This window comes from Papaver somniferum, chromosome 9 (assembly GCF_003573695.1).
Source record: "Papaver somniferum cultivar HN1 chromosome 9, ASM357369v1, whole genome shotgun sequence".
Taxonomy (NCBI): domain Eukaryota; kingdom Viridiplantae; phylum Streptophyta; class Magnoliopsida; order Ranunculales; family Papaveraceae; genus Papaver; species Papaver somniferum.
This window is the reverse complement of record NC_039366.1, coordinates 137,258,742-137,330,830: the sequence shown is the minus strand read 5'-3', so window position 1 is coordinate 137,330,830 and position 72,089 is coordinate 137,258,742. Positions and strand designations below refer to the sequence as shown.

The 72,089-nt window shown below is 36.9% G+C and overlaps 2 protein-coding genes and 1 long non-coding RNA gene across 4 annotated transcripts; 1 reads left to right on the top strand and 2 right to left on the bottom strand.

Annotated features, from left to right (window-relative positions):
• Nucleotides 1–13,830: 13,830 nt before the first annotated feature.
• LOC113314289 (lipid droplet-associated hydrolase) lies at nucleotides 13,831–23,724 on the bottom strand. 2 transcript variants are annotated; one of them, XM_026563077.1, is made up of 13 exons: nucleotides 23,476–23,724; nucleotides 23,300–23,373; nucleotides 23,103–23,174; nucleotides 22,947–22,975; nucleotides 22,572–22,622; nucleotides 21,767–21,817; nucleotides 16,008–16,067; nucleotides 15,784–15,866; nucleotides 15,207–15,354; nucleotides 15,035–15,085; nucleotides 14,551–14,655; nucleotides 14,317–14,458; nucleotides 13,831–14,206 (listed from the first exon to the last, which is right to left on the bottom strand). In XM_026563077.1, the coding sequence occupies exons 1-13, from the start codon at nucleotides 23,541–23,543 to the stop codon at nucleotides 14,178–14,180; spliced, it is 963 nt and encodes a 320-aa protein (XP_026418862.1). In that variant the 5' UTR covers nucleotides 23,544–23,724; the 3' UTR covers nucleotides 13,831–14,177. The 2 variants fall into 2 exon arrangements, with proteins under 2 accessions (XP_026418862.1, XP_026418863.1); XM_026563078.1 differs by lacking the exon at nucleotides 22,572–22,622.
• On the top strand, nucleotides 18,857–20,829 carry LOC113314290. The gene is made up of 2 exons (XM_026563079.1): nucleotides 18,857–20,175; nucleotides 20,530–20,829. The coding sequence occupies exons 1-2, from the start codon at nucleotides 19,748–19,750 to the stop codon at nucleotides 20,669–20,671; spliced, it is 570 nt and encodes a 189-aa protein (XP_026418864.1). The 5' UTR covers nucleotides 18,857–19,747; the 3' UTR covers nucleotides 20,672–20,829.
• Nucleotides 23,725–26,246: 2,522 nt separating the features above from the next.
• On the bottom strand, nucleotides 26,247–28,872 carry LOC113308252. Its single transcript, XR_003339609.1, has 2 exons — nucleotides 28,732–28,872; nucleotides 26,247–26,499 (listed from the first exon to the last, which is right to left on the bottom strand). It is a non-coding gene; the product is annotated as an uncharacterized LOC113308252 (long non-coding RNA).
• Nucleotides 28,873–72,089: the final 43,217 nt, after the last annotated feature.

Here is a 72,089-nt window from a genome sequence, read left to right as displayed (position 1 = left end):
TTAGTGTGTGAGGCGAAGACGTTGTTTTTTTTATAAACTACAAAGAAACTCGTTTCTATTTTAAATTCTGCAATCTTGACTTCTTCTAAATATAATCGGCGTTTCTTATATCGAAAAGAATTTGTTACCGTTTAGGTTTTGTTAGAGAAATATAAAGCTTCCAAAGTGTGAGTCAGTGTGAAAATATTAGTATGAGTGGACCCTCTCTCATTAATATTCTTTTTTTTTTTTGGAACAAAAGAAAAAAAATCATGAAAAAAAACAGATTATCAGTATGAATATTTATGTTCATAAGAGCAAGCTGCGGGAGTATTGATATTTCAATAGAGCCTTGGTAAATTCTATAAACCAATTCGAGGGATTAGGTCGAGAGATACTCTATCTCCATACTTCTATGGAAGGATTGAGCAGATCGCTAAGGGAAAAAGAGGCGAAAGGGAAAAATCCAAGGAGTTAGGATAGCAAATGATTAACTTTCAAAAGTTTGTTATTTTTTTAATACTAAATTTCCTAATAAGTTTTGGGAAATGATCATGAAAATTCTTAAAATCCAAAAATAAACATATCTGGTGGCTACTTAGGCACACTCTTATTTATATGAGCTTCAAAAATCAAGTGTTTTGATTCAATAGTAGCTAGATTCAGAAGTAGATCCAAAAACAGGAAAAAAAATCTTTTTTCAAGCAGCTAGGACAGTTGCAGTCAAATCCATTTTGAACCTCTCTTTGTCTACCAGATGAACTGTTACAAAACTCCTGAAAAAAATTACTAACCCACTCGTATCTCTTCAAATAGATATTTTGTAGCGAAAAGTAGATAAATACTTTATATTAAACGTGTCCATATTTTAACAAGCCCATCAATTTTCGAGGGATGAGGTTTAGAGATATAAATGTCAATAATGTTGCACGACTACGAAGGTTAGCTTGGAACCTGGTAACAAACCTTGAAACCCTTCGGATTCAAATTTTTAGATAAAATTTTCTAGTAAATGCGAACACCCGAATAGATCCTAAAATCACCAAAACTGGTTCTTGAGTTTTGGTATTCATTCAAAAAGGTTTAGAAGTCATCAACACTTATTGCCTATGAGAAATAAGAGATGAATTATAAGTGACTTCTTAAGAATTTAGATTTTAGTACAATCCACCTTCCTGGAAATATTTACCTAATTAGTTATAATCTAGATTATCAAACAAATAGTTAGCACACGGCCAACTTCTAACAAATTTTGATCTAGAAAAAGTTAGTAGCATTAGCTAATTTTTCATTAGACGTTGAAGACTAGACACAGTCAAGTGAAATTTGGAACCAACAAATGAATTCTTTTCCTCTGAGTCCTTCTATTACAAAATTAATAATTTTGTTGAGGTACAAAATTCGACTTGAGACAAAATATGGAAAATTTATGTATATCCTAAAATCTCCACGTCTATCTACAAATGTATGCATAATATAGTTTCAATAACTTTAATCATTGATGAATATGTTGACATACCTAACTTACGCACATTATGTTATCATAGTGAAACCCTAAACCATATTTTCATGAAATTTCCTTTACTAGAATGTTTGGTTTGTTTCCTCAGCAAATTCTTTTTGTTGGAGGATTTCAAACCATGTCAATGCAGTAACGGATTCAGAGTTGGAACTGCACACCAACATGACGATAGAGAGTTGGGACCCTGGGATGCTTTTTGTATTGTAATAGTATGGCATATTTTCCTTGTAAGATGTGATAAAATGTTAATAGGAACTACACCAAATCCTGAACATACCCTCTTAAGAGCCAAACTATCTTAGGAGGATAACTGTAGGGATAGACGGCTAAGAAAACGCCCAACCATAGTGCTCAGAGTCTGAATCTGTACATAAAATGACAAAGTTCCCCTCAAATGGTTACCAAAATAAACATCACAACTCATTGGAATCCTTTTACAAAATTTGTTAGATCATCAATGATACATGTAAATTCTTCTGGTAGTTGCAGGAACATAAAGACTACAGGAGCAATATTACAAAATAAGGATGATGGAGAAGTGCAAACTGCAATTGAAGCTTGGAGGTGGGGACTACAACAAGAAGCACCAACAATTATCATTGAAGCTAGCATCACCAACCTTATCACACTTACCAAAATATTATACAGTACATTGATTGTTTGGCAAGGAAAATCTATTTGGGAAGATTAAACAGTCTACTTTTTTGAGAAATTTACCAACTTCAAAATCTTTTCTTTTTAATAATGTAGTTAAGAAAGCAAATCAGGAAGAAATTGCATGGCTCTCAAATCCAATGCAATAATTTTATTTTCCAAATTTTGAATGGGAGCTGGTATCCCAAACAAACTGTGTCACCCAAGTTGTGACAAACCGGAAAATTACGCCTAGCACGTCAGGGAACGCAGGCCATAACTTCTCCAATGCGCCATGATGATGCTATAATCCGGGCCTTAAAGCTAGGCAAATGCGCGTCCATTTTTCCTTGCAAGCATGCTCGTGGAGCTTGATGCAGCTAACTTAGATTTCATACTGTTCCAACTTACCCTTGTTCCAAAAAGGGTTTAAAGCCTTGAAGGCTATGGACGATTTACCTTACATGCATCACTGGCTTATGAGTCTTATCCAGGCGTAAGACATGCCTTGAACTTACGCATAGGCCATCCCCTCTTCACTTAGCTTAGGCATTGCTGAAATCATGCACTTGTCTTGCTCGTTCCAAGAGTGCAACAATCAGGCTTATGGCGTACTTTCCTTAAGCTTATGCAAGCTCCGCTAACTTGCATATCAATGTAGCTTACTTTCTATGCCATTCCCAATGCGTCATTGGCATATGCCTAAGTTGAACGCCTTTATAGGAAGTATGAGCATCCAAGGAACTAAATGTAACTTTCCTCATCAAGTTTGACCACAATCATCTCTAAATTAGATGATATGAGCGACAAAGTGTTGGACCAGCAATGATGCAACTCATTGAGGCTGCCTACGTACCCTTCCATACTCCAAAGGGATCAAGCACTGACCATAGTTCATCCTCGAAGGGACATCAACTTAAGCCAACTCGTTTGCAAGGCCGTAGCTAAGTAATGGTAGTGGCCTAGTCCGTGTAGGCCGTTCCCTCAAAATGTATCCAAGTGATGCATATTTGGTCTGCGGCATGGCACAGTGATGCTCATGCTTAATATGCTCCATTGTCAAGTCTACGCAGCTATAAATGAGGCCTAAGCATCATTTATACTCTTTCGGCTAAGCTATGAAGCTTACTTGGTGCATGGTCCGCATATGCACTTTCAACCAGCTACCCCTCCCTATATATGTTTTAAAGACATTTTTACAACTTCAAATAGTGGAGGAAAAAACATTCATCAAGTCACAAGGCCGAATCTTTCAAAATTATTCATGGTCGTTGCCATGTATTTCTGGATACTCGTCCATGATGGCTGCACATTCAAATCTGGCTCACATGCCAGTTCCAATATCTGGTCATGATGGCTGAACATTTCCTAAGCCCGGTCCAGTGAAGAGATTTGATGGTTTTACTCTCATCTTTGGCCCATAGGCCACTCCAATGTCCAACCGTGATGGTTGTACATTGCCAAGGAAATCCTGCTCTGGCATGTTGCGATATTAGCCTTAAGCCAATGACCTGCGTGGTGCGCCATTGTGGCGCTACTTTGTTCTAGGCCAGCCACCCAACTGGCCTGATGCACCTTTGGTGCGAGATTGGCTATTTACCAATACAACTTACAAGTTGTACCCTCTTGGTGTGATATTGGTCTTGGCCAATATATCTTCGTAATGCACCTTACTTGGCGCCATATTGTCTCTAGGCCAATGTTCCTCTTAACACGTAACAGAGCTTGAGATGAAGCTTCATCTCATGCGGTGACGCATCTTTGCTCATACACCATGCTAAAAACAACGGGGTGTTACACAAGTGGAATATCTTTTTAATCTGGTAAATTTTTTCATAAAAAACTATTTTATTATCAGCAATACATTTTTAAAATTAAATCTTACAAAATAATGCTCAGAAGCCATGGTGGTGCATTACTGCTGAGAAGTTCACTGGATTTTGAACTTTGCTTGTTAGTTTTGCATTACCAATTAAATTTGGATTTTAACGGGCATGCTAAAAAGAACTTGCATTAATTGGTTGCAGCTAACTGTCAATCTAGTGTTAGATGATTGAAAATAATACTAAGAGATTTATAAGGAAAGAACACAAATTGCACTTATATTGGATTTTTTGGCCATTGCAACAACTGTCTGATTTGTTGTATTAGCTATGTAAAGGATATTAAGAGTTCATTTGAAAATTAGGAAGAAAAAAATATGACGAACACTTTTGGTGTCCTTTTGAGAAAAATTTAGCTTGCCATATTACGTTGATTTCCCGTCCTCACTTCCCTGCATAGAGATAATAGTTTATTAACTTAGACACACCATCTCATTGTTAGTGTCTTTGATCCATTTAGTTGATATGTTTATCTTTCTTGTTCTTATCTGTGGAGGCTTCGCGGTTGAAGAAAATACATTCTTCTAATCTGTCATTGGTTGTGTGACTTTCTTTATAGTTAACAATCACAAATTGTTTTTTCGTTAGGTATATTTGTTTCCTAGATTTTGTTGTGTATATCTAAATAGTTTATCACACATAAGCTTCCAGATGTGTTAAAAAATTACTATAGATAGTGAATTCCAAAAACAATTATACCCAATCCATTAATTAACAGAAAGCTAGTTGGTTCATGGGGGTCAATGGGTTAGCGAAGGATGTAAACCACACAATTCAATAAAGAGGAAGTTGAAAAAGAGATGTTATGGTATTTCCCAGTTTATTGGTCTAGAGTGAGCAAGCTGCTGATAGTTAAGTTTAGGTATAGGTTATGGTTAGAGAAAGAATAATAAGAGTTTAGAGAAGTATAACTTTATTAATTTTCTGTGTTTTTGATCATAAAATGATGACACATATCTATACATACTCTAAAGACTTGTACGTCAAGTATTGGCTGCCATAAACTTTCCTCGAATACAAACATTCTAGAACATTCATGAAACTAATAGCTTGAGTACCACTTCACAGACGTAGTCCTAATACTGATTGAGGGCATCAAATGATCCTCTCATATGTGGATGGAGTTTCATTGGCCTACTTCCCAAATACGATAAGGTTTTATTTTGGTGTAATCTTGTTTGGATACACTTTCATGTCCAGCTACCGGCATAGTTATGTGTTAGTCTAGTGCATGTTTACGTTTTCTAAATTACTTTGCATCCAGGTACCGGTATAGTTATTTGTTAGTCTAGTGCATGTTTATGTTTTCTTAATTACTTTGCATCAAGAGTCATAGCCTACAAAAAATCATGATTGTGTTGGATTAACTTCAACATAGAAGTCACTAACAAGTTGGTTAGGACAAGATTAGGAAATTGATGTAATCCTAAGGGAATTAGAAGTCATCTAGTTCTAAGAAAAGGAAAGACATGTAATAAGGTAATAGGACCAGGAAAAGGAATTCATAGTTCTATATATATATGATCACCAAAGTTGTGGTTAATCATATGAGCAAGATTAGAGCTTGTGTTTAGTTTTGAGAGATTTTCTAAACATCAATAAAGAGAGTTGTCTTTATATAAGATAAGTTTCATCTTGCAGTTGCCATTAATTGGTATCAGAGCGTGTTTCTGAGCCATGGAAAACGAAACCACCATTGTGGGTGCAAAACAGTTCACGCCACCATCAATACAAGTTCCAATCCTCAACGCCACAAACTACACAGTATGGGCCATGAGAATGAAGGTACTGATGAAAATCTACAAAGTTTGGGAAACAATTGATCCTGGTACATTGGACCCAGACAAAAACAATGTTGCCATTGGATTACTCTTTCAAGAAATACCAGAATGTCTTGTTCTACAAGTTGGTGAACAGTAAACTTCAAAGAAAATTTGGGATGCAATAAAGGCACGTAATCTCGGAGATGATCGAGTTAAAGAAGACCGTCTGCAAACCTTAATGTCTGAATTTGAAAGAATGAAGATGAAAGACACTGATACTATTGATAGCTTTGCAGGAAAGCTATCAGAGATAGCCTCAAAAGCTGCGTCCCTTGGACAATCCATTGATGAAGATAAACTGGTAAAGAAGTTTCTCAATAGTTTACCAAGATCCAAGTATATTCATATCATAGCTTCTCTCGAACAAGTCTTAGATTTAAAGAAGACTAGCTATGAAGATATAATTGGAAGATTGAAAGCATATGAAGAGAGAATCCTTGATGAAGAAAACAATGGAGAAACTCAAGGAAAACTCTTGTACACAAACTCTTACCAACAAAACTCTGCGACAAGAGGAAGAGGTCGTGGAAGAGGTGTTAGAGTAAACAGAGGCCGAGGAAGGGGAGGAAGGTTTAACTCACAAGATAGAACAACAAGTCAGAATGATCAAAACCAAGGGAAAGAAAAGAAGGATAAATCAAACATTATTTGTTACAGATGTGATAAACCAGGACACTTCTCCTCTGTATGCCCTGAAAGAATACAAAAGATGGAAGAAGTAAACAAGAATGAAACAAGGGAAGCAGATACAACTCTTTTCATGCACGAAGTTGTATTCTTAAACGAAGGGAAACTGATACCAAAGAACGAAGAATCAAAGGATGGAGAAGAAGGAATCTGGTATTTAGATAATGGAGCCAGCAATCACATGACTGGTAAAAGACACTACTTTTCTGAACTCAATGAGAAAATCAAAGGACAAGTGAAGTTTGGGGATGGATCTTCTGTAGAAATTGAAGGGAAAGGATCAATTCTATTTCAGAGCAAGACCGGAGAACATAAGCTTGTCACAAACATCTACTTCATCCCAAACTTACAAAGCAACATTCTAAGTTTAGGACAAGCTACAGAAGTTGGATGTGATGTTAGAATGCGACAAGATTATCTAACAGTTCATGACCCAAGTGGAAGACTTTTAGTTAGAGTCTCACGCTCACAGAATAGACTCTACAAGATAAGTCTCATGATTGGAAGGCTATTGTGTCTGAATATGAGACTAGAAGATCAGACATGGAAGTGGCACGCAAGGTTAGGACACATAAGTTTCAGAACCTTAAAAACTATGTCTCAGAACAAGATGGTTCGAGGGATACCACAGATAAACGATGAATCAAGGATCTGCAAATCATGTTTAGTTGGGAAACAAACGCGTCAAGGTTTCCCAAAAGCAACAACATTCAGAGCCTCAAAGCCATTAGAGCTTTTTCATGCTGATTTATGTGGTCCTATTACACCATATACACCACAACAAAACAGAGTGTTGGAGAGGAGAAACAAGACTCTAATGGAGATGACAAGAAGTTATTTAAAGGCTATGCAGGTACCTAATTATCTATGGGGAGAAGCTGTACGACACTCCACATACCTAATAAACAGGATACCTACGAAAGCTCTGAAAGACATGACTCCATATGAAAGTTTGCGAAAGAGAAAACCAAACATATATCATTTAAGAGTGTTTAGTTGTAAAGCATACGCAAAAGTTGATTCTGCAACTCTTAAGAAACTGGATGATCGATCTCAGACTCTTGTGAATCTAGGAATTGAGCCTGGACCCAAAGCTTACAGATTATTCAATCCAACAACGAAAAGAGTGATAGTGAGTCGAGATGTGGTATTCGATGAAAAAGCAAACTGGAACTTGAAAGAAACTAATGATGGACCAAGTAGGGATCCAGGAATGTTTCACATGAGATGGGGTCAAGTAATTGATGAAGGCGAAGGACCCATAATCATCAATACCAATGGAAACAATGATGTTAATCAAGAAAAAGAAGAGAATAATGAAAACACTGAGAATAACGAAGAAGAAGAAGAAGAAGAAGAGATCGATGAAATAACTCAACCCATTCCACTGCGAAAATCAACAAGACAGATACAAAAGCCACAATATCTGGAGGATTATGTTCTTCAAGCTGCAGAAGAATGTGAGATTATGCTACTTTCTGTTAATGATGAACCAAGGAATTTTCAGGAAGCAAAGGTCTCGACTAAATGGACACAAGCATGTAGAGAAGAAATTATTTCAATCAACAGAAACAAGACTTGGTTTCTAGTTGATAAGCCAGGTGGGATACAAGTGATTGGTCTTAAGTAGATCTTCAAAATAAAACGGAATGCTGATGGTACTGTCAACAAATATAAGGCAAGACTTGTAGCTAAGGGATACGTTCAAGAATCAGGCATAGACTTTGATGAAGTTTTCGCACCAGTTACTAGACTAGAGACAATTCGTCTCTTAAAAGCAGAAGCAGCATCAAACTCATGGGAAATTCATCAGTTAGACGTTAAGACAGCATTCTTACATGGTGAATTGCGAGAAGATGTGTATGTTGAACAACCAGAAGGTTTTGAAGTAAAAGGACAAGAGAATAAGGTTTATAAGTTATCAAAAGCTCTATATGGTCTAAGACAAGCTCCTCGAGCCTGGAATACAAAGTTAGATCAAATCTTAAGAGAAATCAGATTTGTTAAGTGCTCTAAAGAAACATCAGTATACAGAAGAGAAGAAAAGGGAACACTTCTTGTGATTGCAGTCTATGTAGATGATCTATTTTTGACTGGCAACTCCCTTAAGGTGATCAATGAGTTCAAGAGAGAAATGTCATCAAAGTTTGAGATGTCAGACCTCGGAAAACTCACTTATTACCTTGGCATAGAAGTCCATCAAGGAGTAGATGAGATTCAGCTTAAACAAGAAGCTTATGCAAGGAGAATTCTGAAAGAAGCAGGACTTGAAACTTGTAATCCAACTAAGATACCAATGGAGTTTGGACTTAAAGTTTCAAAGGCACAAGAAGAAGCTGAGATTGATCCAACGAGTTATAGAAGAAATGTTGGATGCCTTAGATACTTGTTACACACAAGACCAGACTTGGCTTTCTCTGTGGGAGTAGCAAGCCGTTATATGCAGAGTCCACGCAAGTCTCATGGTGATGTAATAAAGCAGATATTAAGATATCTAAGAGGAACAATCAGCTATGGATTGAAGTATGGTCGAGGAGGATCAAAAGGAATTGTTGGGTATAGTGACAACAGTCATAATATTGACCAAGATGGTGGAAAAGGTACAACTGGTCATATATTTTATCTAGGAGAAGCACCTATTACATGGTGCTCACAAAAGCAAGACACAGTAGCTCTGTCATCATGCGAAGCTGAGTTCATGGACGCAACAGAAGCAGCTAAACAATCAATATGGCTTCAAGAACTGTTGGGTGAAATCAAAGGAAGGGAACCTGAAAAAGTTCTCATCAAGATTGATAATAAGTCTGCAATTGCACTCACTAAAAATCCAGTGTTTCATGGGAAGACGAAACACATTCACAAAAGGTATCATTTCATACGAGAATGTGTCGAGAAGGAGATCATCAACGTCGAACACATACCAGGAACTGAGCAGAAAGCAGATATATTGACAAAGGCATTAGCTCGGATCAAGTTTGAAGAAATAAGACAATTGATTGGAGTACAAGATATGTCACGGGTAAGGTTGAAGCTTAAGGGGGAGAATGTTGGATTAACTTCAACATAGAAGTCACTAACAAGTTGGTTAGGACAAGATTAGGAAATTGATATAATCCTAAGGGAATTAGAAGTCATCTAGTTCTAAGAAAAGGAAAGACATGTAATAAGGTAATAGGACTAGGAAAAGGAATTCATAGTTCTATATATATATGATCACCAAAGTTGTGGTTGATCATATGAGCAAGATTAGAGCTTGTGTTTAGTTTTGAGAGATTCTCTAAACATTAATAAAGAGAATTGTCTTTATATAAGCTAAGTTTCATCTTGCAGTTGCCATTAGATTGTCTAGGAGGTTCCAAGCTGATCTGTCTAATTATGTAAAATCATTAACAATTATGCCTTAGTTACTTAATTAACCTTCTGGGTTGATTGGTTTGCACGAGGAGGACTAGGCCTTGAGGTAAGTCTCTTTCTTTCTTTAAAAAGGAAGGTTATATTAATGAGAGAAGGGGAAAAAAAACAATCCAAGAACAGATTTACAAGAGATACAACACCGTAGTCGCAAAAATAACCTGACACCTTTTTTTCTTTGGATAAAAAAAGTTCGTTAACTTTTTCTTTAAGTAAAACTTAGTTGGTTAGAACATTTTTTTTTGAAAAAGAGGTGCTCTAATGTTTTCTCAGTTGGTTATTGTGGGGTGAGCAAGCTGCTGAAGGCACCCAATGACCCTCTCAGATGTGGATGTTGTTTCTTTGGCCTGCTTCCCAAATGCAGTGAAGTTTGATTTGGTGTAATTATCTTTGGACACCCTTCAAAAGTAAAAGCCTACAAAGAATCATGATTGTCTTGGACGTTCCAAACTAATCTATCTAGTTACGTGAAGTTATCAGTAGTCGTGTCCGGGAATCCTAGTTCACTTAGGTTGGTTGGTTCGCACGAAGAGGATTAGGCCTTGAGATAAAATTCTTTTTGTGACTTATATTTTCCCCACCAGAACTTCGTTGGATAGAGTAATTTAATAATTGGAATAAGATAACAATCCTTTGTAGATGGACAGTAATTCCAAAGCAAATTTGACGACAGCCATTCTCCCTACATGGGGAGCAGTCCCCTTTTCTAACTTCGAAGCTTACTCTTAAATCTTGTAGTGATCATGGAGCCAAAGCACTCGATTTTGGAGATCGAAATGAACTTGGGTATGCTAAAATGTTGCATTGAGTATCATGTAGAACCCATAGTTTTTCTGCAAACAAAAAATTATGTTTTTCTTAAAATAAATAAATAATTATCTTTCACTTTGTGCTCGAGGTGCTTATTGCAGGTAGAGTTTTAAACTTGACTTGATTGTGTCATGTAGCCTTAGTCTGGACAAAACAAAGGATGGAAAGTTATATCCATTTACCGATAAATCAGTTAGGACCGTTGGATTCAATTATATTACTATACAGCAGCTGTTTGGATTCATTGTACGTGCATTAAGTGGTGATGGCCATTTACCCCACCCAAACCCATCCCCGTGGGTACCCGCCCCTATTGGGTAGAGTTTTACCCGTACAAACGAGATTGGGGTTGGGTATAGGTAATACCCGAAATTAGTGAAGCGGGGATGGGGCAGGGATGGGATTCTAGGTCCCCGCCCCATACCCGCCCCGTACGTTCCCATTTTAGGATTTTATATTTTTATTAATTATTTTTATTATATTTAAACTAAGAAATTATATTATATTATATTATAAAAGAAAAGGTAAAAATATAAGATATCATTAATTATTTATATTATATTTAAACTAAGAAATTATATTATATTATAAAAGAAAACGTAAAAGTATAAGATATCATTAATTATTTATATTATATTTAAAATAAGAAATTATATTTATATTATATTATAAAAGAAAAGGTAAAAGTATAAGATATCATTAATAGACTTCAATGGTAGCTTCCGAATCAGCTTTTAGTACCGGAGGTAGATTTGTGAGTGTCCAACGTAATAGACTTCATCCAAAAACGTTTGAAGCTTTGATGTGCGCTCAAGACTGGCTATGGGATATGTTGAATGGTAATGAAATTCTCTTTTTATTGAAATGTTTTTTTTTTACATTTAATACATCAATATGGTTATATGATACACTTTCTTATTTTGGCTAGGTGGATCAAAATTCGATGGTGAAACATTTTGGGAAGAAACTGAAGCAGACGATGAGGTGATCAACATGGAGGAAGATACTTGATAAGAAATAATTAAGAACTAAAATGAGTGATGCTCGTTTATAGACCAATTTGTTTTTCTTTGCTTGTTTTATGATGAATTTATGAGTTTGAAATTTTAAATTATTATTATTATTATTGGTTGAACTTAGGTATTGATTATTAAATTAACTCATCATATTTGAGCTTAATGTTATGGGTAACTCGTAAAAAACCCGTCCCGTACGGGTATTTTTCATACCCGCCCCGTCCCAAATCAAGCGGGTAATGGGGAGGGTGTGGTTTTTTTTTTTTGAACAGGACAGTGATTGGGATACAAGATCCCCGCCCCATACCCGTCCCATGACCATCCCTAAGCCACGCAATACACCGATGTTTAAACTTTAAAATTGATAGCGAATAAACTAAAACTTAGAGGATGCGCTTGACATCGTCATTTCTTCCCATACATCAGCTATTAAAGATTTATAAAATTAATTATAAAAGAGAAGATGCTGAGAAAGTAAGAATAGAAGCTTGTATTCGTATTCATACCCGTTAACAGATTAATTAAGTTAGAAAAGATTATTATAAATAATTATTATATGTTCAAGAATGATTTGGGGATTCCCTTGATTAATTTTGATCTTAATAAGCTATTCCAACGGACCCCAAAAATCCAGGCCTAATGTGGTGGGTCGGATACACGTGCTTTTCCCTCCTTTTCTCCCCAATTTTTATACCCAGCGACCCACATGAAGATGAAGGGCAACAGATGGGTCTGTGAGAACATGATTAATGAAGATAATAATTTTGGTTCATTACCTTCAAATGATGATTACTCTTTATCTGCTATGATTTCCGGTGTGTAGAGCTTTCAGCTTGCGTACATTAATACTTTGGTAGATGCATTATATTATCACCTACAATTAATACCAAATGTGAAGTTAGAATCAGGGTTCATCTAAATCTAACAGAATACGGTTATGAAATCTACTTGATGAATACTAAGTTTTAACCAAGTTAGGTGCAGATTAGCTGAATGAATATGCAGTTTGTTTTTGTAATTTAATTAGGTCAAAGAAACGTGTCTAATTTCATTTTGGAACTATTTCAGGCCGATCAATTTAATTTTCTTTTCCAAATTTTAGTGTTTTCAGCGTAAGAATCGTAATCACGTACACCAATTAATTATTCAGCCACATAACCGAGGGAGAATAACGTGGAAGTATGAACTACTACTTATGAAGTTGCGTAACAGGCTCGAGTCATGTGCCCAAAGGTTGTACCTATCATCATTAATGTGATAATCTCGTTTACTCATTTAAATTCGTTCATAATGATTACGACTAAGATGATTAGGAGAACTGTGATTATCATGATTATGGTGATGATGATGATAATTATGATGACTAACTAGAATATAACCAAGAGGGATTAATGAGTACGCGCCTTGAAAAGAATTTCGCTCACATGAACTACTTTTGTTATGGTGTGCGTTGTAGGGGTGGCCGCCCCGCATGTGGAAAGTTTGTATTATGACAGTAGAGATACTGTATTACGACAGTAGAGATACTACATTAGTTGACTAATCATGATTTAGAAAGAAATTAAACCAGAGTGTACTAGGAAAGTACGTGGTCAAACACTAGGGTTATGCCTCTTGAAGAAGGCATAAATCAAAAGCCATTATCAAAATCTCGATTAGATATATAAATATTAACCCTAATGTACGATCGATAAGGTCCTATCTGATCATTCCACTGCAGATGAACTAAATTATTTTAAAGCACACACATGAACTCGATTAAATTATGAAAACTCTGAAGAGGATTTTTTCTTTTGTTTAGTGCAAGTTGTGTAGCGGAAATCACGATTTGCAGTGTTCAGCGTGCATTACAGAATTTCCAAGCAGTTGTGGCTGGCACAGTTTGGGTTTTCAAAATTTTAAAGGAACTTAAAGAAAATATAAAGTATAATGCGCGTGGTGTCAGAACTTGGGAATCATCCCTAACTGTACCTGGAGTTTCGTTCATATCCCCTTGAGGATTTGCTTCAAGCTGGTTTTGAATGTGAGTAATAGTTTTCACAGTTTGGCCGGTGGAGAAATAAATATCTGGAACATAAAGAAATAATCACCTGTGCTGCTGTGCTAAAAGAAATAAATATTTTACGTGTTTGACCTTTGACTACTGACCACTAATACAACCATGAAAAGGAAGTGTCTGGTCAAATATTTGGAACATGAAAGAAACATAATCTGTGTTTTAACAGTAATCTTTTTTTTCCTTGGTAATTGTTCAACAGTAATCTTTGTATATTGAGATCTAATCATGGATTTTGTACAGAAAAGATCCATTAACATAAATATCCTTAACCTGGTGGGTGTTCTGCAAAGTGTGCTTCAGATCAGCTGAAGACTGTTAGTCCAATGTGGAAAGTTTCCAATTTAATAGCTATTCTCATCCAACCATTGTATCTTTGACTCTGTCTGCACACCAGAAAATTGAAATAACATAAATTGGTTTATAACCAACAGAAGTTCATGTGGATGCAGAAGGGTCATAGTCAAGCCTTGGACTCTTAAAAATTCAGACATACCAGCTTTAACTTGTAATTGATGCTTAATCACGCTTACTACATGGTCAGCAAGCCACACTGAGCCTGCCTCGGTGCAACTAAATGAATGTGTATGCCCCTCTTTCTCGATTGATAAAGCTACATTTGGGACCTTCTTGGAAATCTGCAATGCACACCAAAAAAAGAAAACAAACACATTTACTTTCTCTTCAAAGATAATGACATGTTGAGTTCGATAAATTCGTTCTTAGTTACCTCTTCAAACATTGTCAGTGGGCCCCAGTGATCATCGATCCCAAATAAAAAGGAAATTTGATCCTGCTTTTCCTTCATAAATATCCAATCTGGCTCTTGGGCAAACTAGTAAGAAGGGCAAAAGTCAGCACAAAGTTTACAGTTAGTTATGGGTTTGATATTATGTTGATTTTCTTATTATTGACACATAAACCTGCTGAGAAACCTAACTGTGACCAAAAATTGTAATCATTCAACAAATTAGAGGAGAGCGCGGTACATATTACAGAAAGATCGAAGAAAATTTTGAACTCATAGGAGGTACTCCATACGACAGAAGACACCAAACAGTAACGCCAGCTTAATCGACTAAAGACTTTTTTTTATGTTGAAAACATAACAAGCTAGGTGAAAACGGGTATTCTGGTTTTGTGAGCAAAGTACTCTTGCTCCGTTTCAATTTTCAACTCACTGATTGCAAATTGAAATTTGAGTATGATTATACCTTCTCGAACTCTGTCTTTGCCAGAAAGAGGATATTCCGCATTGTGTGGTACTGTAGAGTTTAGATCAACAAAATACTATAAGTTTCCTTTCTAATACAGTGATACCCTTACCTAGCATTTCCAATCCATTAGCCAACTTAAGAAAGTGATACCCTTACGAGAGACGCTCACCTGCAGCAGGTGACCACAAAGAGCCTCAACTGATGCAGTAGACCATGACTTCCCAACAGATCTTTTCACGAGAAACCTGGTGAGGCGTCTTGGAAGTAAGCCCAGTGCTGATACAATACAACTAATCGCCGAACATAGAATTGAGGACCTGAAACCTCAATGCATCAATAAGCACAGCGAGTGAAAAGTATAACCATTAAAAAAATACATTTCTGCACTTATTTTTGAGATGGACCCCTTCATAAGAGTGATAAATAACTTGCCGAACTAACTGAAGTACAAAATAGACACAGATAGTTCCATACGAAGAGAGACATTTTCTTCAATTGTCTTTTGCCAAATAATTTCTGGCATCACACCAAGCAATTTCTCGAGTCAAACTAACTTGCCAATTCTAGAAGGATTCAAGTGAACTTTTTTGGGCACTTGCTAAGTTAGTCTTTCCGCAGGTTGCCTCAATTGATCAAAATGGAGAGATCCTCATAATCTTAGATAGGACCTTTAGCTAAGCACACAAAAAGTAAAGCAACAGCCAAAGCAACTAGAGGTGATATTTCTCATAAGAAAGAGAATTTACATTGAGATCTTTTCAATTACTTTCTGCGCAACAGATTCCTTGTTTGAACTCAAGAACGGGTATAGTCCTACACAATATTTCACCTGAACATGAAAAAAATTAAAAATGAACGCTCTAAGCTAATGAAAGACAGCTGAACAGGACATTCATTACCTTCTGCAGAATATAGGGGAAAAGAACAACAGCATAGTTTTATATGAAACTGTAAGAAAGGCATTAGTTACCCGTTCTGGTAGACTCCTAAAAACCTCCAGAGACATATGCGAACCAATAGAATGCCCCACCTGCAGCAAGATAATGATAGTTAACTACCAATAAGAACTCCACCAAGGAAAGAATATAAATTTATCGTTTTCTACCATTAAAATCCCAGAGCTCAAACTACCAGAACTTAAAATATTTAGAATAAACTTAAATTGCTGGCAAAGTTTTCTTGTGAATTGAAGCGATACGACAAGTAAAACAGATGTATTTATTCATCTACAGCATCAGTTTTTCATTCAACAACTAAAGCACCACCTTTGAAAGATAGGAGATTCAAGTTTAACTGATGCATGTATCATTTATAACCTAATACTACCTCTGTCCCTATTATAAAGGCGGAGAAGGTGTATTCTCTTAGAACAAGAAAACCTCTAGTTTTCATAAATTTCTTCTTACTTTCCTAATTTACCCTTATCTAATCCCCATCAAATATTTAAGTAAATTGTATGATACCCATGCATCATAAATAAAATAAGAGTGTTTGTGGAAAAAACAACATTGGAGTTGGAACTCCGCCTATCTAATGAGAATACACAATTTCTAAACTCCACCTTCATAATAGGGACAGAGGGAGTATATTACCTTTTCGTCCAACTTAAGTATTTTCCTTAGCTAGGAGGAGACTTATAATTCATGTAGCAGCAGCATCACCTACAGTGAACATAGAAACTATTTCTATTCTGATAATTCTAAAGTTGCATATATTTTTGCTTTAGCAAAGCACTACCACACCTAATTAGGATACTATATTCCTAATTTCAGAGAATCAGAATTGTCAAAAAGACCAAATAAAAGGATTTCATATCATTGTAACTGTATGATGGCTTAGAATCAGTAAAATGTCTATGACACAAATAAATACTATTCACGTATAACAACAACAACAACAACAAAGCCTTCGGTCCCAAAGAAGTTGGGGTAGGCTAGAAATGAAATCCATGTTGAAGTTACCCAAACCTTAAACAGAAGAATACAGTAATATTAAAAAAGAAATAATGCTACCAACAAAGCTAGTCTAATCCCGACATTAACTATACTAATAAATCCTAGGGGCAAAGTTCCAAGCCTTAAGTCTTTGATCCCGGGTTGCTATACAGAGTCCTATGCCATGAATGTTACCCCTACCCCTAAACAACTCTTAATCCGACTCCCTAGGTCATGGTTTTGGTACCTGGATCGCTAAGTCTTTGGACAGATTCCACTCCTTCAAGTCTCTTTTCACCGCTTCCTCCCATATCCGTTTTGGTCGACCTCTGCCTCTTTTTGTGTTTACGACACATCTTATGATACCAGTGCGCACTGGTGCTTGCGGGGGTTCTCGTTGGAGATGTCCAACGAGTATAGAATATACTTCTCCTCAATTGGCGCCACTCAAGTTTTTCGCATATATCATCGTTTCTAATTCGTTCCAGTCTAGTATGTTCACAACTCCACCGAAGCATACACATCTCTGCTACACTTATCTTCTAAATATATTGTCTTTCAGTAGCCTAATATTCCGCCCTACACAACATCGTAGGCCTCATTGTCGTCCTATAAAGCTAGCCTTTAAGTTTTAGTGGGACTTTTTTGTCACACAGGTGATGCCGGCTGCTTGTCGCCATTTCATCCATCTCGCTCAAATTCTATGGCTAACTTCCTCATCAATCTCGCCATCATTCTGCATCATCGACCCTAAATATCAAAAGGTATCCTTCTTAGGCACTACTTATCCGGCCAAAGTGGCATCTCTATCCTCTGTTTTAGTATCGCTGCATTCGCACCTCACATACTCACTGTTAGTCCTACTAAATCCAAAGCCCTTGGATTCTAAGGTTTGTTACTAATGGTAGGTTTGGATGTAGAATTTTAAAGAGGGATTTTTGGGTCCAGGGGATTTGGTGGAATTACGTTTTCCTCGCTACATTTGGTTGCCCAAATCCCTGGAATTAGGTTTCCGACGGGATTCACTTTTCCAACAAATCCTCCATATGGAGTCCGACCCCTCTCCCTAAGATTTGCTAGGAAACTTATGAGGGGATTTATGGACCCTTTTTTTTTATCTCCAAATCGCATATATATACTATTTTAAGATTCTTAGGGCAATAACAAACAATACATGGATTTTAACACAAGAAAATTTATGAATCCTAGGAATCTCAACCGAGTTACCAAACATATATGGGGATTTACACGGGATTACAAATTCCTGGAAATTATGAATTCTGCAACCAAACCCACCATAAATCTAAAGCCCTTGGATTCTAAGGTTCGTCTCCATATCTCCAGGTGTCTATCGACCCCTATCCTACTCTCATCGTTATCACTACATCGTCAGCAAAGAGCATGCACCAAGGGATCCCCCTTATATTCCCCTGTAACTTCGTCCATCGCTAGGGTGAAAATGTAAGGGCTCAGAGCTGACCCTTGGTGTAATCCTATCCTAATAGGGAAGTCATTAGTTTTGCTATCGCACGCTCTGACATTGGTCAGAACGTCATCTTACATATCTTTGATGAGGGTAATGTACTTTGCGGGAACTTTCCTTTTTCCAAGGACCCGCAATATGACCTTTCTGTTGAAATATTAGTCTCATGGTCAGGTTACATAAATAGTGTATGTGCTCAAAAGTTGTGCATAAGTATAATCTGTGTACATTCAGTTATACAGGATAGGAATAGTGTACGATGATTAGTGAACCGTGTTAGATATTTTCATCCTTGAAGGGTATAGTTGTAACTGTACAAATTTTATCTATAAAAGAGAGGGCTTACTTCTGAATGGTTTGCACTCTTCCATTCACTCTCTCTTGATTCCCACATGGTATCAAAGCTCAAGAAAGAGAAAGAAGTGGAAACCCATCTTAGTTCCTTCTTTAGCTTGATCTATTACTGCTTCGGTTGGTGATTAAGATCTTGAAGTTAGATCCTGAAGCTGTTTAAAAGAAACTACAAACGGCTGTTCTTGAAGAACATGTGGCTGTTTGTAAGTTGGTTTTTCCTTAAAGTTTATCTTTGTTTGTTGAGTTAAAAATAGATCTATGACAAGTACTTCTGAAAATAGTAGTTTATCTAACTCTAGGAGTTCAGCATCTTTAGACTTTTCTCATACTGATAGTATGAATGTCAAGATGACATCTTGTAAGTTGGATGATTCCAACTATCTTGTTTGGTCTCACTGGATGAAGCTTTACATCACCGTTAAGGGAAAGATTGGATATTTGACAGGAAACAAGCTATGTCCGGCAAACTCAGACCCCACATATGAGACTTGGGTGGAAGAAAATGCCATATTAATGAGTTGGTTGCTAGACTTTATATCTCCTGATTTGAGGAGCAGTTTTATGCGCCTAACCACTGTAAAAAAAAATAGTGGGATGCAGTAGCTCAGATTTATGTGGTGAGTGGTGATGTTACACAACTCTATGATTTGAATCGGTAGAGTTATAGAGACACGATAGAATAATATACCCCTATCAGTCTATTATTATGCTCTTCAAGCTTTGTGGCAAGAAACTAGATTTCCTCCAGCCGTGTGACATGGAGTGTGTTGCTGACACTATCAAGCTGCAGAAGAGAATTGAAAGTGGTCGAGTCATTGAGTTCCTTGTTGGTCTAGACTCTTCTTTTAACCTATTAGAATTCAGATATAGGGAGGATCCATTGCTACACTTCGGGGAGTTTATGGAATTGTGAGGTTTGAAGAACTTCGCAGGGTTGCTATGGCATCTCCAGTAGCTCAAGAAAGTTCAACGTTGAAGGTTGTTGCCACCTCCATTCATATTCCAACAGTCGCATTAGAAAACATCCGCAAGCCTGACGAGAAAGACTCTTTATACTGTGACTATTGCAACAAGAGAAGACATACCAAGGAGACATGCTTCAAGCTCGATGGGCCCCCACAATGGAAGAATGATAATAGGAGAAAGGGTTTCTCTAATGGCAGACGTGGAGGAAGAAGAGGAGGTCGCAATGGTGGTCTAAGAGCATACACACAACTGATGAGGAGTTTCCATCTACATCAACCGGCATTTCTTCCAACCATCTTCTCAACCATCTCAATCCCAAATGGAGCAAATGATAACGGAGTATGCTCAAATGCTGTCTTCCAAGGAGAATTTTGTTGGTTCTACTTCCATGGCTCAATCAGGTAACAAAAATACATTTAGTAATGCAGCTAGACCTTCATGTGAACAACCGTAGATTCTTGGATTGTTGATAGTTATGTAGAGTAACCGATCACATGTCTACCAAGTCTAATATGTTTTCCACTTACAATCCCAATCTTAGTAAACCGTCTATCTTAACTGTCGATGGGTCTTCAACTACTATTTTTGGTGAAGGAAATAGTCTAATAACTAGCTTCGTGTCCCTCTCTACGGTGTTACATGTCCCGAATCTCTCTTGCAATCTCATCCCCATCGGTCAGATAACTATAATATTGAAGTGTTGTGTTACCTTCTTTGACACACATCGCCTTTTTCATGATCTTTGCAAAGGGAAGGCCATTAGTCATGGTAAGGAAAGAGGAGGCCTTTACTACCTTGAGTTGCAAGAGATGGAACAAGAGAGCAGCACAAGAGCCTACAAATCAACAAGTGGATCTAATTCTGAGGAACAAGTCGGACTATGACATAAACGATTAGGACATCCTTCTTTTGAGTATATGTAAATGTTGTTTCCTAAGTTGTTTTCAGAACTTGCTATATCTAAATTTCATTGTGAAGCATGTAAATTAGCTAAACATCACAGTGTTCCTTATCCTTTAAGCATGAATAGAAGTCTATCTCCTTTTGCTATTGTACACAGTGATGTCTGGGGTCCTTCCCGTGTCAATATTGTTCGTGGTTTTCGTTGGTTTGTCACCTTTATTGATGATTATCTCGAGTCTTTTGGATTTATTTATTGAAAGATAAGAGTGATGTTCATGACATCTTCAAGAACTTTCATAAGTTTGTTCTTACCCAGTTTGATAGAAAAAATTCAGGTGTTAAGATCTAATAGGGGTGGTGAGTATATGAAGCAATGTCTTTCTTCTTACTTCTTGGAACATGGAATTGTCCGCCAAACCTCTTGTACTGATACCCCTCAGCAAAATGGAGTTGCTGAGCGAAAAAATCGTCACCCATTAGAAATCTCTAGGTCTTTTTGTTCCAAATGGATGAGCCAAAAAGATTTTGGGGTGATGTTGTCCTTACTGCAACACAACTGATTAACAAGATGCCTTCTAGGGTTCTGAATTTTCAAACACCTGTTGATGTTCTTTCTTCTGGTATTTCACGTCAACCTCATGGCCTTGCACCTAAAAATGTCTCTGGATGTGTTTGCTATGTGCATGTCCATAAACAAGATAGAAGTAAATTGGATCCAAGAGCTTTCAAGTGTGTTTTCTTGGGATATTCAACTACACATAAAGGCTATAGGTGTTGTCACCCTCTTATGGGAAAGATCCGTGTATCTATGGATGTCACTTTTTGTGAAGATCAAGCCTACTTCTCCGAGTATTCAGCGGCTTATCTTCAAGGGGGCATATAATATATTGTGAAGATCAGCTTTGGTTTGATCTTCCTGGTTCAGTACCTATGGAAACTGTTGCTCCTCAACCCAGGTTGTTACCCCGCCAATTCAGGTTTACAGACGAAGAGACAAGGCTATCTAGAAGAGACTACATAGGCGGAGATTATTCACGTATAGATAATAATAAAAAATTTAACTGTTTCAGCAGAAGGAAGAGTTCCTACCAGGAAAATAGGAATTTCAGTATTCTGAATCTCTTGATTAATAAAGGCCACCTGCAACACCAAAAATCAAATTAGGCCTATTATTTATATATACAAAGTGGGAAGTTCAACTGAAAGTTGGAAAAATGAAAGGGCATTATTTGGCAGGAACAAAACAACAACTGTCGATCTGAAGTCCTACGAAAAATAGTTTCTCAAAATATATACGTTAAGATTTTTCTTAAGATTGGAATAGAAAAATATTTTTATAATTCAAAAATAGAGAATGTATGGCGTATCAATGCAAGACAATTTTCTGTTGACTTTGTAATAAAAAAGTGAGACTAATTTAGTTATATCTCCAAATGGAGAGACCTCCGAGAGAAAGAAGCAACAAGAAAAGGCCGAAAGTGCATGTATATGTAAATTCAAGGAGAACAGAACAAATTGGCTTGGCGGGCCAAGACTTTGTGAGAAGACTTTAAACATTCTTATTTTTGAACTATCAGACCATGCAAGTCCTTAATTTTGTTTATGTAACTAAAAGGGTAATTCGGGCAGCTCTTGCATTGGCCCTCAAAGCTAATGCAAAGGCAGCCTGTAATGACTCCTCTTATCCGCCTAGTTTTATTATTGATGGTTTGAACACTGATATGTGCAAGTCAGCACTATCCAAAATATGTCACAGGCTTACTTATTCTGTTTTGGTTTGCTTATGATCAAAATATAACAAAAAGTGCCTGTATGTAGAAACGGTCCCTTTAACAACAAACAATACAACCAAAAAGATCTAGAAAGCTATATTTTAATTAACACAGTGCTATACCTTATGATCAATTTGGTCTTGCAACGAAAATAACCTGTTCGAATCCCAGTTCTACAAACGATTAAAAAGTTTCATTAACAAGTTGCACGTCTCATTTCCTAGGTGCAAACAAAAATCAAAGTTGCAATTTCATGTAATTAACATAAAAAACAAACAGTGTGGGATTCAATATCTGTTTAACATTGGTGATGCAAAGCTGAAGACCTATAACCTCCCAAGCAAAACAGCAAAACCAAGATTGCAGTTCGACAACATAACTCCAACTAGATCATTTTATTTAACATCTCATATGTACATAAATTTCTTTGCATCTATATGTGTAACATTGATGAATCAAAAACCAAAGCACATTCATCAAGGAAGACATGAAGGTACCTTTTTAGTTTGTGAAATGTGGCCAATTGCTGAAGTTTATAAGCAAAACCACAACTTTCACATTAGTATTCAAAAACTTCCACAATTGACAAAGCAAACAAACGAAATCCAAAGTACCCAGAATAAAAAACACATAAGTTAAAAAAAATTACTTGCCTGTTACTGAAGCACATCCATCAAGCATCTCATACACACCTTCAACAAAATGTTTATAGAACTGAACCACACCTGTAATGATAACAAAACCTAACAATTAGTTCTCAATATCTCCTAGAAATATAAAAATATTAAAGCTTATTAACTGGCACTAAATCAAGTTGGAAAGATTCGATTTCAAGAATTTCGAATAGTACCTGGATTTCCTGGGATGATTACAACATGCAATGAAGGGTTTTCAGCGCTTAATTCTAGCAATTCCGTCATAAAACTAATGAAAATAAACAATCTAATGTCAACCATCGTGTCCAATTTAAACAACGGGACGAAAAAAAAAAAAAAAGACAAAATCAAGAGAGTCAATTATAACTACCTAGAGACATTGCAGAGACGAAGAGAAGCTTGTTTTCTCTCTTTTGAAAGTAGATATTCTCCAACCATCTCTCAGTATTTGAACACTTCACTAAGTAATTACGCTTTATCCCAGGAACTGATGAACGAAGGGGGAAGAGGGTGCGAGTCTGGGAAGAAGAGAATTAGAGAAATGAACAAGGCGGAGCATTCTACTTCTTTCGCTGATCGGTACATTTAACTAGCCGATTTGCTAGTTATGAAACAAGTGAAGATTGAAGATTGGGCCCATCCATATCAGTGATTTAGTTTTAGAACGATTTTTTTGGGGACGATGGTTTTTTTTTGGTACCATGATTTTATTTTGGGTAAAGGCATTAGAAGTTATTTTAGGTCACCCCATATCTAGTTATTTATTTAATACCTAATCTATCCTCTTAATTAGTTTTAAGTTATGATTAGTGAATGATTTAGTTAAAAACAGTTAGTGAGATTAAATTAAAAGATGGGTTTATTATTAGTTGAGTAGAATTATTGAGAGAGTAGAGTTAGAGAAGATGAAGGAGAAAAACATGGAAAATAATTTTTTTTTCCAATTCACTAAGTTTGAGTATTCAAATGATGAAAACTCATCTGATTCTTCATCTCCATCCTCTCCTAAAATATTTGTTAATCTTCAAAATGATCCGGATTTGAACTGGATTTTGAACAGTTCGGTTACTTTATATGAAGAACAAGTAGCCGAACTCATCTGAAGCTGTAGTTCGGTTGCCCCGTGAGATGAACAAGTAACCAAACTCATCTGAAAGTGTAGTTCGGTTACTTGCTCCAAACACGCAGGTTACCGAACTCTCAAATAATAGAATTTTTAGGAGTTACAGCGTTATGTTCGGTTGGTTCGCAAACTGCATGCACTTTTGATATAACCGAACTTTACGTAATATAAGAGTATATAAGTTTACAAAATTCGATTTTTTCGCAAACTTGAACCTAACAACTAACCAACCGAGCTCTGAGTTCGGTTTCTGCGATAAAATTGTGAAGTTACCGAACTTAACAAAAAAAAAGTGAAGTTCCAGCGTTTATTGGCCAAGTTCGGTTATTTTGTAGTTTTAAAAGTTTTTGCGAACAAACCGAACTCTATTGGCTAAGTTTGGTTATTTTGGAACTCAACATAGTGGCCACAACAACACAGTTCGGTTAGACTGGATTTTTTTTTCGGTTCTAAGGGTGGAGTTCGGTTACTTTGTAGTTTTAAATTTTTTTGCGAAACAACCGAACAGAGAGTTCGGTGACTTAGTTTTAAATCCAATAGAACCGAATTGTTCTTCGTATTCTTCATTTTCAAGAAGTTCGGTTAGTATACTAGGGTTTTTTGGAAAATCGGCCTAACCGAACAAGGCTTTGTAACTCCTATTAAAACCCTATTTTGATGATTTCTATTCGATTGAAGCAATCAAAATCAACTTAAAGTGAAGGGTTTGTTGGAAAATACCTCCGGAGTGGTCTCATGGCAGAATCAGGTTGCGGCTGGCGTCTTTTATACTCGATAAAATTATTATGTAACCGAACTTAATTGTGATTGCATTGATGTTGTTACATTTCTTAAATAGGCGGTGGCGGTGGTGGTGGGAGGAGGTGGTGGTGGTAATCGATGGTTGGTGGTGGTGATAATCGGAGGTGGTGGTGGTGGGCGGTGGTGGTGGGAGGAGGTGGTGGTTATATATAGGTGGTTATTAGGTTGGTTTTAAATTAAATTAGGTTAAGGGTAGGTTAGTCATTTCAACATTTTAGGACACTCCTTATTACTATAGGGAAGGTGGCCTAATAAAACCATGGTCCCCTCAAAAAAAAACCATAGTCCCTAAAATATCGTTCTAGTTTTATACTTTTATAAGACTTGTAGATTTAACTTTCAAGCCTGTTGTGGTAGTATATGGGCTTTGCTATTTGTGATCATCTTCCGATTCGTACTTGTTTCAAAGAAAAATGGTTGCGCACCTAGGGGTGAGCATGGACCGGTGTGGACCGGTTTTCATCTCATCTGCATCCAATCTAATGCACTACGGATTCTAAATTTGGCATCCACATCCAATCCAGATCCAACATATTTGCATCCAATGGATGCACGAATGGACGGATTGGATGCAGATAATCCAATGGATTTGTTTTAGTTAAAATTTATACTAAAGAAAATAAAGCTAACACAAGTAACTCCTTATAAATATACATATCTTATATATATATAAAAATGTCATGTACAACATCCCAATCAAACAACTTAAAAATTCCTAAATGATTCATAGGTATTTTCTAGAACTATATAAATGCATTTAATTTAATGGATATGGATGTCCAACGGATTTTCAAGATTGCATCTGGGCCCGACCCGTAATCTGTTGGAATTAAAAAATTACATCCGCATCCAACCCATTAACGAACGGTCCGGGAATCCATCTGCAAAAGAATGGTTGGTCCTGGTTAAATCCGCGGATTACGGATAAAATGTTCACCCCTATGCCCACCACGGCTTTATGGTTTCGGGAGCATCGCCTGAAGACGGAAAAAATAAACAAAATGCCATTAGGGCCTGAATTCTCATTAGATATGTATAAGGTGTGCAACGGACAGACGGTTGTGGATTAGGGGTCAACCACAACCAATCCGTCAAAACTGCGGATTTGGAAAATCAAACCGTGTCCGGTCAAATCACCCGCGGATTTCACATCCGCGGATCAGCGGATGATACAGACCGGATGCGGATTAACCGCGGATTTCGTCAGGGAAGAAAAATATTCTAAGTTCAGAAACTACAATTTTAACGCAAAAAAAAACAGTTACACAAAAGAATATTGTGTTTTTTTCTACGAAAACAAAAAAGTACTAATTCTTGCAACAACGAAAGATAAACTATCAAATGCAACAACAAGTCTGGTGCCAAGCCAATGGAACTTCTGCCGCCAAAAAAGAGTCCTTGGATTTGAGTATTAGTTCATTCAATCCATAATACACATGTCAGGAATTTCCTTCAAGATTTCTTTCGCATCTGTAAAATGAGGAGGAGTTACCAGGTGATCAACAAAACAAGAGAAACAAAATGAAAGGTGACGATTTTGCTTAAACACGGTTGAACTTTCAATTCGTTGCAACAGATAAATCACAACACAACCAAATAAGATGAGCAAAAGAGGAGCAAGTGGGAAAAGAAAGAAAGATACTAGTTCCTGGTGTTCGAACTGAACAAATTGATAATGCTAACTAAATTGTTGTATCTTCTTCCAACAAGTTATCGGTAGAACATTCATTAGTACACTGACGAAATTGAAGTCAAATTCGAAATGCGAAAATAATAGAACTGCAGCTCATGTTAACACTTCAATTACAGGCACATTACATAATAAGTTTTGGCTGAATTAAGTGGACATTACATTATTTATTTTGGATGAACCTGTTCAGAAAGAAATATTTATTTTGTAATAAGGGGTATCTATTATAAAATGTAAATCAAGCATGTGCACGACACAAATAAAAGGATGATAGTACAACTTGAAAAGAAAGAAAAATAGATTACATCATCTAAGCCAAAAATATGAGACCACTTTATGTTGGCAGTTAAAATTCGTCTGAAATCACTTTTTCACTCAAGGACTCAAGGTAACCGTTGGTTGTATACACACTGACCCAATCCCAGTTTAGCCGTTTATCCCAAAAGAGATGATGGTTAGGAAATTGTCTATCAGGACTTAAGTCCCACATTATGCCCTACTGTTCAATTAATCTTACTATCTAATTATCCTTGACAGCTTCACAGGAAGCCTTATTACATAACAGGTTATTGGTTTGTCACATGTTGTTATATTTATTGCATAGGGTCTTAACATCAGTACTTAGAGACCAATTGCCTATCAAGTAAAAAAATTCAAATATAAAAAAGCAAAAAATATTCTCATAACACGGTACATGGTATCTTTCTAAGAAGGAGGAAATGCAATGATAGAGGTGACATATAAACAGTAACAAAGATACTAAGCGAAGATACACAAACAAAAATGTTTGCTTTATACATACACTAGTGACTAGCAGTACACATAACACATGTGATAATCTGTTGTTGAAGGTTAGGTTGAATCAAGAAAACATCATTGAAACAACAACTTAAGCTGCCAAACTGCTCCTAATTAGACAGATAAATGAAATAAAATGATGTTTTACATATTATGTTACTATCACCATTTCATCGAAAATAAACACAAATATTTTTAAAAATGAAATCAAACAATAAAGAACAACCAAAGAAAAGTTCCCCATCTCTAAGAAACAAATACTGCTAAGATGCTACTACTTTACCATGATTTTTTATTAAGAAGTTAGCCACTAGAAATCTTCATTGTGCAAATCCCGGAGTAAGTCAGTAGATATCTTCATTGTACAGACTGAAGTTTTATAATACTCATAATATGAAGTTTCTTGGAGGGGTTTTCACATGCATTTATGCACAACACCAAAGTGTCCCTCTCAATCAGTCATGTACTGAAGGGAACATGCACTCAGAGATGCGGTAGAAGCAATTGAGAGATGGACGCACTAATCAAAGAATGGATCTTTTCTTCTTGCTTTGAGTGAAATGTGTTGTTGCAATTCTTTAATTTGTCTTTCATTTGAACAATCTTTACAGAAATTGAACACCCAACCGCAACAATCAATATACAAAAGGACTTGACTAATAACCAATGCACAGACACCAAACCTAAAGTAAACAACACACAATAACACAAGATAAAACTGAAAAGACCCCCAAGAGAAAATTATATGCTAAGAAGATCAGTTGGTGACTGGTCTTTAATACTCTTCTAAACAATGATTTTTTCTCATAGATTTCAACAGCAATTTGGTGATGTTTTTGTTGTTGGTTCACTTTGAGATCCCATTTTCTGATTAAATATGCCTTTTTAGTTTTTACTACACCCACAAACTTTCTTTAGAAGATCCAAAGTAATCCAAACATGTGACAAGTTTACCATCTCTTAGAACCGCTAAAATGTTGTTATTCTACCATGATTTAATATTAAGAAGCAATTATGTTAACGATCTTTTCAAACAACTTAGATATGCGAACATAAAGGTACAAGAAAATCAAAAAACGGAGAGTTTACGATTAGGGTTTACCTGATTAGACTTAATTCACAGAAGAATCTAACCAATTCATTCAGAAAAGAAAAAAAAATGTAAGAAGAAAAACCTAATTGATTTCAGCATGACTTAAGAAGAAAAACCTTACCGATTTCTTGATATTTCTGGTTTGATTAACGGTGAAATTGGCAGAAGGAGAAGATGAATCAACTCTCGCAGGAGAAATCTTGCAAAAATCCAACTTCAATTATCGTTTCCAGTAGGAATCAGGGAAGAGAGACATGATGGTTCATCAATTTAGGTTTCTGAATTTCTGTAGGATAAAGAAGTTTATATATAAAACCCATACTTCCAATATTATCCCTAGTAACTCTATTAAATACCCTTACTACCCTACGGTGCGGTTTAATCCGCGGATTTACAAAACCAACCGCAACCAAACCGCTAAACCTTGTGGATTTGAAAACTCAACCGTTTCCGATCCATAGACTCTTGCGGATTGGTTTTCACCCGTAATTTTTCGGACGGCTGCTGGTGAAAACCGCGGTTTTGGTTTTTCTGCACAACCCTATGTATAATAGACGAACATTAGAGCCTCTATTTATAAGGCAAGACACAAGGGCATCCCAGTAATAAACGAGATTCACCCTAGATATTCTTAACATAATTACATGTTTATAACACTCCCCCTGATGACATTGTGTCTAAGCTAATTGCCTCGTTAAAACCTTGTCTGGAAATCCCAAAGGGACAAAACCTGACCGAAGGGAAAAGAGAACAATTGTGAGTAAACTTAGTACAAAGATGGACATGTATATGTTGCCTCATTAAAACCTTGACAAGGAAAACCTAGTGGGAAAAACCTTGATGAGGAAAAAGAGTACAACGTGATAGTCCAGTAAAATACCTTCTAATTTGATGCTCCCCTTGATAAGTACTACAGTTAAATCTTGGCTTGCAAATCTTCTAGTCGGGATTTCCCAATTTCGATGAATGAATTTCTTGAATGTTGGAGATAGCAATGCTTTCGAGAGAAATTTTCCAGTTGATGAAGTCTTATTTTGTGTTTGTCTTCTAATGGTAGTGTTCACGAGTCTTCGTGCTTCTTCAATACATTAAGGACTTGCTTCTTGGATTTCCAGCTTCTCGAAAATGATTTGCAGAAGTAGTTGATGTAATTTCTTCAACAAAGTGCCAATATGTAGTTACAGTTGTGTAGGGAACAAAATTTGTGATCATACCTTATATGGATTGTACAGATATCCAAAGTCACATGAGATGGTTATGTTGATGTGGTCTAACAAAATGACCTAGTTAACAGTGAGAATCCACCAAATAACCGTAATTTGATACGACTCCCCCTTGGATGACCATCATGTTGAACTAAATTGCCCCATTAAAACCTTGCCAATAAAACCCAATGGAAAAAAATTTGGACGAAGGAAAAAGAGCACAAATATCAACATTTTTGAAAGATAATCAAATGTCAACGAGATATTGTCTCGTTAAAACCTTGTCAGGAAAACCACGTGGGACAAAACCTGAAACGAAGGAAAAAGAGTACAACTTTTGACGATTCATGGATGCTAACTCAACTATATGAGTATTACATAAAATGATCATCAAAATCATAACTCTAGTCTACCTCAAAGACGAGTTTAAGCTAGCATAATTCTAGCTGCAGATAATAGAATTTATGCTGTCAAAGCGTGGATTTTAGTGTTTTTAAGGACTCCTCAAGAGACCTATAACGTTGAAATCATCGACTAATTAATCCGGATTTTTGGTTGTGTGCTAAATTTCTAAAACTTATGTAAGCAAATAAGGTGGTTACCTAAATAAAATTTGAATCCTCAAAAGATTACAAATTCAATACTTCGACCAAATTTCTTGTGTCAATGCAATACGAGTCCTTCAAAGACTACCACGCCAACTGCATTGTATAAAGACAACAATTAATGAATCAATCCTAGGGTCTGAGCAAAAATGAAACCCTTAAATCGTTTTTACAACGAAAAATTTCTCGTATAACGCATTATGACTACACTAGCCTGTAATTAATAGGCTTGGAATTTTTAAAGTGTTAAGTTTTGGATCCAAAAAATGGCGTTAATTGAGAAACTAATCCAACTTAATTTGGATTGTACGCCAACCAATCACATTTGTCAATATTCCTCTGCAGAGGTCGGGTTCACAACCACCATCATTTATTATTTCAGTAGCTACGATAAATGAATATTCGACAATTTATAGCTTACTACGATCCCATGTAATTCTCAAATATATGCATATATTGAAAAATCAGTCAGTTACTGGTACCAGCGCCTGCGAGTGTTATAATCTCCTCCTCTTCGAATGAGGAGATATTAGTTTTGAGAATAAAATCATATTATGATATACTCTATCAGAGCACTATATGTAGACTGTACTAAAATGCTACATGCTTGCTAGAAGTGATTGGATTTGCCTTATCAAGCGGCGTGAGCTTATGGAAAAGATAAATGAGTTACTTTCACGCCTATTAATTAGTGGCATCATTTATCGATTTGATTTAATGGGAGAGAAATTGATATAACTTTTAAAGTTATTAACACAAGTTTTTGAAAGTGTATATAGTCTCTCCCTGATTATAGCGGAAATGTTTGCATCTCATATACGAAATCAAATTTCGTAAAGTATTATCCGATTAATTCGAGGACATATACTTATAATAGTTTCTGGATTTTAGCAATACTAGGTTGGACAGTAAATATACCGACACTAAGAATCATAAAATTATCCTAAAAATGTAATCAACTTGAAATACAAATTGAACAAAGCATGGATTTTATTGGTTACAACCAAAAACATATAAAATATGTAAATAAATCTCCAAATATTTCCATGACCTCGACGACATGAGATTGTGGACACTTTGTTTTTCAAAAGAAATTAAATTCAAGATCAATTTAGTCACTACAAGGACTAATTAATATTGGCTAACAAATCGGGTGCGTACCCTTTGATCTTTTTTGTCCTTCGGTGTTCCAACTAAAAGTGGAACAATCCGAATTTCGGAGATTATTATCACGAGGAAACAATTATTGCTCAATATCCCTAAGGAATGCAACAATTCCTCGTTTTATTGGTATTTGCAATAATAACGATACATTATCTCTTTAAGATCGATAGGGAAAAACCAAGTTGAATTGGCTTATTGATTTCTTTGAAAAAATATAGAAATCATTATCGTTATGATTTTTAGAGAAAATCCACTTTGTGGTTGGTGAGTGGATTCTTCGAGAAATAGAAGTCAATAGTTTATTATTTGATAAAACCATATTTGATGGTGAAATTTCGTTTTCTAGGTCCCGCCATATTGGCAATATTTTCTTGTTCGGAAAGGAAGAGACTCGACTGAAATTGAGGAGATGATGGAGAAACTCAACACCAATTGATTTATACGATTTATCAAATCGTATCGACAAAAGAAAATATATTGTCGTTTTAGTCATTGCATAGGAAAATTCATTATCTGGTTGACCGATGGTTTCTAGAAAACAAATAGATACCAATTACTAATCACATGATCATTGTCCAATGAACAAAGATACCAATATAAATTAGTCGAAGGCTTTTCAACCATGCATGTGATTTATTACCGTAAAGATAATCCGATGATACCAATTTTTGGTGATTAGAATTTCTTTGAGGAATAAAAACCATAAACCATCTTTCAGTTTTTTTTCTCTCTATATATAAAAAGAATAAGAGAATAGAGGACAATCAAATTTATTGTTAAATGTTGATCACCCATATGTAATAAAACAAAATATGTACAATTATTGAAAACTCAAAATTAAATATCAATAATTAAAATATTGTTGAGATTTTACTGTATAACGGTGAATGGACGACACTTTAAAAACGTCTATCATTAGGTGCTTGGACGGAAACACAAATACAACTCTGAAATCACATTCTCCATCCATTAGTTGTTTGTTCGTTTCTGCTCGTTTGATGCTACTGCCAATCCGAGAGGTAAGTGCATCACCATTTGACCGGTCAAAGAATCAACTCGTACAAAAAAAAAAACAAAAAAAAGTCAAGCGGTGTGAAATACGAGTTCCAACAGATATATCTGTAGATGTGAACTAATATTATAAAAATAACTTAATAAAGAGAGTTTAAGGTCCTGTTTGGTATAGTTTTCAAAAACAGTTTTCTGTTTTTAAAAACAGAGAAAACAGAAAACAGGAGAAAACGCGTTTGGTAAGGACATTTTCAGAAAATGTTTTTTATCTGTTTTCTGTTTTTAAAAACAAAAAAATGAAAACAACAAATTATTGTTCTATGTGTTTTCTCTTTTTTTCTTTTCTTTATTCTTTTCTTCTTTTCAGAACAAAGTAAGAGATGGGGAATGACTGCAAGTGAGTCATGACTAATATCACTATCTCTTAGACGAATCTTTACATTTGATCCGATGTAGTTGGTTTTCCTTGTTTTCAAAAACAGTTTACCAAACAATTTTTAGAAAATGAAAACAAGGAAAAAAGGGTATGTTTTTAAAACAGTGGAAAACTATTTTTGAAAACTATTTTTCAAAACTGTACCAAACAGGCCCTAAAGTTTGCGATTGATTGCCGCAGTCGTAGCAGTTGTGCATCCCTGAAGAAAAGCTTTGTATCCAACCACACGACCCGATCATATAATTTTCAACTTCTATTTTGATACGATTGGGTAAAAAAATTTGTCCCTCCGTGATTAGAGTTACGCGCTGGTGACGTATTGTGAAAAGAGAAGGAGATATAAAATAGGGAAAAGAGGTAGACTGAATTCTCACTAGATATGTATAATAGACGAACATTAGAGCCTCTATTTATAAGGCAAGACACAAAGACATCCCAGTAATAAACGAGATTCACCCTAAATATTCTTAACATAATTACACGTTTATAATAATTATCTTGTTCTTTCAATGTAATGACCCAATTCTTCATTGGCATTATACATACCTAGTCATTGCGGTCATTTCTTACTTAGCCACCACAGTCATCTGGTAATGTGGAGGTTTTAATGTTTCCACTCTAAATGGTTAGAAGTCTAGTCCAAGATACAACAAGTGTTATTCATTTACTCAACAGAGAAAATAGCCCAACATTTTTTCCAAAGTACTATTTGTTTCCTTCTATAGCCCCCTCTCTTACCTCGTACTACGAGTGTCGTATATTTTCCTTTACTACCAAACTACCAGTTTCCTCTTTTACAAGTCATCCTTGACTCCCTAATCACTTTGACTTTCCTTTTCCTTCTTATATCCTAGGGTGTTAGATTTGAGCTAACTCAACATCCTTCCTTGGACGAACCGAGTCTCCAAGTTCTCAGTCTTTAGGAGGGCTTGGTCTTGTAAACTAGATGGCGCCTCCTGGTTTAGATAATTAATTTTCTTGTATTAACATTAGTCCCCTGAATGTTTCATGTATTAACATTATTGCAATATATTATAAATAATGTGCGTCGGTAGTTTAAGCAGGTGTGTTCCAATTCGTAGTCGCTCCACTTTACTCTTCTATAAATATAAGAGTCTCACCTCTTTTCTTTTATTGTTTATTTTCTCTTTATTCTTCCACTTGAACAAAATATTCATTGATTACCATAAGAGGAGAATCATATGACGATAATCTAAATAACGAGTCGTTTCCTTTTCCCATGGATGGCATGTCATACACTATAAAGGAGATCAAGACAAGTAGGCATCTTACACACGTACTCCAGCTGCCCATGTTTGAGGATGAAAATATGATTCCTCATACCGATGATAGTTTAGTAATTCGGATCATGAATCCTTATGTATTTACATTCGATTCTTGAAAAGAGTGGCTTATACATCCTTAAGCGGACAACTCTTTCATGTTTTTCCGGAAATAAGTCTATGTTTGTCGACCGAGACATCTTCTTCATGGGATCCTTGGATCGATTACATATATTTTAATCTAAATCATGTGGATATTATTGGAAAGATAGGTCTTGAGGACACGATAACTGTATCCAACGTAGATACTTTTATCGATATATAAGAGCGATTCCGTATATTTTCACGTTGGATTTCAGATTTTCATACATTCTGTTAAATAATTGCTCGGTCGAACTTAAAATTTTTACTATCTTAAGCTTGTTGTCAATGTTGGATGTACGAAAGTATATTTTAATTTATAGTCTACCAAAGCCAAATCTCAGACTAGGATTAGAGCATGTAGTTGAGCAGATATCACCGAATACACTCGAAGATTGAAGACCGAATGACAGACGAAGAGGTGTGTGTATGTTAGAGCACTGCTCGGTCGAACTCGCAAGCGTTGCTATCTCAAGCTTGTTTTTCAAGTTTAGTTGATCAAAACTATACACTTGATTTCTAGTCTACTTATAGCTATGTCTCAGATTAGGATATAATGTGTAGTTGAGCATTAGACTTCACGGCGTTCACCAATTGAAGAAGAAGATCTACTTAGGAGCTTGGAGGAACTTCATCAACAAAAGTTATATGGAGACTAAAACTGATCTATCACTCAGAAGTCTATTATATTCTATCTTCTAACGAGACTAAGTCGTATAGCTATATAGACCTTTACATTATACACATTTAATATTTCGAGCGGAGTCATAAAGATTATTAATGCAAAACATCATCCTCCAAATATTTTTAGAATTTAAAACCAATAAACCTAAAAAAAAAGAAGATGAAAAATAATAGCTATGTGTAGTCACAATCATTGTTATTGAAAAAGTGGGGTCTAACAACACCACCCAACAATTTGATTAGCAATCTGTATGGACTAACTCCGAAATACTTTGCTAAAGAATCAACTAGACAGTCAGACTCAATCTAGATTAAAGTATCTCAAGGAGTTAATACCTCTCAATTGTTTTGATTTACTCAAGCTAAAACGCTAGCGAGTCTTTAATCAAACGCAAGGAATAACTTGGACGGTACCAAAGACCAATGTCCAAGGATCAATCAATATCAATCAACAACCAAAGGTTGGATTTCGAATTGATGATCCTAATGCACAACCTGTATTATTTCAATTATATAAAATATAAATGCGGAAAAGAAATAACACAGACACCAGAAGTTTTGTTAACGAGGAAACCGCAAATGCAGAAAAACCCCGGGACCTAGTCCAGATTGAATACACACTGTATTAAGCTGCTACAGACACTAGCCTACTACAAGCTAACTTCAGACTAGACTATAGTTGAACCCCAATCAGTCTCCCACCGATCCAAGGTACAGTTGTACTCCCTACGCCTCTGATCTCTGCAGGATACTGCGCACTTGATTCCCTTAGCTGATCTCACCCACAACTAAGAGTTGCTACGACCCAAAATCGCAGGCTTGATAATAAACAAATATGTCTCACACGGAAAAGTCTATTAAAGGATAAATATGTCTCCCACAGATAAACCCTAGGTTTTGTTCCGTCTTATCATATGAAATCAAGGTGAACATGAACCAATTGATAATCCGGTCTTATATTCCGGAAGAACAACCTAGATTAATCAATCACCCCATAACAAACTTAATCAACTAGCGAAAGAACATGTTGCGGAATCACAAACGATGAGACGAAGGCGTTTGTGATTACTTTTATATCTTGACTATTGGAGAACTCTCACGATCTCAAGCCAATAAATATGATTGTACTCGTATGATAGAAGATGCAAGATCATATCACACAACTACGATAAAAGTAGTATCGGTCTGGCTTCACAATCCCAATGAAGTCTTTAAGTCGTTAACCTGGTTTTAGAGAAGAAAACCAAATGTTAAAGGAGAATCGACTCTAGCGAGCGCACTAGTATCACACAGACATGTGGGGATTAGTTTTTCCCAATGCTAGATGTCTCCTTTATATAGCCTTCAAATCAGGGTTTTGCCTTAGTTACAAAGCAATCCATATTCATCGTTAGAAACCTGATTTAGATTCAAGCTAATATTTCTCAAACGTTAGATTGAAAACTTAGCTTGTCACACACACTTGAGGTATACGTTTACTGGGTTCATGAAAACCATGCCCAAACGTGTACATGTATGTTGGTTCAACATAGTAACCCAAAAGGTTAACCATATGAGCATTTCATATTAACCTTGTTCTTCTTCACCATAACTAGTTCAATTGACTTCAAATGAACTAGTTAGAGAGTTGTTCAATTGCTATGAGATCTTATGTAACAACACAATACACAATTGAAACAAATATGATTCGATTCGATTGAATCGGCTCATGAACTTTAGCCACGGTTTGCATAAAGCATTCCTTAGTAATTTAAGTTTCATGTTTAGAGAACATCTTTAGATCATAACCACTTAAGTACACAAACAAGTTCGCGGACTTAAGATAACCGACAGAGTTTTCCAAAACTCAGCAGAAATTCTCGGCAAGAGAACTTCCGCCAGTTCGCGACTTAGCACACAAAAGAGTTATAGGAAATCCCAACAGAAATTCTCGGTATGAGAACCTATCGACAATTCTCGGACTGCGTCTGCAAACTGGTTCTCGGACTTGGCAAAGTCAATTCCTACGGTTTCTCTCAATCAACAAAGTTCGAAAACTTCTGATTAAGGAATGGAACTTATGCACATATGTGTTACCACACAATGCTTATATCCATCATTGATTATATAGACCTAAACTCTCATTTCTACCATTGAAACATTCTCAGAGGACGTTATTCAGTCGTTATTCACAGACCTTTCTCGTCAGAGCAATTTCAAAAGTAATTGAAACTTTTCATGACTTTCGTCACTAGGTGAAGATAAACTCGATCAAAGCGAAACGCTTTTACCAACACACGATTTCGAGAAAAAGATAAGTAGAGTATACTCAGCTCGAGATGTCAAATGTGTATGATCCAGTCTATATAGCATACGACTTTTGTCTCATAAGAAGTAGGAGATAGAATATATATACTTTTGAGTGATAGATAAGTTCAAGTCTCCACATACCTTTTTGTTGATGAAGTTCCACGGTTCCTTGAGTAGATATTTGTCGTTGTATGATGAATCGCCATGAAGTCCTTGAGCTCAACTACACTTTTCTATCCTAGTCCGAGACTTAGCTATAATAGACTAGAAATCAAGACTCATAGTTTTGATCACTAACATTGACAAACATGCTTGATATAGCAACGCATGCGAGGTCGACCGAGCTATGCTCTAACAATCTCCCCCTTTGTCAATTTTAGTGACAAAACTATTAATATATATGGAATACAAAAAAGATAAACTTTAGTGGCTCCTATTCCATAGTCTAATCTTCAACGTTCCTTGAAATCTTCGTCTTTCCAAGTACTTCAATGATCCCAAAGGTTGTAAGTTTAGCACCACCGTTGTTGAAGATCCGTAGCTATAACAATGAGAGAAATCGAGATTATCGATCATCATTGTACAATGACATAGTATTATTATATAGCATCAAAGTCCAATTGCATCACGACTTTAACAACAATACTATGGTGATATGTATCACTCCCCCTTAGTCAATACTCCATCTCGATTATGGAAACCACTCCCTCTTACAAAATGATCCGAAAACCATATGTATTTGTAGTGTGAACTACATTATTTCTCCCCCTTTTTGTCAATAAAATTGGCAAAGGTAAAAGAACGGGATCATAATGAAATTTCCACAAGAGACATTTCATAGACTAAAAGAAAAATACATACCATCTTAATTTAGATGCAATCATAAAGCCGAAGCTAAATGCATTCATCAAGGATTTAAGATACCAGATAACCCCTATAAAATTCCACAGCCGCACACCCCGCAAGATATTACCATTAAGCACAAGTTCAAAAGAACTCTCCCCCATTAGATGTCATTCTCGAAAGAACAACAAGAGCGACCTTAATTTCGAAAGAAAAAAAGGATTTTTTAATTGGACACCAAAAACCAAAGGAATCATTTTCTATATCCAATACTCAACCAAATTAATCACAAGTAAACCCATGATTAATTTAATTGGAATACGCAACTAAATCAAACCACAAAAGTGATCGATTTAATTGATTGTGCTCAACATAAATAAACTTACGGAGCAACGACTAAGCCAATCACATGGAGATGACTAACTTAACCGTTCAAATACTCAGCATAAGGAAAACCTTACGGAATATACGACTACATTAACCAATAAAACATGATTAGTATAGCCGTTCATATACTCAACACAAGAATTTGTGGAATATATAAAAACTCAACTAGATTAATTACAAGAGAACCTATAATTAATCTAGTTGGAATACACAACCAAACTAATTACCGAAGTAATCAATTTAACTGTCAAAAGATTTTGCTCGACGAAAGAATACTTTCGGAGCAAATAACTAAATAACCAATCAAGATGATTAATTTAGTTCAAGAGCGCTCAGCATATAGCATCTCATGGAACAACCAAAAAATCCAAAATTATTCGACCTAGTTGTATCGTGCTCAACATGAGACACACAATGGAGCCTTCACGGTAATACATAACAAAATGGATCAATGAAGATCAATATCGTGGATAACATACAAGGATCTATTCTATTTTCCATCATTATATACATAACAACATAATAGACTTTATCCTTGTCTTACAAAAGATTTCATCATATTTTCCATCAAATAAATGACTGCATAGGCATAACTTTTGTAATTGTCAAAAGTCCATTCGTCCTTTCATCAATACGAATATCAATTTATGAACGACTTTACTTTTGAAAACATATGAGACCTTCAAGTTCACGGACGCAAACAATACATATCCCATAAAAATATTGCAATACTTTAAAACAGATTAATACTGCAATAACCATCATCCTCCAAATATTTTTAGAATTTAAAACAAATAAACTTAAAAAATAACAAGAAGATGAAAAAACATAATAGCTATGTGTAGTCACAATCATATCTATTCAAGGCACTATTTATTCTTCCAACTAAACCAAAAAGAAGACATACTAGGCAACAATATCTTTGAGAAATTCAGCATCATTCCCGATCTCCTTGTTGTCAACAACCATTGGAACATACGATTCACGAAGATAAGAGTTAATATCAACGGAATGTCGATCTCTGAATTTCCAAAGATCTTAAAACACAAGCATTTATTTCACAAATCTCCTTTCTTACTTCCCTCAACTCATTAAGAACATTGGAAAACTTCTGAGAGTTAGAAGGCACGACCCTTTCTTGTATTCCTCCTTTTTCTTTTCAAGGACGGAGTTACTGGAGATTTTTCTTTTTCCTTGATGATGGCTTAACAATCATGTTGACATCTTTTCTCTCCAAAGACATCATGCTTTGAGAACAGTTATAACCAACTGATTTTTGTGGATGGAATTCACAATTTCAATAAGCTGTCTTGAGATATAAAGAATATCAATGAGGAAAAAGGAATGTAGGGTTCGAAACCTATAAAGAGGTTCGTGGTCGTTCAACTCTAAACCCTATAAAGAGTAGATTGTCGATAATAACCCTTTCTTTTATATGATATAGACAGAAAAGAACAAACCTAAGAAGAAAAAAAAAAAATTTCCTAAAGCCTGAGCGTACACAACCTTGTCTCTTTTGATCAGGCACATGAGACAAGATTTTCCAAACAACATAATTAATTTGTGTTGTGGTAAACAAAAATTTGACCACCATTTTCCTCTTGAGAGGAAGCCTCAGACCTCTGTCTATCAAAACGATTTGACCATTATTTCTTCTCTAATGGTCTTGTTTTGTCTTTGGAAACCAACTTCTTAGACGAAGATAAAATCCTACATACTTCAGCGGTCTTCTGAGCAAGTTTAAGCATCCTTGCTAATAGATTTTCTCTTCGTTGAAGTTTGTTGGCGTGCCTCACTTGATGTTTGTACTTGTAACATCTTGATAGTTCATGACCCTTTTGAGAACAAAACGAGCACGTCAATCTTGGACAATATTCAGGCATTTGTGGTGTGAAAGCAGCTAGACACATAGTAGATCCTGAAACATTACAAACAGAGTTTCCAAAGGATGAGTCAATTGATTCTTCCAGCTTGATTGGATTCTCTTCTTCACCGAACCCATCAAGGTTGATATATGTATTGTTACAGTTATCAAAATCAATGTTTTCACATAGAAGACTGACACTTGATTTCCTATCTTCATCAGAATCATAGATCTCAGACATCTCATCAAGTGTTACAACAAGACCTTTGTTCCCAGTGTATTTTCTACGATTTGGGCACTCATTTGCAAAATGACCAAAACCTTTACACTTAAAGCACTGTGGCATATCCTCGTCATCAGCCTCGTCAGCATCCCTGTTTTTAGGAGGGATGCGATTGTGAGATTTATCTGACGACCTAGGTTTGTCTCTTGAAAACCGTTTACTTCTCTTCAATAGAAGATCCCTAAAATGTCTTGTGATCAAGGAGACTTATTTGTCAAGATCTTGATCCGAAAAATCACCCTCAGACTGATCATCCTCAGAGACATAAACACTTTTACTTTTATCAAGTAACTTAGTGTTCTTCTGTTCTTTAAAGGCTACATCCTTTCCGATTTTGGATGTATGCTCATGATCAAAGATCTTTAACTTTCCAACCAATGTATTTCTGGAAAGATTATCAAGGTTATTTCCCTCAAAGATGGCATGCTTCTTAGACTCGTATCTAGATGGCAGCGATCTGAGAATTTTCATCACAATGTGCTTTTCAGGAATAGTCTTACCCAATGCAAAAGATGCATTAACAATTTCAGACACTCTGTGATTAAACTCATCAAATGTATCTTCATCTGCCATACGAAGGTTCTCCCAGTCGGAATTAAGGTTTTGAAGCTAGCTTCCTTTATACTGGAGTTACCTTCAAATACGGTTTCTAAGTTATCCCAAGCATCTTTAGACCTAGTGCAATTAGACACATGGTGCTGAAGATTTGGGGTGATGGCATGTATGATGGCATTGAAACCGTCGGAATTTTGCTTTGCAGCAAGTATCTCGGCAGGACTATATTCACCAATATTCTTGGGAACATTTACATCTTCAACTGCCACAACGGGAACATCATAGCCATTAACAGCATATACCCATGATTTTCATCTTGAATAAAAGCTCGCATAGCAATTTTCCACCATAAGTAATTAGAGCCATCGAAGACTGGTGGTACGTTAATAGAGATAACACCTCTGTCCATGGAGTCAGATCGCTACAAACACAGACTTATAAGGTCTTGAACGTGTTTGCCTGCTCTGATACCAATTGAAAAACGGGGATCTAACAACACCACCCAATATTTCGCTTAACAATCTGTATGGACAAACTCGAATATATTTTTAAGATAATCAATAAGACTCAATCAATTAAAAGTATATCAACGAGTTTATATATCTCTTCTTGATTTGATTTACTCGAGCAAGAACTTCGAGTTCTAATCAAATACAAGGAATAACTTGGATGGTACCAAAGACCAATATTCAATGATCAATCAATATCAATCAACAACCGAAGGTCGTATTTCCAATTGATTGATTCAAACGCACAACCTATATTATTTTAATTATATAACAAATATAATGCGGAAATAGAAATAACACAGACACCAGAAATTTTATTAATGAGGAAACCGCAAATGCAGAAAAACCTCGGGACCTAGTCCAGATTGAACGCACACTGTATTAAGCCGCTACAGACACTAGCCTACTCCAAGCTAACTTCAGACTGGACTGTAGTTGAACCCCAATCAGTCTCCCACTGATACAAGGTACAGTTGTACTCGCCACGCCTCTGATCCCAGCAGGATAATGCGCACTTGATTCCCTTAGCTGATCTCACCCATAACTAAGAGTTGCTACGACCCAAAATCGCAGGCTTTGACAATAAACAAATATGTCTCACACAGACAAGTCTATCAAAGGATCAATCTGTCTCCAACGGATAAACCCTAAATGTTTTGTTCCGTCTTTTGATAATAATCAAGGTGAACAGGAACCAATTGATAATCCGGTCTTATATTCCCGAAGAACATCCTAGAGTTATCAATCACCTCACAACAATCTTAATCGTATGGTAGCGAAACAAGATGTTGCGGAATCACAAACAATGAGACAAAGATGTTTGTGATTACTTTTTACATCTTGCCTATCGGAGATATCAATCTCAAGCCAATCAATCTGATTGTACTCGTACGATAGAAGATGCAAGATCAGATCACACAACTACGATAAAAGTAGTATCGGTCTGGCTTCACAATCCCAATGAAGTCTTTAAGTCATTAGCCTGGTTTTAGAAGAAGAAAACCAAAGGTTAACGGAGAAATGACTCTAGCACGCAAACTAGTATCATACGTAAGGTGTGGGGATTAGTTTTGCACAATACTAGATGTCTCCTTTATATAGTCTTTCAAATCAGGGTTTGCAATTAAGTTACCTTGGTAACAAAGCAATCAATATCCACCGTTAGATGAAAACCTTATTTAGATTCAAGCTAATATTTCTCAACCGTTAGATCGAAAACTTAGCTTGTTACACACACTTGACAATGCACGCTTCTATGTTTGTTAACCGTACCCAAACGTATGCACTTGTTGGTTCAACAATAGTTAACGAAAGGTTAGCCATATCAGAATTTCATATCAACCATGTTATTCTTCACCATAACTAGTTCAAATGAATTCAAGATGAACTAGTTAGAGAGTTGTTCAATTGCAAGAAAATCTTATGTAACTACACAAGACACAATTGAAGCAAAGATAAAGTGATTCACTTGAATCGGTTCATGAACTTTATAGCCACGGTTTCCATAATGCATTCCTTAGTCTTTATAAGTATTAGTTCACGATCAACATATTTAGATATAACCTACTCAAGTTCGCGGAGTGGGCTCGCAGACTTAAGTTCACGGAAGGAGTTCACAAACTCAAGCAGAATTTCTCGGACAAAAACTTCCGTCGGTTCGCAGACTGAGTTCGTGATAATATTTTTGAATGATGTTGTAGTAATGAGGTTCAAACTCTCGGACTTGTGAAGATTAAATTTAAAGATTTAATAAAATTATATACAAAAATATTAACAAAGTGGGCGAGAGGTAACCAAGACACTAGATTCCACTATGACGCAAAATTGAATGATACATATTTCAAAACTCTAATTATCTTTTAAGTCCTTTATATCTTAATTCACTAATAATCAAGCAAATTATTAAACATCAATTGTATCCCTTAAGCATAGATTATCTAAACAAAGCATAACCTATCTAATTGAATCACAACTGACTAGGAAAATTACGCAAACAATTTAAAACTCTGCAAAAGCAGTGATTGAGTGAATTATAATTAAATATTAGAGAAAATGTAATAGTTACCAAATTATTCATGCGTAAATAGCTTCCTCATTGCCTTGGTTGTGAGAGAATTAACACATCATCATGTTGGAAACACGCTCGAAATTCATTATTATTGGTCAAAAATGGTTTACAAATGATGAAAAGGGAGAAATATAATGAAAACCGGGTTTGTAACAGTTATATGTGTTACTGTTTCTCTAAGACCCACGCTTCTGTGTCGCAAATGCTGTAGCAAATAAGTCTGCCTCTGATGTACGACCCACGACTGTGAGTCGTTGTCACTGTTGGAAAACGACTGTCTTTGGCAGTCTGTTCTTCGTGTTCTTCGTGTTCTACAGCAGCAGAAAAATATTCTCTGCAACTCGTCCAATCTCTTCTCTGTAGCTCTCCATTCTCTTCCCCAACTCTCCCCCTTTCCTCTCTGCTATCCCAGAAACTATTTATAACCCAACAACCTCAAAATATCACGCAATAACTTCATCGAATTCTCCATTACTCGGCATTGATGAAAATATTCTCGGGAATATTTTCTTCTACTTTTAGCTCTTCCATGCGTATACAACTACTAAATCTTCCTCATTTAACTTCTCCACGCTTCTGCAGAGACCCAGCTCAATCCAAACACGATCAGCACATGTTTAACCACGTTGTAATCCCGTGAATATCTCATCCAGCGTACGTGTTGATCTGACTTTTTCTTGCGGGTTATCTAGTCAATTTCAACCGACGAAATCAACCATATCCTGCCTGTAACCTTAATAGAGTCCCCCCCCCCCCCAATCAATATGAGACATTGAGTCTCTGTACAATGCCTTCCAAATTCGAACGAAAATTCTTCAGGTGAGAACCATGCTTTCCCGCCTTTTTTCAGAATTCAAAAGATGAAGATGGGTGCCCCTTATCCCTCTGTGGGGTGCGAATAGAAAATGGGTGTTGTGGACAAAAATGGGCTACACATAGCCATGGGTGACACATAGAAAAATTGGGGGTCCGTATAGCAAATGTCCTCCGGGGGTGCTCCGAGCAACTTTTCGCGCCGAATTTTCCAACAATATTTATTTCCAAAAAAATACCTACGAACACACAAAATACCATAATAAGGACGAAAACGAGTACTAACAATACGAAACATTAAGGACAAAGTAGACACAAAAATGCGTCTATCAAATACCCCCAAACTTATTATTTGCTAGTCCTCGAGCAAAACTAATAAAAAATAAAACCGAGTTAATCTCGGGAGGGTTTACCAGAGGTGTACCCACAAAACCATTACTTCTAATTGGTCACAAGTATCCAAAGAGCTATGAGGACATACATATTCTCAACCTATCTCCAAGTAACTAGAATGCCAGAGAAATTAAAGGTGTCAGTTCTAAAGCTGACTGAAGAAAAGGGGAGACACATCCGCAACACTGCTATATAAAGAGATATTCGCTACACAGCTAGATAAACATTGTAAGATGCGTCCGCTGCTTTACAGCTGGATAAGATTAGGAGAGAGATAAAGATGAGAAGGACATCTGCTACACAGCTGGACTAATTACGTGTGATGAGTTAAACCAGTGCTAGAAAGATCTTGTGCCAGATTGAAAGCGGACTAACAAAGAAACCAAATGTATCTTTCTTCGACTCTCTCATAATGCTCAGTAACAACGTCTTCTGCAGTCTTCAACTGTTGATGATAAACTATCGAACCTCATAGAACCTTGACAATTAACTCTTCTCTTCGATTTCTTGCTTGACTTATAAATTTCTACTTCCCTTTGGCCTTGTTGAACAAAACGTAACGATGATTTTTTCCATTTTCCATTTTTTTCATTTTTTTTTTTTTTCATTTTTTTTTTTTTTTGGAAACAAAAATTACAAGACAACAATTTACATGGCCATGAGAGAAGGACTTTCAAAACTTGGATCTTCGCAACTTGTGATGTCTTGGTATCATGGATTCTAACAACTTATATCATTTGCTCTTATAACTTCAACTTTGATTTTTGAATTATTCTTTTCTATTGTTGCTTCTAAACCTAAAACGTCTTCAACTTTCTTCATAGATTTTGATGTCGCTCGCTTGTTGATGATGATAAGTTTCTACTGAGAGAGAGTCGCAATCCAGTAACTAAGACTACATTGTGAGGTTGCTTTGTCTTTCTGGCATTTCCTGACCTACTTGCCTTTCCATCATGTATGGTTAGGTCCATCACGGTTACCCTCTAAAAGGAACAAGTTCTCTCCTGAATTTCAAGGATCTCAATGTCTTTTTCTCTAATGTCTCAAAAGGTTGTTATCCCTAGCATTCCAATTTCTATCTTTTCGGTGAGAAACAGTATGTAAACTTAGCTAACCGGATACCATGTGACGCTAGAAGTTTCAAAAGTGCAACTAAAAAGTTCTTCCCACCCCCAAACTTAAATCTAACATTGTCCTCGATGTTCTAAAGATAAAATTAAAAGCATGAACAAGGAGAAACTGTTACCACTTGAAGAAAAAGAGTTAAGGAAAGATATTACCATGTTGCATGAGCATGGGTTACCTCCCAAGAAGTGCTAAGTTTAAAGTCTTCAGCCAGACTTAGGAAAGGATTAGTCAACTCGAACCGTATAACAGTAGCCGGAATAACTGTGGGTCTTCAAAACCAAATAGAGCTGACCAAAGGAAACTGCAGTAAACCAAGAAAATGAACAAGACTAGCATGCCCTTACCTAGTTTCCTGATTAAGACAACTACATCTAATTGTGGTTCAGGTTCTATAAAAGGGTCTAAATATATTTCTTTAGGCTGCAACTCCTCAAAAGTGAGATCCGAATTATTAGGTCCTAGAGTCTGTAAAAACTCAAATAAAAATTTAGAAGCACATAATAATAACCTAAATAATTGAGGATCCTCTAAGTCAATCAGGTTTGACTTAAAATTGACCACAGTGAGGGTAGTAGTCATTCTTAAGAAAATGTGTTGATTCTAATTTCCTAAAGCATTTAGGTTTAGTCTCACAACTAAATATTCGACACATTTGAAATATAAACGTTCCCACATTGGAAGAAAACTATTTGGTGGGAAAACAAAGTCAATAAGGGTATCATAGCCTGGGAAACCACATCAACCAGAGGATGGGTTTCTAATGACTGAACTTCTTCTGGACATTATTAGGTTCGGGAAAACGAGTATGAATGTAATCTTGTAAATGGTGAGGAACAAATATCAAGTCCTAAGTGAGGGACTTTCTAAGAGTTAAAGTAAGCAAGGAAATGATAATCACCCCCAAACTTAGAGTTTTGTGTCTCTAGCTAGACTAGTCACAATCTCCCTAATTTCTAGGTCATCATTCTGGAAATGGTCAATTGATTCTTCTAAGTATTCAGGTAGTGCATTACTCATCTTACGGTCTATCTTTTTCTAGACTAGTGTTTCTAATCACTAGATTCTAAAACAGTTTCGGAATAAACTTTCCTCTAAATCATTATCGGCTTTGTAAACAGGAAAACTACATCGTCTAAAACGGGGGTATCCTATCAAATCCTCTCCTTTTGAATAGGTGAATAATATTAAAATTATTTGGATTTGAACTAGAAATAATATATCATTAAAGCTCATGGAGTAACAGATTCCTCATCACTATGCCTATATATTTCAGATTCTTCATCAATACTATCCTCATCACAGTCCTCATTATAATAACATGAAAAGGTCGAACCTCATCAAAACAAGTAGTGTTACCAATTCTAACCTCGTCATCTTGATTATGTGAATAAAAACTATCCTTATTTTCGAGGGTGGTATTGGGAAAACTACACTGGAAATTAAGACTATCCTGAGCAAGTTTTTCCACAATCCTATTTGTACTCTCAGTAAATTGCTTGAGGGTCTCTTCTAGAGATATCTTAGTTGACCGCTCTACGGACTCTTCTGGGAGAAGAATATTATATGTATCTTTCATAAATAACTTCCGTGTTGACTCATTGAAACTCTTGAGAGACTCTTCTAGAGAAATAGAAGGATTGTTTTGCTCGTATGACCTGTGGGTATATGGATAGTAATTGGGCTCACAATGGTATGAATCATAACCTTCAAAAATTTCGCGTTCCCAATCACTATTCACACTATGGTCATAAAAAGGATAATGTCCATATTCAAATTCAGGTCGATAATCATTGTATTGGCTTCTATCATACCAGTTCGACATTCTTAATTGCAAGGTAATTCTACACAATCACAAACAAGGATGACTCGACCAAATCAAACCTATAAAATCTAGCAAACAACAAGGATGATGGCTCCACTTAGATTGTTTCTAGACCAACTTCTAATCTTTCGAAAAGGAATTCGTTACAATCTGAGCAAACCTCTCTGGAATCAGTCCGAGTTTAAGTAAGTTGAATTGAGACGAGGGAAGCTGCGATGAGCTTTGATACCCAAGGTCTCACCGGTATTATAAGGCGGCGCAGTCACGCATTCAACTCGCAGAAACCATCATGAACTTCAAAGTATGCTCAAAAGAGTAACCAATATTTTTCGAACGACTTTCCTATTAAGCTCGTTACCCTATAGGTCTCATTCTAGTAAAAATTTTAAGCTTAGGTTCGCGTTTGGTTTCATTTTCCTAAGGCGGGTAAGAAGGAAACGGTGATGAAATCCGAGTCCTTATCTTAATTTGACCAGGCCTTGCCCTTTACTAGGAAATAAAACAACCGTATTCAAATCCTCAGCATATATTCACCTTAAGGCATACAATAAACCCGCTGAAAGGGGATTCGCGGGTGTTTCGAAAGCTTACCTCTCGTACCAGACGGGCGCAGAACCGCTGAAGTCGACTCGGGCAACGACTCCTATGTCATGTGCGAACCCGAGGGGCCGAGACGATATTGTAATCGTCGTCCTTCCCTGCAAACAGCTTTATATTTAATGTACCCTTCCTTAGGGTTTAAAAAAAATAATTGTCCAAGTACAAAGTCCAAATAAAGTGCAAAAGAAAAGAAATAAAAAAAAATAATTACAAAAAAATGGAAGGTCTCTAAAAAATAAAATAAATTCTCTCTCTCTTTCTTTCTTTTTTTTAATTTTTCTTTCGCTTTTTTTTTTTTGCTTTGTCTTTTTCCTTATCTTTTGGCTTTAATCTTTGATTCCAAGTCTTTAGTATCCAACTTCAAACCTGTAATACAAAGACACACCCAAAGAAACGTAAAAAGAACAAATGAAATAAAAAAAAACTAAAAATTCTACCTAAGCACAAATCGGCGTCGGCGGCGCCAAAATGATAATATTTTTGAATGATGTTGTAGTAATGAGGTTCAAACTCTCGGACTTGTGAAGATTAAATTTAAAGAGTTAATAAAATTATATGCAAAAATATTAACAAAGTGGGCGAGAGGTAACCAAGACACTAGATTCCACTATGACGCAAAATTGAATGATACATATTTCAAAACTCTAATTATCTTTTAAGTCCTTTATATCTTAATTCACTAATAATCAAGCAAATTCTCAAACATCAATTGTATCCCTTAAGCATAGATTATCTAAACAAAGCATAACCTATCTAATTGAATCACAACTGATTAGGAAAATTACGCAAACAATTTAAAACTCTGCAAAAGCAGTGATTGAGTAAATTATAATTAAATATTAGAGAAAATGTAATAGTTACCAAATTATTCATGCGTAAATAGCTTCCTCATTGCCTTGGTTGTGAGAGAATTAACACATCATCATGTTGGAAACACGCTCGAAATTCATTATTATTGCTCAAAAATGGTTTACAAATGATGAAAAGGGAGAAATATATTGAAAACCGGGTTTGTAACAGTTATATGTGTTACTGTTTCTCTAAGACCCACGCCTCTGTGTCGCAAATGTTGTAGCAAATAAGTCTACCTCTGATGTACGACCCACGACTGTGAGTCGTTGTCACTGTTGGAAAACGACTGTCTTTGGCAGTCTGTTCTTCGTGTTCTACAGCAGCAGAAAAATATTCTCTGCAACTCGTCCAATCTCTTCTATGTAGCACTCTATTCTCTTCCCCAACTCTCCCCCTTTCCTCTCTGCTATCCCAGAAACTATTTATAACCCAACAACCTCAAAATATCACGCAATAACTTCATCGAATTCTCCATTACTCGGCATTGATGGAAATATTCTCGGGAATATTTTCTTCCACTTTTAGCTCTTCCATGCGTATACAGCTACTGAATCTTCCTCATTTAACTTCTCAACGCTTCTGCAGAGACCCATCTCAATCCAAACACGATCAGCACACGTTTAACCACGCTGTAATCCCGTGAATATCTCATCCAGCGTACATGTTGCTCTGACTTTTTCTTACGGGTTATCTAGTCAATTTCAACCGACGAAATCAACCATATCCTGCCTGTTAACCTTAATAGAGTCCCCCCCCATCAATATGAGCCGTTGAGTCTCTGTACAATGCCTTCCAAATTCGAACGAAAATTCTTCAGGTGAGAACCATGCTTTCCCGCCTTTTTTCAGAATTCAAAAGATGAAGATGGGTGCCCCTTATCCCTCTGTGGGGTGCGAATAGAAAATGGGTGCTGTTGAAAAAATGGGTGTTGTGGACAAAAATGAGCTACACATAGCCATGGGTGACAAATAGCAAAACTGGGGGGTCCGTATATCAAATGTCCTCCGGGGGTGCTCCGAGCAACTTTTCGAGCCGAATTTTCCAACAATATTTATTTCCAAAAAAATACCTACAAACACACAAAATACCATAATAAGGACGAAAACGAGTACTAACAATACGAAACATTAAGGACAAAGTAGACACAAAAATGCGTCTATTAGTTCTCGGACTTGGCTACGCCACATTCCCTTTCTCTTGATCAACAAAGTTCGCAAACTTTGGTTCAAGGAATATGACTTATAGATAAATGTGTTTCCACAACAATGCTTATGTCCACCATTGGTTATATAATCTAAACTCTCATTTCAATCATTGAAACATTCTTAGAGGACGTTATACAGTTGTTACACCATTTCTCGTCAAAGCAATTTTCAAGGATTGAAACATATCATGCCTTTCGTCACATGGTAAAGATAAACTTGGTTAAAGCGAAAAGCTTACCAACTCATATTTCGAGATATAGATAGGCGAGGTATACTCGGATCTAAATACTAAATGTGTATAATAAAGTCTATATATAGCATACGACTTTTTGTCTCAAGAAGTAGGAGATAGAGTAGATAGACTTTTGAGTGATAGATAAGTTCAAGTCTTCACATACCTTTTTGTCAAGAAGTTCCACCGGTTCCTTGAGTAGTTCTTCTACTTGTATGATGAATCACCATGAAGTATTTGAGCTCAACTACACTTTCTATCCTAGTCTGAGACTTAGCTATAATAGACTAGAAATCAAGACTTATATTTTTGATCACTAACATTGACAAACATGCTTGAGATAGCAACGCATGCGAGTTCGACCGAGCAATGCTTTAACAAGAAATAACTTGGACGGTATAAAAAATTAATATCCAAGTGTCAATCAATTCAATCAACAACTAAAGGTTGGATTCGTAATTGATTGAACTTACGCACAACCTATGATATTTCAATTTGTTGATGGTGGCTTTTCAGCAAGGGCGAAAATCATAAAATCATGATACTGCATGTTTCTGACTCGGCTTCAGGAACACATGTGACGATTCGTGTTTTACGATCCATGAACCGTATCACAATCTTTGATCGAGTACCTCTCAGAGCCACGATGAATATGATTCTCGAAAGGCCTCCCACTTGCTGAGCGCTCGATGCTACGCATTTCATTGTGCCTCTCTATGTAGAAGAAATATGTGGCGGTCCTTCATACATAATTGTTTGTTGAGAGAGCAAAACACCTTCAGGACGTTGGCGACACTCGTTGTTCCCTGACTACTTAGAGACTTGCCTCCACATATAAGAATGATTGGGATGTTCTCCGTAAGATTGAGAGCATTAACGCCTTCAGGACGTCGGTGACACTCATTGTTCCCTGACTATGTAGAGAAACCGTGTATAGATTCAGGCGGTTCTCCATACATGATTGTGAGAGCGCAAAACGCCTTCAGGACGTTGGCAACACTCGCTGTTCCTTGACTATGCACCTTTCAGAATGGGTATTATGCTTTAACTGGCTAATATCCCTTCTGTAATAGATTAATTCTACCGTGACGTTCACCATTGAATTCCTAGAAGATAATCTACTTTATCTCATTACTCCGATTTCATGATCGAATCCATGGCTGATCTCATGGAATGGTAATAGATAATTTTATTACTCCGATTCTATAGTCGAATCCACGATCCTATGGGATGGTAATGCTCGTTTTATTATTCCGAATCCATAGTCGAATCCACCGCTGATCCTATGGATTGATAATAAATAACTACTCACCTTTATTACTCAGTTTCATGAATCATTCTCCGCTGAATTTCATGAATTAGTAGTAATTATCCAACAATCGGGCATCTGGATTATCACTGAGTAAACCCCAAGAAAATGGTGCAAGTGTACTCAATAATGATGCACTAATGAGCACCCCAAATGCACGAAAGAGCATTCGAAAATATGGACAAACGAGGAATCCTACACAAAACAGGAGAGAAAAAATAATAATATTAAAATAATAAAGAGGCGCTCATGGGCCGGGCCCACTGGCTGGCTGGTCGTGCCCTAACCATGGCCAGTCCCATGCCTCTTCCATTATTTTTCCTTATTTTGATATTTTCATGAACTCATGAAAACTCCTTCATTATAACAACTTTCCTTATTTGAGCAAAACTCACGGTTTCTCCATATTTTCATGGTTTCATGAGAAATAATAATATAAAATAGGGAAAGGTGTCGCGGGACAAGGCAACCTAGCCGGCCGGGGACCGGCCGTGGCCGGTCCCACACCTTGCAATCTCTTGTCCTTTCATAATTATTATTTCCCTAATCTCATGAAACTTCTCCGTTTCAACAAAACTCATGGTTTCTCCATAGTTTCACGGTTTCATGAAAAATAACAATATAAAATAGAAAAAGGTGTTGCGAGACCGGGCTTCCTGGCCGGCCGACCATTCCCTAGTCGTGGATGGTCCCACACCTTACAATCCCTAATATTTCATAATTATTATTTCTCTCATCTTATGAAACTCCTCAGTTTGAGCAAAAATCATGGTTTTTTCATATTTTCTCAAATATTGCTCAAACCATGAAAAAAACCAAAAAGTCAAATGGTCACATGACCGACTAGGCTATCCACGGAAAATATTAAAATATCATTATTTTAATATTCTCAAAAATTGATGAAACGAGCAAAGTTATACTTGCTCATTCGAGTAAAATCAAGAATTTCAGTCAAAGATCAAACTCTTCTGAAAATGCAAAATATTGCTGAATCGCACACCAGAAAATATCAAAAATCTCAGCGTTGAGATACAGACGTTATGGTGACATTGTCATGCCTCCTTGGCCTACCAAGGACGGACCTAAGGCTTGTAAGGAGCCGGTCCCACACATTCTTATGATTTTGACCTAATTTGCTCAATTGCTCATATTGGGTCCAAACTCTTTCCAACCAACTTGGAGTTTGCTCAAACGACCATCAACTGGTTCCACGACCACCAAGGGACAGTCTCATGCCCTTTTGGTCGGTCCCTCACTTTTCCATAATTAGGTTTTATCACCTAATGCTCAATCGAGCATTATTTTAATAAATGATGAAACCGGCATTTAATCATCATTCTTTCACCAACTGGTCAACTAAAGACCCTGGTACACACTCACTCGGGCACTTGGGATCCACATGGATGTCTATCATCCCATGTGGTTGGTCCCTACCTCACTCATGACCTATTTTCAGCAGTTTATCAATTGACGAACAATTGATTAAAAATTAGGGTTTCGAATGAACGCTCCACAAATCATCATTCTGAGCAAGTTCAAACACTAATAAATTTATACTGATTAAGCAATCAACATATGGATTAATCATATAATATTTAGTAGTCTACCAATATTTTAATTAATATTTTATTGGATCACGTTACCAATAAATAGTCCGTCGAATTGAGCAATACTTGCCCAGTTTCTCGAATATTGATCCAACTATCAATATTCAGTAATTTATCAATATTCAGTTTTCCATAAAATTGAGCAATACTTGTTCAGTTGCTCGAATATTGATCCAACTATCAATATTCAGTAATTCGTCGAATCTAGCAATACTTTCTCAGTTGCTCGAATATTGATCCAACTATCAATATTCAGTAATTCGTCGAATCGAGCAATACTTGCTCAGTTGCTCTAATTTACAGTATTTGCTCAGATGAGCAATATCAACATAAGAACTTCACATATGTTCAATCCATAAATCACCGAGCATTCGTCACTCATGCTCAATTCAACAAAACTTAGACTCATTGTCTGATCAAGTCAACGACTGACTAATCAAATACACGTCTGCTTTGCAGACTCCACGTTCGTGAGACATCAATCACGTCACATGGGGGGATATCAATTAGGGTTTTGGTATGGCGGCCTACGACACGTGGATTCATCCACGATGAGAAATATGAGTAAGTCGTGCAAACTGTTGAAGGAGTTAGCAAAGTAGTGGGTGTAAGGTTAACCAAGTCTCCGCACGACCTGGAACAGGATTCACCACAATTTCCCACTTCCCCACTCTTTCACTCAAGAAACCGTCACACTTACAGGGATCAAGGTGTTTTGCTATTCTGACAATATAAATAAGTCTTTGAATCCATGATTGAAGGAGACAATACTCGTCTACATAGAATTTATCGAGCAATTACTCTCAAGAATTCATCAATCTACCAGAACTTATTCGAACTCATCAGTTCACAGAAACCTTCAACACATCCACAATCCTTGATCGCCATTGATCCCACACAAATTCTCAGCTTCCCTCCTACAGATCAACCTATCTCCCTTTTTGCGACCGAATTGATTCTGGAACGGCCACCGACTTGGTTTAGGACGGAGTCCTACAGATTGATCTCTCGAATCTAAGCATTCCCTTTGCAATACATATGTGTGTGGTTGAAAAATTTGCTCAGTTGAGGAGTCTCGACAACACGCTCGTCTCTTCAATTTCCTGAAAAACTAGCAAATCGTTTTTTCCCATCTACATATTGGCGACCACAGTGGGAGATTAATCTCTCGGTTGCAATCTAAAGCTTTCACAAAATGGTTGGTCTTAGGTCTGGGTTAGTCAAAAATGCAAACGACGGTAGCACTAGCAACAATAACAACGATGGTATTCCAAAAACCATTCCTGCTTCTAACAATGGTGGCGATACTACTCCTCCCCAAGTCAATGTTGAAAATCATCCTCTCTTCGGCCGGCATCCCGAGGAAGTTAGATAAAATCCGCCCACCATAGCTGATCTCATGAAGGTCCAGGAAGTTCTCACCAAAAATCAAACTGATGTGGCTGCTACTCAGAAGGAGCTGTGCATATCAAAACTCTCACTGACAAGATGTCAGAGAAGATTCAGGAGAAAGGAAAAGCCAAGGAAACATCTTCAACTGCTGATCCTGAAGTTATTCTAGTCCACGTAGTTAACGATGATGAAGTCCAAAAAGCTACAGAAAACCCACCAACAAAGGAGCCTGCCGCTTTCATCACTTGTGAAGATCTAGAGCGATACATGGAGGATTGAGGAAAGGGAAAGGAACCATCTATCCACCGTCATCAACCTCCCTATTCCTCTGCTGTACAGAGGATTTGTCTTCTGAAAGGCTATACTTAGCCAACGTTCACACTTTACAATGGAACGGGGAACGCCCTAAAGCATGTTTCTCGATTCCTGGAGGCATTAGGAGAACATGAACACAATCATGCCGTCCGACTGAAGGAGTTCTCAAAGTGTCTGACCGGCCGAGCATATACTTGGTACAACAATATCGCACCAAGGAGCATCGTTAATTGGGGGAAAATGGTTAATGCCTTCTACATAATGCTTTTTTCGTTTCAGAGCATATTACTCTTTCTGATTTAGGGAGAAGCTCAGAAAAACACCGAACATCCGAACGAATATGTGAAGAGGTTCATAATTCAAGCCTTGGATTGTCATGATCCTAATGTTACTGAACAACAATTGGTGGACTTGTGCATAAACGTGATGATCCCTGTCTACAAAGCCTTGCTGGAAAATCTCCGGTTCCAAACTTTCTCAGAACTCCATGAAGCGGCTAAGCGATCAACAACTACTGCTCCAGCCTTACTGGAAAGAACAAAAACTGTCAAAACCGAGGATCCGCGAGACACTCGAAGCAACATCGGACGCCTAGTCAATAAACAATACAATGTCCAACCTTCCACGAATATTGTTGAAGGAAGCAAGAGGAAATCTGAGGCGCAGCATAAGAATGCTCCTCCAGCGTCCCATCCTACAAAAGCACCAAGGAAGGAAAACCATGCTAGAAATGCACAACCATCGGCTCAGCGTCAACAGAACGACCAAGAAGAGCCATATTTCCATTTTCCCATCGAAGAGGTGATCGTGCTATTGGAAGTCTGTATTCAAGACGATGCGATCAAACTACCTCCCGTCAGAAGAGAACCAACAGAAAAAGAAGTGGAAAATCCACGCTACTGCTGTTTCCACAGATATGTCAGCCATCCAACCAGTGATTGCAGAACTTTGAAACATATATTCAAAGAGAAATCTGAATCAGGGGAACTGGGGACTGTAGGAGTGCACAAAAATCCTCTTCCTATCAGGACCTTCACGCTCTCTGAACCACTTGTCAAGGAAGCAGTCCAATCCCTGATTGAACATGCCTGTGAATTGCTATTCCTATCAAATTCCCAAAGAAGTGATCTGTTTGCAGCATTGAATCACATCGCGTCAGGGAAGCGTCTAGTAATCCACGAGACACTCTCTGAGCCTCCAGTAACAGACTAGGAGATGTACGACTGGGGACTTGTCACTACAGTTCACCTCAAAGAAAATGAATTCAAGCGAGCTTTGGTTGATGTGGGCACCACTGTCAATATCATTCATTTGAAAACCCTCAGAGCTGCAGGCATTACTCGACAAGAAGCCACTCATGCCCCCATTACAGTCAGAGATCATGAAGGAGTTTCCAGAGACACATATGGTTTCATCATCCTCAAGATAAAGACCGGTTCAACCTGGGCACAAAGAAAATTTCACATAATCAGGGAAGACCCAGGATATGATATCATCTTTGGACGAACATGGATTCATGCTGAAAAGGTAACTCCAACACCTTCAATTGCACATTTTTGTTGTTGAAGAAAGCTCCGATTCAGAAGAAGCAGAGGATACTCCATCATTCAAGCATATGGAGGAAGTCAAAGCCTTCATGGAAATGAAACAAAAACCTGAAGAAAATGCACATACTTTCATCCAAAGGTTCCGCACTCAGGCAAGTCTTATTCCTCCTCATGCGTCCATATTGTCAACTATCAAATATGCTACCCTGGTCCGGGACTCAATGTTGCTAGTTACTCAGCGCTCGCCAAACACTATGAGTGGTTGATATCTCCTCGGCAATACTTCACCAAGTGGTTGGATGCAGAACCTCTCAAATTTCAGCATTCTAGTGACACAGTTATTTCTAGGATAATGGCTGAGTTCAACAAGCAATACCATGTATACTCTCCGTTGCACGAGTGTCCATGTGTGCCACAAAGTCAGGAAAATTTGACTGCACGACCATGGAACCCCATCATCAAAGGAATGCCGAATCAACAAAAGATCTTCAGGGCGAGAACCATCAAGTCAAACAAATTTCACGAAGGAGATTTGATTCTCAAAGCCACTAAGCGCAATCTCCATTCGGCTAGGAGTTCTAATTGGGAAGGGCCTTTCATGGTTGTTAAATCCATAGTTGGAGAATACTACGAGCTGATCAACACAGATGGAAGGACCATACCAGTAATACAGGAGAATAGGCTCAAAGCCTTTGATTCCTGAGGTGTTCGGCGTCTTAGGGTGTCATTCGCTCAAGACACGAGCGATTGTTCGACACACCCAATACATTTTAGGATTTTCTTTTACCTGTATTTTCAATTCCTCCAAAACGTTTGCAATACTTGCATCCAGTATTTGAATTCAGCAATTTATCAAAGTTCTTTTATTTAAAGAAAAATCTCTATCAAATCCAAAAGAAAATCCTCAATCAACGTGTATTCAAAAAACCAATCCAAAATCAAAACAAAAAACTAAAGCCTCACATCTCTCAGAAGTTCAAGGTTCAAGAGATTATGGAAAGGGAAACTAAAGGAAATCGGCAAAGTAAGATTTTTGCTTCTCTGCGTTCCCCAAGACTTGCAAGGCCGCCTTCTCCAACTCCAGCTTCTCAGTCAACTCAGCAATCTTGGCCATTTTCTCCACCACAGCATGAATGGTAAAAGGTATATTGTTTTCTACTGCATCCTTGATGGTGTCAATCTTTTCATGAAGTCACTTCAAGTTGAAACCAAGTTCTTCATATTTCTTCAAGTTGTACTCCCAATCAAACAGTACATCTTGAATAACAGTACTTCTGGCCCTGGTTCTTATATCATTTATGACGCACAAGATGTTTCCTACTTGCATTGTCAAGAAGTAGTTGCGCTTTGGATCCTTGGTGACAACAATATGACCGTACATCTTCCACAACTTCTTATACATGTCAGCATACCTAATGGGAACGCTAAATCCACCGACTGATGTGTGATATGGGAGTAACTCACTAAATGGAGGATCACAAACAATCCCTGCATTAGGATATTCGTGCACTATTATGCTTTTCTCAATCACTGGAGCAACTTCAACAGTCATAGCAGCAGTTTCCTCAACAGCTGGTGATAGACACATTTTTGTGTCCGAATTGTCCCCAGTGTCTCTATTGTTAGTGCTTGATTTTGTACTTATTATGGTGTTTTTATGTTTGTGTAGGTGTTTTTGGAGAAATACACTTGTGTAGAAAAGTTGCTCAAAAAGTGCTATTTGGACCCCGGAAGAATTACTAAGGGGAACCTCAATTACTAAGGGGCATCCCATTTCCAGGGCAGTACTAATGGCACCCCATCAGAGGATAAGGGGAGGTCATCTTCAAGAATTCAAATACTGTGCTTTGGCGGGAAAACTGGTTCTCTTCTGGCAGAATTAGGGTTTGCTTTTTGGATCGGTTTTAACTTAAACCCTGAAATTGATTTGGGTTGTTCCAATAGGCTCAACAGGGATGCTAATGGAGTTCGTTTCAAACAGAATTGGCTGGAATCACTGATTTGAGTGATACAGGGCAAGTATTGGGGTGTTATTATCGGAATTGCTGGAAGTGATTTGGGAAGGCTTTGGTCGGAGTTTTTCATTGGATTGGGGTGTGATTATTCTGTTACGACTTAACATGGATGGTATGTGTGTTGGAATCGATTGTGTTTGGTTAGAACTTTGAGTTTGAAGAAACAGAGAGTCTCGGGTTTTCCTTCTTCTTTCCCGAGTTCAACTGAGGATGGAACGAGTTGTTAGGTGTTCACTTGAGTTGGAAACGTGTTTAGAGCGTGTAAGATTTAAATAAGGAGAGTTTTATGGCCAGCAGACGCGTAAAGAACCTAAACAGGGAAATTATTGTCATGTTACTTCCGTGAAGAATAATGAATTAATTGAAGATATTCTCGAAGATTTCATGGGCCTGTCGAGTTTAAAGAGAGCAGCTGACATCAGAGAGAGGATGGAGAGTTAGAGGTAGGCTGATATTGAAGAATCACGCTGCAGGAGGATTGCAGCAGCAGCAGGAAGAATTAGTTGCAGAAGACACATACAAAGTGTCGTTCTGAAGAACACGAAGAACAAACATAGAATAGCCGTCGTTTAGGAACAGTAACAACAACAAAGTATTTGTAACGGTTTTATTCTAAATTATAACGCTTATCTTCGTTAGCAACAGTTCTGTGAGTTTTACTTGTAACAGTGGATTCTGTAACAGCTTCACACCGTTACAAATCTATGTTTTCTTATATATTCTTCAATAAAAACACAATTTGAGCTATGAGTTATCTTCTTGAGTGTGTTTTCACCATGCGGAGCTGGAACCCATCACTGGGACGACGGAGGAAGTTGGATTTCGTCAATATGGTAATTTGATTAATTATTTTATTTACTTTTTGCACCGATTTTCAACGATTTATGATTTCTATTAATCAATTGCTATCTTGTGTTGATAGTGTATGCTTAGTCTTAGGTACTTTTGATGCACTATGCTTGTAATTTACAGTTGATGTTTTATGAAATCTACCCTTGGCAAATAATTAGAGTTAATATATTTCTTTTGTTTGAGGGATAAATGTTTAGGATTAATTTCTGAACCACTTGAATGTGAAAGACAGTGAAATCCTGAATCCCAGTCTTTCTTCATCCCGTGACATTTGTTGTACATATTTTTTTTTATTTTTTTTAGTATTTTCTTTTATTGAATCTTAAAATCAATCTCATCAAGTCCGAGTGAACGACAACTCTATTTACCACTATCTAAAATTCGATTAATTTTTGGCGCCGCCGACGCGGACTTGTGTATAGATTTGTTTTTAGGTTTTTATTTGTTTTTATTTTATTTGTTCTTCTTTACGTTTTTGGGTTTTTGTCTTTTCCTTACAGATTTTGGAATTTGGAGCGAATTTTTTTTTTCCAAAGCTTTTGGTGAATACTTAAAGACTGGGAGTAAAAGGCAAAGCGAAAGGAGCGAAAGAATACTTAAAGACCGGGAGTAAAAGGCAAAGCGAAAGGAGTGAAAGAAGAAGATTTTTTTTATTTTATAAAAAAAAGAGAAAAAAGAGAGAGAGAGATAGAGAGAGACATTTTTATTTTTTTTAGATTTTATTTTTTTAAACTTTCCTTTTCTTTTGCACTTTATTTTTGGACTTTGGTCTTTAAACTTTGGGACATTATTTTTTTAAACCCTACAGAAGGGTATTTTTAAATATAAACTGCACAAGGAAGGACGACAGTTACGATACTGTCTCGGCCCCTCGGGTTCGTACATGACATAGGAGTCGTGGCCTGAGTCGACTTCAGCGGTTCATCCCCTGTCTGAAACCGGAGGTAAGTTTGTCGAAACACTCGCGAATCCCCTGTCAGCGAGTTATTGTCTTCCTTCGTTTCCTAGTAAAGGGCAAGGACTAGCCATACAAGATAAGGGTTCGGATTTCATCACCGTTCTCTTCTTGCCCGCCTTAGGAAAACAAAACCAAAAAGCGAACCTAAGCCTTAAAATTTGGACTAGAACGGGACTGATAGGGTAACGAGCTTAATAGGAAAGTCGTTCGAAAAATATTGGTTACTCTTTTGAGCATACTTTGAAGTTCATGATGGTTTCTGTAAGTTGAATACGCTGCCTTGTAACGCCGGTGAGGCCTTGGATATCAAAGCTCCACTGAGCTTCCCTCATCTCAATTCAACTTACTTTAACTCGGATCAGATTGTAACGAATTCCTTTTCGAAAGAATAGAAGCTGGTCTAGAAACAATCTAAGGTAGCCATCATGCTTTTTGTTTGCTAGATAAAATAGGCTTGTTGTGGTCGAGTCAGCCTTGTTTTTGCTTGTATATAATTCCCTTGCAGTTAGGATGTCAAACTGGTATTATAATAACCATCACAATGAATATGAATCTCCAACTGAACAATATGCACATTACTCTTTTTATGACAATAGTGTGAATAGTGGTTGGGAACGCAAACCTCTTGAAGGTTATGGGTCATACCATGGTGAGCCCAATTACTATCCACACGTTCATCAGTCATACGAGCAAGAAGATTATAGTACTAGTTCTTAGTCTCTAGAGGATACAATCAAACTATTGAAAAGTAGTCCTTTTTATGATCCCTCTGTTCCTATTCCTCCTTTAGAAGAGTCCCTCAGGAAGTTAGCTGAGTCGACGCGTAAGTTAGCTGAGATGAATAGTATAATTATAGACGAAAGAACTACAATAATGAGTGAACCTTCTTTAGAAGACCACCAAAAGCGGATAGATGAGACGAACGAAAGAATTGCTCGAAATTACTTGAACTGCCAATATAGTGTATCCAATAATACCCTTGAGAATGAAGATAGTTATTTACATAATCAAGATAACGAGGTTAGAATTGGTAGCACTACTTGTTTTGATGATGTTCGATCTTTTTCATGTTATTATGATGAGGATACTGTTGATGGAGAATCATACTTATGTAGGAATAGTGATCAGGAAATGAATACTCCAATTGAGCTTTACAATGATAATATTATTTCTAGTTCAAATCCAAATAATTTTAATAATTATTCACCTATTCAAAAGGACGAGGATTTGACTAGAGATACCCTCGTTTTAGACGATGTAGTATTTCCTGTTTACAAAGCCGATAATGATTTAGAGGAACGAGTTTATTCTGAGAATAATGTTTTAGAGTCTGGCGATTTAGAAACAATAGTGTTAGACGAAGAAGATGAACTCGTAGAGATTTAAATATGAGTGAGGATGTATCACCTGAGTATAACCTAAAAGAAGCAATTGACCATTTTCAGGATTCCGATGATCTAGAAATTAGGGAAATTGTAGATAGTCTATCTAGAGACACCCAAAACCCTAAGTTTGGGGGTGATTATCATTCTCCCTGTGCTTTACCTTCAACTCTTAGAAAGTTCCCTCATGTAGGACTTGACATTTGTGCCTCAACCATCTTACAAGATTATCTTCATACACGTTTTCCCGAACCTAATGATGTCCAGAAAGAAGCTCAGTTGTTAAAAACCATCCTCTGGTTGATGTGATTTACCCAGGCAATAGTACCCAAATTGACTTTGTTTTCCCACCAAATATTTTTAAACCAGTTGGAAAATATGAGTTACAGATGTGTCAGATATTAAGTTTCGAGACTAAACCTAAGTACTTTAGGAGATTAGGGTCGACATATTTGTTTAAGGAAGACCACCACTCTCTTTGTGGTCAGTTGTGTAAGTCAAATTTGATTGACTTTAAGGTCCGCAATTATTTAGGTTATTATGTGCTTCTAAGTTTTTATTTGAGTATTTCCAGACTCTAGAACCTGAACATTCGGATCTAACTTTTGAGGAAATGCAACCCAGGAAAATATGTTATCGAGACCCAGTTATAGAACCTGAACCTGAACCACAGCTAGATGTAGTTGTCTTAAACAGGAAACTAGACAAGGGTGTACTTTATTTGTTAACTTTCTTGGCATGTTGCAGATTCCTTTTACTTGTGATAGCTCTATTTGGTTTTGGTGATTCGCAGTTATTCCGGCTATTACTCTATGATTCTATAAGGTGACTAATCCTTTCTTAGTCTGGCTGAAGACTTTAAACTTAACACTTCTTGGGAGGTAACCCATGCTCTTGAAACACGGTAATATCTTTCCTTAACTCTTTTGCTTCAAGTGGTAACAGTTTCTCCTTGTTCATGCTTTTAATTTTATCTTTAGAACATTGAGGACAATGTTAGATTTAAGTTTGGGAGTATGGGAGAAACTTTTTAGTTGCAGTACAAATAAACTCCAGAGCCTAGAAATTTATGCTTATTAAGGTCGGTACTAACCAATCTAAGTGGATGGGAACATTTTGGTTGTAGGAGTTGAGGAACAAATCTGATTAGATGGAAACATCTAGAAGAGTCTATTCATAAAAGCACATAGCTCAGGTGTTAGAAAAAAAGAAAACATGGTAGTTTCGCCATATCCTCGTGATGAAAACATCGAAAGAATCCTGATCACTTCTTTTTTCTTTTTACCATTGCTAGGGTGAAATAGAGTGACTGAGAAACTCCAAAAAAAAAAAAAAATTGAGACCAGACCACTAGACCAACCGGAATAAATACAATAAGGTCGACCACTGGTATCCTTGTATATGCCAGCTGAGTTGACCTAGAGTTAGGATTATCGACCACTGGTTCCCTTGTATATGCCAGTGTGATGATATTTGTCCAGACCAGTATCTCAGTCCATTAGGATAGGTTCACCTTAGTCAACATCATCCACGTTTTTCTCTACATCCATCTTCTTAATCTATCCATGTGATTGGTTGACTCCGGTTTATGACGTCCAGAAACTATCTGAGTAGAGCTCTGTCACTTTATATGAATCTTAGTATGCTTGAGTGCAAACTCGTGTACATCAATTGGAATTTCGCATCAGGGTACTTCCTCCTGTAGTCAATAAGTATGCCAACCAAGGAGATTCTTTAGTGCCTTCCAAGGTTCTGCGTAGATAGCTAGGGTCTGGAGTAAAGTTTTTGTGGGTACACCTCTGGTAACCTTCCCGAGACTATAACACGGTCACTAGGGCCACCTAGTGAGTTTGAATTTTCTTTTCTAGAATAGATTCGCTCGAGGACTAGCGAATATAAGTTTGGGGGTATTTGATAGACAATTTTTGTGTCCAAATTGTCCTCAGTGTCTCTATTGTTAGTACTTGATTTTGTACTTATTATGGTGTTTTTATGTTTGTGCAGGTGTTTTTGGAGAAATACACTTGTGTAGAAAAGTTGCTCAAAAAGTGTTATTTGGACCCCAGAAGAATTACTAAGGGGCACCTTTATTACTAAGGGGGATCCCATTTCCAGGGCAGTACTAATGGCACCCCATCAGAGGATAAGGGGAGGTCATCTTCAAGAATTCAAATACTGTGCTTTGGCGGGAAAACTGGTTTCTTCTGGCAGAATTAGGGTTTGCTTTTTGGATCGGTTTTAATGAGACTTAAACCCTGAAATTGATTTGGGTTGTTCCAATAGGCTCAACAGGGATGCTAATGGAGTTCGTTTCAAATATAATTGGCTGGAATCACTGATTTGAGTGATACAGGGAAAGTATTGGGGTGTTATTATCGGAATTGCTGGAAGTGATTTGGGAAGGCTTTGGTCGGAGTTTTTCATTGGATTGGGGTGTGATTATCCTGTTACGACTTAACAGGGATGGTATGTGTGTTGGAATCGATTGTGTTTGGTTAGAACTTTGAGTTTGAAGAAACAGAGAGTCTCGGGTTTTCCTTCTTCTTTCCCGAGTTCAACTGAGGATGGCACGAGTTGTTAGGTGTTCACTTGAGTTGGAAACGTGTTTAGAGCGTGTAAGATTTAAATAAGGAGAGTTTTATGGCCAGCAGACGCGTAAAGAACCTAAACAGGGAAATTATTGTCATGTTACTTCCGTGAAGAATAATGAATTAATTGAAGATATTCTCGAAGATTTCATGGGCCTGTCGAGTTTAAAGAGAGCAGCTGACATCAGAGAGAGGATGGAGAGTTAGGGGTAGGCTGATATTGAAGAATCACGCTGCAGGAAGAATTAGTTGCAGACGACACATACAAAGTGTCGTTCTGAAGAACACGAAGAACAAACATAGAATAGCCGTCGTTTAGGAACAGTAACAACAACAAAGTATTTGTAACGATTTTATTCTAAATTATAACGCTTATCTTCGTTAGCAACAGTTCTGTGAGTTTTACTTGTAACAGTGGATTCTGTAACAGCTTCACACCGTTACAAATCTATGTTTTCTTATATATTCTTCAATAAAAACACAATTTGAGCTATGAGTTCTCTTCTTGAGTGTGTTTTCACCATGCAGAGCTGGAACCCATCACTGGGACGACGGAGGAAGCTGGATTTCGTCAATGTGGTAATTTGATTAATTCTTTTATTTACTTTTTGCACCGATTTTCAACGATTTATGATTTCTATTAATCAATTGTTATCTTGTTTGATAGTGTATGCTTAGTCTTAGGTACTTTTGATGCACTATGCTTGTAATTTATAGTTGATGTTTTATGAAATCTACCCTTGGCAAATAATTAGAGTTAATATATTTCTTTTGTTTGAGCGATAAATGTTTAGGATTAATTTCTGAACCCCTTGAATGTGAAAGACAGTGAAATCCTGAATCCCAGTCTTTCTTCATCCCGTGACATTTGTTGTACATATTTTCTTTTTTTTTAGTATTTTCTTTTATTGAATCTTAAAATCAATCTCATCAAGTCCGAGTGAACGACAACTCTATTTACCACTATCTAAAATTCGATTAATTTTTGGCGCCGCCGACACGGACTTGTGTATAGATTTGTTTTTAGGTTTTTATTTGTTTTTATTTTATTTGTTCTTCTTTACGTTTTTGGGTTTTTGTCTTTTCCTTACAGATTTTGGAATTTGGAGCGAAATTTTTTTTTGCTAAAGCTTTTGGTGAATACTTAAAGACTGGGAGTAAAAAGAAAAGCGAAAGGAGCGAAAGAATACTTAAAGACTGGGAGTAAAAGGCAAAGCGAAAGGAGCGAAAGAAGAAGATTTTTTTTATTTTATAAAAAAAAGAGAAAAAAGAGAGAGAGAGATAGAGAGAGACATTTTTTTTTTTAAAAATTTTTTTTTTTTAGACTTTCCTTTTCTTTTGCACTTTATTTTTGGACTTTGGACTTTAAACTTTGGGACATTATTTTTTAAACCCTACAGAAGGGTATTTTTAAATATAAACTGCACAGGGAAGGACGACAGTTACGATACTGTCTCGGCCCCTCGGGTTCGTACATGACATAGGAGTCGTGGCCTGAGTCGACTTCAGCGGTTCATCCCCCGTCTGAAACGGGAGGTAAGTTTGTCGAAACACTCGCGAATCCCCTGTCAGCGAGTTACTGACTTCCTTCGTTTGCATATATGCTGAGGAATTGAAAATGGCTGCTTTAATTTCCTAGTAAAGGGCAAGGAGTGACCATACAAGATAAGGGTTCGGATTTCATCACCGTTCTCTTCTTGCCCGCCTTAGGAAAACGAAACCAAAAAGCGAACCTAAGCCTTAAAATTTGGACTAGAACGAGACCGATAGGGTAACGAGCTTAATAGGAAAGCCGTTCGGAAAATATTGGTTACTATTTTGAGCATACTTTGAAGTTCATGATGGTTTCTGTGAGTTGAATACGCCGCCTTGTAACGCCGGTGAGGCCTTGGTTATCAAAGCTCCACTGAGCTTAACTCGTCTCAATTCAACTTACTTTAACTCGTATTGATTCCAGAGAGGTTTGCTCAGATTGTAATGAATTCCTTTTCGAAAGAATAGAAGCTGGTCTAGAAACAATCTAAGGTAGCCATCATGCTTTTTGTTTGCTAGATAAAATAGGCTTGTTGTGGTCGAGTCAGCCTTGTTTTTGCTTGTGTATAATTCCCTTGCAGTTAGGATGTCAAACTGGTATTATAATAGCCATCACAATGAATATGAATCTCCAACTGAACAATATGCACATTACTCTTTTTATGACAATAGTGTGAATAGTGGTTGGGAACGCAAACCTCTTGAAGGTTATGGGTCATACCATGGTGAGCCCAATTACTATCCACACGTTCATCAGTCATACGAGCAAGAAGATTATAGTACTAGTTCTTAGTCTCTAGAGGATACAATCAAACTATTGAAAAGTAGTCCTTTTTATGATCCCTCTGTTCCTATTCCTCCTTTAGAAGAGTCCCTCAGGAAGTTAGCTGAGTCGACGCGTAAGTTAGCTGAGATGAATAGTATAATTATAGACGAAAGAACTACAATAATGAGTGAACCTTCTTTAGAAGACCAAAAAGCGGATAGATGAGACGAACGAAAGAATTGCTCGAAATTACTTGAACTGCCAATATAGTGTATCCAATAATACCCTTGAGAATGAAGATAGTTATTTACATAATCAAGATAACGAGGTTAGAATTGGTAGCACTACTTGTTTTGATGATGTTCGATCTTTTTCATGTTATTATGATGAGGATACTGTTGATGGAGAATCATACTTATGTAGGAATAGTGATCAGGAAATGAATACTCCAATTGAGCTTTACAATGATATATTATTTCTAGTTCAAATCCAAATAATTTTAATAATTATTCACCTATTCAAAAGGACGAGGATTTGACTAGAGATACCCTCGTTTTAGACGATGTAGTATTTCCTGTTTACAAAGCCGATAATGATTTAGAGGAACGAGTTTATTCTGAGAATAATGTTTTAGAGTCTGGCGATTTAGAAACAATAGTGTTAGACGAAGAAGATGAACTCGTAGAGATTTAAATATGAGTGAGGATGTATCACCTGAGTATAACCTAAAAGAAGCAATTGACCATTTTCAGGATTCCGATGATCTAGAAATTAGGGAAATTGTAGATAGTCTATCTAGAGACACCAAAACCCTAAGTTTGGGGGTGATTATCATTCTCCCTGTGCTTTACCTTCAACTCTTAGAAAGTTCCCTCATGTAGGACTTGACATTTGTGCCTCAACCATCTTACAAGATTATCTTCATACACGTTTTCCCGAACCTAATGATGTCCAGAAAGAAGCTCAGTTGTTAAAAACCATCCTCTGGTTGATGTGATTTACCCAGGCAATAGTACCCAAATTGACTTTGTTTTCCCACCAATATTTTTAAACCAGTTGGAAAATATGAGTTACAGATGTGTCAGATATTAAGTTTCGAGACTAAACCTAAGTACTTTAGGAGATTAGGGTCGACATATTTGTTTAAGGAAGACCACCACTCTCTTTGTGGTCAGTTGTGTAAGTCAAATTTGATTGACTTTAAGGTCCGCAATTATTTAGGTTATTATGTGCTTCTAAGTTTTTATTTGAGTATTTCCAGACTCTAGAACCTGAACATTCGGATCTAACTTTTGAGGAAATGCAACCCAGGAAAATATGTTATCGAGACCCAGTTATAGAACCTGAACCTGAACCACAGCTAGATGTAGTTGTCTTAAACAGGAAACTAGACAAGGGTGTACTTTATTTGTTAACTTTCTTGGCATGTTGCAGATTCCTTTTACTTGTGATAGCTCTATTTGGTTTTGGTGATTCGCAGTTATTCCGGCTATTACTCTATGATTCTATAAGGTGACTAATCCTTTCTTAGTCTGGCTGAAGACTTTAAACTTAACACTTCTTGGGAGGTAACCCATGCTCTTGCAACACGGTAATATCTTTCCTTAACTCTTTTGCTTCAAGTGGTAACAGTTTCTCCTTGTTCATGCTTTTAATTTTATCTTTAGAACATTGAGGACAATGTTAGATTTAAGTTTGGGAGTATGGGAGAAACTTTTTAGTTGCAGTACAAATAAACTCCAGAGCCTAGAAATTTATGCTTATTAAGGTCGGCACTAACCAATCTAAGTGGATGGGAACATTTTGGTTGTAGGAGTTGAGGAACAAATCTGATTAGATGGAAATATCTAGAAGAGTCTATTCATAAAAGCACATAGCTCAGGTGCTAGAAAAAAAGAAAACATGGTAGTTTCGCCATATCCTCGTGATGAAAACATCGAAAGAATCCTGATCACTTCTTTTTTCTTTTTACCATTGCTAGGGTGAAATAGAGTGACTGAGAAACTCCAAAAAAAAAAAATTGAGACCAGACCACTAGACCAACCGGAATAAATACAATAAGGTCGACCACTGGTATCCTTGTATATGCCAGCTGAGTTGACCTAGAGTTAGGATTATCGACCACTGGTTCCCTTGTATATGCCAGTGTGATGATATTTGTCCAGACCAGTATCTCAGTCCATTAGGATAGGTTCACCTTAGTCAACATCATCCACGTTTTTCTCTACATCCATCTTCTTAATCTATCCATGTGATTGGTTGACTCCGGTTTATGACGTCCAGAAACTATCTGAGTAGAGCTCTGTCACTTTATATGAATCTTAGTATGCTTGAGTGCAAACTCGTGTACATCAATTGGAATTTCGCATCAGGGTACTTCCTCCTGTAGTCAATAAGTATGCCAACCAAGGAGATTCTTTAGTGCCTTCCAAGGTTCTGCGTAGATAGCTAGGGTCTGGAGTAAAGTTTTTGTGGGTACACCTCTGGTAAACCTTCCCGAGACTATAACACGGTCACTAGGGCCACCTAGTGAGTTTGAATTTTCTTTTCTAGAATAGATTCGCTCGAGGACTAGCGAATAATAAGTTTGGGGGTATTTGATAGACAAATTTTTGTGTCCAAATTGTCCTCAGTGTCTCTATTGTTAGTACTTGATTTTGTACTTATTATGGTGTTTTTATGTTTGTGCAGGTGTTTTTGGAGAAATACACTTGTGTAGAAAAGTTGCTCAAAAAGTGCTATTTGGACCCCAGAAGAATTACTAGGGGGCACCTTTATTACTAAGGGGGATCCCATTTCCAGGGCAGTACTAATGGCACCCCATCAGAGGATAAGGGGAGGTCATCTTCAAGAATTCAAATACTGTGCTTTGGCGGGAAAACTGGTTCTCTTCTGGCAGAATTAGGGTTTGCTTTTTGGATCGGTTTTAATGAGACTTAAACCCTGAAATTGATTTGGGTTGTTCCAATAGGCTCAACAGGGATGCTAATGGAGTTCGTTTCAAATATAATTGGCTGGAATCACTGATTTGAGTGATACAGGGAAAGTATTGGGGTGTTATTATCGGAATTGCTGGAAGTGATTTGGGAAGGCTTTGGTCGGAGTTTTTCATTGGATTGGGGTGTGATTATCCTGTTACGACTTAACAGGGATGGTATGTGTGTTGGAATCGATTGTGTTTGGTTAGAACTTTGAGTTTGAAGAAACAGAGAGTCTCGGGTTTTCCTTCTTCTTTCCCGAGTTCAACTGAGGATGGCACGAGTTGTTAGGTGTTCCACTTGAATTAGAAACTTGTTTAGAGCGTGTAAGATTTAACTAAGGAGAATTCTATGGCCAACAGACGCGTAAAGAACCTAAACAGGGAAATTATTCTCATGTTACTGTCGTGAAGAATACTGAATTAATTGAAGATATTCTCGAAGATTTCATGGGCCTGTCGAGTTTAAAGAGAGCAGCTGACATCAGAGAGAGGATGGAGAGTTAGGGGTAGGCTGATATTGAAGAATCACGCTGCAGGAGGATTGCAGCAGCAGCAGGAAGAATTAGTTGCAGACGTCACATACAAATTGTCGTTCTGAAGAACACGAAGAACAGACATAGAATAGCCGTCGTTTAGGAACAGTAACAACAACAGAGTATTTGTAACGGTTTTATTCTAAATTATAACGCTTATCTTCGTTAGCAACAGTTCTGTGAGTTTTACTTGTAACAGTGGATTCTGTAACAGCTTCACACCGTTACAAATCTATGTTTTCTTATATATTCTTCAATAAAAACACAATTTGAGTTATGAGTTATCTTCTTGAGTGTGTTTTCACCATGTGGAGCTAGAACCCATCACTGGGACGACGGAGGAAGATGGATTTCGTCAATGTGGTAATTTGATTAATTCTTTTATTTACTTTTTGCACCGATTTTCAATGATTTATGATTTATATTAATCAATTGTTATCTTGTTTGATAGTGTATGCTTAGTCTTAGGTACTTTTGATGCACTATGCTTGTAATTTACAGTTGATGTTTTATGAAATCTACCCTTGGCAAATAATTAGAGTTAATATATTTCTTTTGTTTGAGCGATAAATGCTAAGGATTAATTTCTGAACCACTTGAATATGAAAGACAGTGAAATCCTGAATCCCAGCCTTTCTTCATCCCGTGACATTTTTTGTACATTTTTTCTTGTTTTTAGTATTTTCTTTTATTGAATCTCAAAATCAATCTCATCAAGTCCGAGTGAACGACAACTCTATTTACCACTATCTAAAATTCGATTAGCTGGAGCAGCTTCTTCCACTCTTGGCCCGGTCTCTTCCATCTCTGAAATAGCTGCAACTGGAGTTATGGTCGCTTCAACGGTTTCAACAACGAGAGTTTCATGGAATTAAATTGCAGAGGTGGTTGTCTCATCATCAAAAGTCTCAAGGTTGCTCAAATCATCATTGTGGGTCTCATTATGCTCAATCCCACCATTTCCCACCTAATATAGCAAGGATACAAGTTGGAGCTTTCAAACATGGAATTGAAGAAGCAATCATAAAATTCAACATGTAAGTGAACCAACACTACTTAAGCTCTTTACTATGCATCCAAGACATGAACAAATAACGTGGAAGTCATTAAACAAGTTTTGCAACAAGTTCGTTTGAGAAGATTTTACACTGCCCAGTATAAGACGATGAACTGGGAGAAATTGGTGAGGAATATAAGGTTTAATCATATACCATTCTCTTTGTATGGATGTTCTCTACAATATATCAAAATTTCATAATAATCGGATGAACGAGCAGAGAGATGTGGGTAAAACATTAGACTACATGCAATCCGAAAAAGTTCTGGAAGT

Coding starts and splice junctions, on each gene's coding strand:
- LOC113314290 (XM_026563079.1), top strand. CDS start 19,748: ATGGCATCTCCAGTAGCTCAAGAAAGTTCAACGTTGAAGGTTGTTGCC. Junction 20,176..20,529: donor TACTTCCATGGCTCAATCAG/GTAACAAAAATA, acceptor TGCAAAGGGAAG/GCCATTAGTCATGGTAAGGA.
- LOC113314289 (XM_026563077.1), bottom strand. CDS start 23,543: ATGGTTGGAGAATATCTACTTTCAAAAGAGAGAAAACAAGCTTCTCTT. Junction 22,976..23,102: donor TGGATGTGCTTCAGTAACAG/GCAAGTAATTTT, acceptor TATAAACTTCAG/CAATTGGCCACATTTCACAA. Junction 14,459..14,550: donor CACTGACAATGTTTGAAGAG/GTAACTAAGAAC, acceptor TGTGCATTGCAG/ATTTCCAAGAAGGTCCCAAA.